The sequence below is a fragment of the Tauraco erythrolophus genome, chromosome 2 (assembly GCF_009769465.1).
Source record: "Tauraco erythrolophus isolate bTauEry1 chromosome 2, bTauEry1.pri, whole genome shotgun sequence".
In the NCBI taxonomy this organism is placed as follows: Eukaryota; Metazoa; Chordata; class Aves; order Musophagiformes; family Musophagidae; genus Tauraco; species Tauraco erythrolophus.
In genome coordinates, this window is record NC_141466.1 from 128,051,059 (window position 1) to 128,123,147 (window position 72,089).

Consider the following 72,089-nt stretch of genomic DNA (forward strand, 5'->3'; position numbering starts at 1 on the left):
TCCTTCATGTTAGGAATGTTACTGTCAAAATCTCTTTCCGTGGAACATTTTAGCACAACTGTATTCTTTTATGGAGAAAAGCTCTGTCAAAAATATTCTGACTGTCTCCTATAAATGTTTCACAAATATTTTTGACCATCTTCTTTGGATTTGCACTTTCTTCTGGCAGAGTTACGTGTCAGAAGCATGCTGTTATTCCTTTGGACAGTTGCCGTTTCTCTATCGAGATGGTCCTTTAAAGGCTGAAATGATACTAACTGAATCTCTTTTGTGTCTCTTCTCACCTCTTTCGATCTATGCCTTTCTTTATTGCAACAAAGGAATTCCCTCCAGTGAAACCTGTCTGTCTTTATCCATCTCAACTTTCCATGAGATCTGTACTCCTGTGTCCGATTTCATCAAAATCAGGCAGTGGGTTCAGAAGTTCCCGGTGTGGGGGGAGAACACCCCCACGCCCACAAACACAACATGCTTACATCAGCCCCATTTCCTTCGGAAACCAGCTAAAAACCACAGAAGTGTAAATTGCTGCAGGTGGTGAAAGGCCTTGGCGAAAGAGGTCCTGTGGTCCAGTTCGTGCTCTGAATCACGTTAGCATTGAGGCAGATGAGCTGCAGAAACATCAGGGAGGCCAAGTCCAGGTCCCACAGACTCAACAGTAAAGCTGTGGCCTTGGGGGTTAAGGTTATGACAAAGGTTATGATAAAGGTCATTAGATGGACAAGCAGCCCACATGTCTTTGGCCTTACTGGAGATTTCAGCAAGTCTCAGAGCAATTTTTGCAAAGAGTTAATGAGAATTACTCTTGCTGACTGCTGAAACAATGTCCATGCTTAAACAACACACTGACTGTTCCTTGCTTGGGTCTTTTCTTGATGTTCTTGTCTGTCCTAAACAGAACCAAGGAGAAGCTGGTTTTACTGAAGCTGACCTTTGAAATCTTTATTACTTAAGTAGGTTTGATATTGGTTTACAGTCAGACAAAAAAAGAGGGATTCACAAATGTCCACTAATAATGTTTCCTTTTCTCTCTTCTCTGCTGTAGTTGTGTCTCTTTTACAGCCTGTTTCTCTTTGGTGGTCTTAAACCCAGAAGACTCCTTCCAGAGCTCTGCTGCTCGTGCCAGATGCCTGCAGTGAAATTCAAGGGTGGTAGGAATGGGCTCCAGCCATTATACAACCACAAAAATCTCCTGATGACTCAGAAATTTCATCTAAACAGTAAAAAGCAGGGTAGAGATAACAGAGGGAAGAAGAAAAAAATAAGATGCAAGCGTGTCTCTCCTTTACGTTTCGTAGCCTACATCTGTTGTAGCTAAAGCTTTCATTAGTGCAGCTGTCGCCTTACACTGTCCACTACATACTTAGCTCTTCCTATGGAAACGTAACACACTAAATCTGGCCTGACTGTATTAAATGCCCTGTTCTTGAGATGCTCGGGTGACGAGGGGGTGATTCCATCACTTTATAGATCAGGCTGTTATCTACGTAGAGCTTTATAGGATATCTAGCAAAAAAGGGGTGCTGGTGAAAGGAAGTTACTTGAGTCAGCAGCTGTGGGAAAAAAAGGAATAAAATATCGGAACATTTCTTTTTATATGCTTGGCAATAAAATTGAGAGCAAAGGCCAAACTAGCAGCTGCTTATTCTCATTGAGATGTAGATATTTCTTGGGGGGATCCTGAGTCACATTTTCCCCCTGTGACAGCCACACTAATCCACTGATTTCAACAGAGGAGGCATCTGACCTTGTGACTTTTTTTTAGTGATGATATGGCCACAGAACTACAGGAATTGCTCCTCTAGAACAAGAATCGTCCCCTGAATGTTTCTGATGTGCACAACTTTGTTGCTAACGCCTATGATACTAACTCTGTTATTTTTAAGTCAGTCATAATAGAAATGGGAGACTCAGTGTGAATCAGATCCACCACGAGTTTTGACCCGAAATTTAGGTCAACTACAAGTTAATTACCTACATCCTTTTCCTGGTTCTAGCCTTGGTACCCCTGTTCCAGTTGAATTGGTTGTTTGTGCCCCTTTGAAAAACCAAGCTGATGACTGTTAAAAGGCCTGGAAATGTTTTGCCTATGCAGGAAAAAAATATTCTAAATCCTCACTTTGAGCTTTGTGTACTGTGATCAAGAATGTTATCACATAATAATTCAGGGAAATTATCTCCACTCAAAGCATCTTCAAGTGACCACAGATATGTTCTATCGCATTCTTTGGTACATCTTTAATGTGTTAGTGGACTTTTATATCCCATTCCGTTTGTGCCTTTCCCCTTGGCCTGTCACGAGAATTTTTTGTTTCATCTTGTTTTTCAGCTAGCGAACAAGGTTATAAGAAAAAGATTTTTAAAACTGTTTTTTTTCTTGGGACATAAGTTTTAATCAGTCAAATGCTTTATGTGTATAACTGTTTTAAAACAAAAATTTGTAGAGAAAAATCCACGCACAAATAACGCTGGGCTTTAGTTTATGTTCCTTATTAAACCGAAAATACTATTGAAGTCGTTCAGATTTTTGCTGAAGTGAGAACACAGAATACCAAACTTTGATTCTTTTCAATATGGCTTTTTACTACCTCGACAGGAATATGTCTTACTTTGATATTTAGGTTCTGATGAAATAGTATCAACTGGCAGCAATGTAATTAAGGAAAAGAACGAGTGAAATTCTCTACAGGCTTACCACAAGCTTTGGAGAAGGCTTATTATTCTCAGGTACAGTAGCGATAAAAACTTCCCTAATCAGCTACATCAATATAAAGCATGATGTATGTCTACTGCTGTAAATGGAGCTCATGGCATTAAATAAATGAAAAATTTTGTTTTCTAGACCTAAATGATTATTTGAGATGCAAACTCCTGTTAAAAAAGAAGTTAAAGGATAAACATTGAAATATCATGTATTCTAAATAAGTCCTTTAAATGAAAATTGTGAAGAACCTTCACATTCATTCAGATCTAGAGAGCAGCAAATAGAGAAATGGAAGTCTTATGTATCAATAAATAGCAAAAAGTTGTATCTAGCTGCCATAATTATTCCCATTTTACAGATGGGAAGACTGAGGCAAAAGAGGAATTTTTTTTTTTTTTCATAATGCCTAAAGTGAGTAGGAATCAAAAAGTATGTCAGTAGGTTCACACTATTTGTGTTGTATCCTGACCACAGGAGAAGCTGTTCTGCATAACTGCCAAGAGAGAGGGTATGTTCGCTGGGCAGAGCTCTAAGAGCACAGGCAGATGAGTTTGTGTCTACTTGTCCGCGTGTAGGTAGAAGTAACCTGTAGAAGCTGTGCTGTGACCCACAGGGTTAAAAAGATGTCATCTTTTCCAACCTGGTGCTTATATTTGGACTTTGATAACACTAGAATGGGTGCATTTGCTTGGAAGCAAAAATAGACGTGAGAGATGGAACTTAACCTCTATTTGTCTAGCCCACAGAATAATGTTGACAGCAGGGAGACTTCTGGAAGTCATCTGGTCTAACCTCTTGCTCAAAGCAGGCCAGCTTCATAGTGGGATCCACTTCAGAGTTAGATCATATTGCTCAGGGGCCAGAGTGGTTTCATTCACAAGGTTCGGATGATGTTTTGAGCAGATTTGCACTCCAGCTCTGTGCTGTGGGAGAGGAGCCATTTTACAACTAATTTGGATAATGTAGGCAGCAGAGTTTCAGTGATAAAGAGTAAAAGTCTCACAAACTTTGGCTTTTGAACTGCTGAGGTTAAAAATGAAAGTCATCATCTTTCAGGCCAATATGTAATATCTTTGCAAGCAGACAACTGACACAGCAGCACCAAATGCCACAATAAATGACTGCCCAATAGCAACAACTGGTTTGCCAGGAGGAGAAGCAGCACAGACAACGTTGGCAGATGGTTTGACAAGCAGTGGCCCTGATGTTAACACATGGCAGTGCTGCCAGCAGCCTAGCACAAGTGTTAGCAACTGAATTAAAGAGTCTTTTAAAAATGAGGGTTACCAGGAGTATACTTTGCTCTCTCAGTGCAAATTGTGACGTTACCTGAGTGACCCTCTGATGAGCTGGCCTGTCTATTTGCCCATTGCTCGCGTGGGACCCAGCCAGGAGCAGGCACAGTCCTCGCCACATAGCTGTGACATGATGCTGGAGCCTGGCATCATGCCAAGTGGTCATAAGTGGGACCAACCACCCCTTAGAACATCTCCTCATCTTTTCTCTAGTCCACATGAAATTGTGCCCTCCTGTTCAGGCTGGCCATACTGAACTGACGTGACCTAACCGAAGGGATGCTCTGACAGTGATTCCAGGAAAGAGACAGATCTCTGGGGAAGCTGGTTGTATATAATGGCTTGTGACCTCTGGCTGTGGTTGAAGCTGAAATGTCGTAGTGGGGTGTGGGTTGCAGAGCTCATGCTTGTGGAACAGTCTGCTCATGCAGTCTTGGCATGGGATGGGGATTTAGCACTGAAGCACCATGTTGGGACGATAACTGGTTCATGCGGAACTGTGCAACAGCTGTGGCAGTGCCTGGACCACCTTGAGAAAAGTCACAGGAAGTCTGGGAGGGGGCGAGAAGATATTTCATTTGCAGGCATTGTCACTGCCCCTGGTTGTGCCAGCCTCTATGGTGCCTGGCAGGCTTGTGCCTTCTGTGGAAAAGGCAGCAGTAGCCTCGTGGCTACCTGACCAGCTGCCCCTCCTGCCAGCCTCCCACTTGCTGCAGTGGGGCAGGGAAGGCCAGCAAGGACTAGCAAGGAGCAGATGCAGCCCAGAGTTGGGCCTAGGACTGCGAAGGCTGTGAGGAAGCAACCCACCAGGAGTCCAGGACTTGCTTTTGTCTGTTGGTGTAGAGGGGGCATCTATTGCAAATAGCCTCTGCAATGAGCGCTGCTCTGGACATTGGGCCATGCCCCTGTGGCTGTGGTGGAGCTAAAAAAGATGAGCTGAATATTTTTCTTTTAGAAATGTCCTAGAGGGATAGTTCAGTTTGTGGTGTTAATAATGTAAGCATTCAGAGACAATTGCTGGCAGAAGGGGAAGTGGATGTGGCCCAAAGCATTAGGAATTTCTCCTTGAGGAGAAAACTCACACTTTTAGTCATCTTGAGACTGAAGTAAAATCTGCCAGGCAGTAAGGGATTGCAGGTACTAAACGCAAACAGGATAATCATCTGTAGCCTCTGAAAAAGCCCGATAGGACAAACTCTCAGGTGTTCCAAACAGGTTTGCAATTTTAGATAGTGTAAGAGTTAAGGTAATATTAATAGTAATCTGAAGTACGTGATCAGAGGAGCTGGTTGCTTACCTTCTCAGAGAGGAAGGTAGGGATTGATTTAGGTGAGTAAGAAAGGACAACATCATAGCGTTCGTAATTAAACTGGAAAACCCTTTGCATCTGATGGGAAATACAAAGCTGTAGCAAGCTGTGTCCAGCAAGTACCGTGATCTGCTCATAAAACATTTGCTCTACTGATACGTCAGTACTGGTATCAGTACGTTGATATATTTGAGGAATGCCAAAAGATGGGACCAAAGGAGAACTGAAAGAAATTTAACATTACAATCACTCACAGATGCTTATATGAATTTAAGAAGTTGTTGCAGGAATTGTGAACATTTTCCAGAGAGTCACACTTAAGTGTGTGATTGCTTAGCATAGGATAGCCGGGACTGAGGAGTGACAGCACTGGCAGAAATAATGCTCAAAATGTATCAGTATTGGAGAAAGAGCTGGGAAGAGAGGAACAAAGGAATTCACGTTCTACCAAATCATTTTTCGCTTCCTGGAGATGAGAAATGGTGAGTCTGGGCTACTGCATAGGAAGGAAAGGAGAAATTATGGCAACTGCAGAGAATGAAGCCTTGGAATACAATAGAATTGTGATGGTATTTCTTGTATAGGATAATGTCACATGTTTATTCCAGAGCTTCGGTCTTATTAGAGCCCCCATGTCATCTTGTGAGGAAGGAGATGTGAAATGTCCAAAACGCTATTTGAATAGTTGAAGCTGCCAAAATTCTCTCCTTTCTTGGATCTGGCAGCATCTGCTACAAGGCTGGCAAAACCTGGTAAGGGTGAAGCATCTTATGAAGCATGAGATACTCTTCTTTGGTGGGATGGGGTCATGTTTCCACAGGGTTATGTGAAATATATCCTGCATTTTTCATGTGAATACTTTGGCTTGGAGCTATCTAGAAAAAATAGTGAAATGTAATCAGTGTCACTAGTTACGCCAGTAGATCGTCCTGCTACAGTGTGTGTTCTGTGGAGATGGCCTGGACATCCGTGACTGAAAGATAAACACTCAGTAGCCTTCTGCCTGGGAAAATGGCTGGTTTTAATCAGTGAGAGTGAACAGTTGAAATAAGAAAAAGAGTATGTAATAACTTTCACTTTGGAAAAACTCACCCATCTTCTCACTAGCCATGGGCAGGACACTTGCTGAGCGAAAATGAAATTAAATCTATTCAAAATTTCCATGTCATCCAGATTCAAATTACCAGGGAGGGATAATCTTTATAGCGGAGATGAAAAATAAATGATTAATGAGAGCTTGGAAATGATTTATTTGGAAGGCTATGAGCACAGCGCAGATTTTGATAGGAGGGAAAGTTACGTTCTCAGCATGCAAGTGGGTGTGTAAATGAAATAATCCTTTGAAAAATAGTTCTGGGACTTATACCAGAGACCAAAAGTTATTTCTGAAGTTGGGTCAGTCACTAATAGCAACTCAGTTTCCAGGCTGGATGCTGGAACAGCCTGGATTCCTGGTGCTAAGTGATGATCACAAGATAGGTTAATACCAGGATTTCTTGTGAACTACACAGAAACAGCAGAGTCTTTGCACTTGTGCGGTGACCATCAGCAGAACAGAGGCTAAGATGAGATGACATTCTTTTGGGAATGCCCAAATCAGATGCATCTAGAGCCACTCTGCCAGAAGACTGCCAGAAGTGGGCCTCTTGGCCTAAGGACAGGTCAGGAGCTGTGCAGGGGCCCTGCCCTTTGAAAGAGATACCTGGGATGTAAGTGAAGAGGGGAGGAATTAAGGAGAATAGTTGTGCTATCCAGAATATTGCTGTGTTATCCAGAATATTAGAGAGTGGTGCCATGCTTTGCTCCTTCCGTATTTACATCATGTTTTGCAAGTGGAACCTCTGCTTCTCCTCAAGGCATCACTGAGAAATGTGTTGGTAATGTTCTGCCTGGGATACTTTGAAGGAAAACTTAAGAAGAGGAAGTGGACTGTTCAAACGAGATCTTATTTTTTTTTTTTAATAGGGTGCCGTTAAAAGAATAAATCTAATTGCTTGCTCCTTAACTGAAAAACAACCTCAGGAAAGGGTTTGTCAACAAGGGAAAGAAGAATAATTTGGAAAAGGGGAGAAAGGTCTAAGGAAGGTCCCTGATGAGGAAAAGAAGGTAGTCAGCTAGCTGACACTGGAGGATATCTTTAGCTGGGGGAAGCTGAGTAAGGAAGTCCCTTTCTGCATGCCCAGTTTTGGCCATGCCTGTGTTTCGCTAGACCTTTTCCTTATGCCCTGTAAAAATAGAAATGGTCCTTGTCTCAACTGGAGGTGATGCTGATCAGGTGGCAGGTTAATACACTGGAGAAGATGAACTTGAGCGCAGTAGTTTCTGGAGCTGAATCATGCCCAAAGTTCAACTGATTTCAATATCCTTTTGCTGTTTTGGTTTTTACGCAGATGAGGTGCACAGTCTGATTGCAGGCTTCTGCAAAACTGTCAGTGTGTTTTTGCACAAGGCAAGGTGGAGGTGGCCTTGACAAACCCACGGCCTGCTTGTGGTCTGTCTGGAGTATGGAGTCTGTCTGTGAATGGTTCTCATTCACTGAGTTCTGCCTCACTTAGAGTCCAATGAAAAATCATCTGGTTGTTTCCTCTAGGGATGGGCAATGTGAACTGACCAAACCGTACCTGTGCTGCCCCGTTTGTACAGTCATTTTTTAACAAAAGAAGCCTTTACACGGTGTGTGACAGGTCATTCAGGAAGGAATTTGTGAGAAATATGTGATGATGACTCATGATGTTCAGTGCAGGCAAGTACAGACAAGCAGCTTCTGCAAATATTGGTAAATAACTGAAAAAGCATCTTGTTTACTATAAAATAGATGAACAAATTGCAAAGGCTGTAACCTGCATGCGTAGAAGCAACTTGGACTTTTTCAAGCCAGTTTGCAGGATTCAGGCTGACACTACGGAAGCTGAATAGGTGTTATAGGATCTAATGGAAACAGAGGAACTTCTTCAGTCTTGTCATAGTCCACAGTAGCAGGACTGGCTTTATCAGGATGAAGGCTGTATGTGGGTACACAGTGAGCCTAACACCGTTACCACCTTTGCCATTTTTGTCTCTTCTCACCAGCCCTCTGGAGCTGTCCTGCTGAAGTCACACCGGTGCTTTGTAGCATCATCTGGTAGGACGACAATCCTCATCTCAGGCAGGGCACCCATGGTTGTGTTTGTGTTGCTTATGCGTGGAAGGAGCCCTGGCACACTTCTGCTTAGACAATCGTTTATGTTTCATGCCAGCTGACAAAAAGAGCTGAGCAACTTTCCTCAGAATTTCCATCTTGAAGAAATCCTGACAGGGGGATGTTTATTTCAGTTCCAAAACTGAATGAAAAGACAATATAATGGAAGTTTTTTTGTGGGTTGAAAAGCTCGGAGGAGTTTTCATGAGAAATAACTATCTGGCAGAGTGAAGCAGTTTAGTCAAAAGCAGTCTGTCCTTCCACACACTTCGAACAAGTCATGGAGAGCTGTGGTTTCAGGGCTGTTAACTTATTATTTGCCTTTTCGGGTCATGGTCTTGATTTGCTTGATGTATCTTTTCATGTCAGTCATTTCCACGTTTGTCCCTATGTCTGGACAAAAGTGTTGTTGGTGTGCGATTTTATTATCATGAGCTCTGCGCAAATCAAGACTTGCTACTTTATTGACAATACAAAAAGTTTTCCTAAACACATGAAATGAAACTAGGCTGATAGCGCTTTGACTTTTGCTTCTGATATATTAAAACAAATGAACGCAATTCCTCCTGTAGCTCTGTACTTGAACAATAAATGAGGTCAGAAGAGACAATTCAGACTATTTCCCCATCAGAAAATGGGTTTTAGTTAAAATAGAAATAAATCTCTAAATCTGTTTTGTGGTGGTGTCCCATGGGACCTGCAGTTCCAAGCCTCTCCTGTTGTGTTCTCTCCCTCAGGACTTAGATGGTATCTGCATTACACTGCAGGGTCTGCTCTGATACTGCACTGGTTTTTGGGTGATGAAGTCTGGCAAAAAAAGCAGGTTCTAGGGTTGCAGATGCTGTAAGACACCCAGAACTACACACCTTCAGCCATAGAAGGGATTCATTTATTCACTGAGATGGATATTGACATCAAAAAGGTATTTTGATGTGCTTTTTTTTTTCCTGATGAGAATTGTGTGGCAATCATTTCTTTCCTGCAGAATAAGAAGAATGCAATTACTGCTTATTTTTTAATTGGAAAAATAATTAATTGGATTTTTTTTCTTTTTTTTTTTGGTAATTTGTTATTATTTGGATTGTAGTCACTCTTAGAGGTCCCATGTGTGTTTGGGACTCATTTCCCTGGGCACTAGGCATCCTCTCAGTAAGAACCAAATGAAAAAGCAAAGTTTGGGAGTGACTGAACACATAGGCCTTTTACATTCCCTTCCTGAAGAGAATCTATAAGAGCAGGATTCAGAGGTAAGAGAAACTGACGAGTTTGCACCGCGTGTTGTAGAATCTTTGGTAAAATAAATTTTATTTGTTTAAAATAAACTAGTTTCAAGGACGTTTTCTCATTTCTCAAATCTTCACTCTGGATTGGCAGTTTCTCCCATCCAGCCGATGACAGTGGTCTTTGACCAGTCCCAATCACCCCAACTGCTTCATGCTCCAGCTGATGTCTGTCACTTCAGATGTGCCAAGGCAGGGCACGCTCTTTGCCTCCCTCACAGTGAGGAATACCAGAGCACTAGAAATTCTTCAGTGGAAAAAAACAGCAGGGTCTGGTCAAGTGATTGACCAGTTTCCTTTCTGGAAACTTGTGTCAGGGACAGACTGATGTTAAGAACTGAGAAAGGAAGCTGTAATGTGCCTGAAGGGGAAGGGCGAAAGGTTTTTTTAGGTTTAGGAAAGACACTAAAACCTCTACCTGCTAAACTACACTTTATCAAGCCTTGAAACCTTACAGAGCTTAACTTTTACTCCTTATTACTCAACATCACATGATACCTGCCCGTTTTCTATATGGAGATGAAGTTATTGGTACTGGACAAGGTGCTGGAGATAACATGCCTCTTTCTCCTGAGCTTGCTTTATTCGAGTATCTTTACTGTCTTGGCTCAGAATTTAACCTATTTAGAAAGTGGTTGTGTAGCTTTGAAATATGATTGGGTGATATTGCTAATTTCAAGCCTACCTGAATGGGGAGAGGGAAATAATTGACTGCTCTGTTACGTCTTGAGGCATTGGAAACAAAATTGCTTTGACTTCTATCTAAAATAGCTCAGATTTTGTTTCCCAATACGCTGATAAAACATCAAAATACCTTTGTTGAAATCAGTATTTTGCAATGATCAGATGAAGGCAACCTGCAGGAACCAGTTTTAAGTATATAAGGTGTGAGCAATTTCTGAAGGAAATTAAGTCTTTAGGGAAAATTAAATATCATAATACTCCTTATTCTGCACTGTTATCAAACTCTTCTCAGTTGTGGTTTCTGTGGAAGGCTGATTTTCTCCATCCCCTGCTCCAAGAAGTTACTATTTTCATTCACCCTAAGAAAATAAACTCAATAGAAGTATATATAAACATTTGCTTCAAGCTACTCCAGTAGAATCCAATCCAATATGTACAGAAGTCTTTCCAGTGACTGCGGTTTGATCATTTCCATTCAGTCCTGTAGTGAATGACAGTTTAGTTTAAAGAAAAAAAAGAACAGGAAGAAGGCTTTGGTGAAAAATAGCATTTGGTATTTGTAAAATGAGTCCAAGTGTAGGTGGTTTTCTGTTGGGTTACGCAGTTGTGTTGTACTTTTAGCAGTTCACATGTGTTCAGAAATATCGATCTGCATTGAATCCAGTTTGATCTTTAGCTCCAGATGCTTGTTACGTACATACCTATGTAAATTCTTCACAAGAAGGATTTCACCTACTCGATGCCTAGCAAATTATTGCCTTCTTGACTGTATCAGGTACTTGCTGTTTTGCAAGTGCATCCAAACAAAACCATATAATAAAAGTAATCCTGAAGCATCCCAGTGGAGTCTGCTGGGTTCAGAGGACACAATCCCTCACTGACTAAGTCAGGTCCACACGGTGTGATACTGATTTTGAATGTGTGTAATAAAAGCCAGATCAGACTCCTCAGCTGTGAAAGGAATGGCTTTACAGGTCACAGTCATGTTTTGGGTTGCTTGTGACACGAATACATAACTGTACACCAATGTGTAAGTTAATACTTTTGAATTTCTATAAATGTGCAATTATTTGAGCGTGACACCAAAAGAAGCAGACTGCCTCAGGAGTTGAGTTATTAGAAATATCAGCAGACTCACTCATCCTCCATCTCTGGATAAACAAATCCCATGTGTCACAATGGGATGAATAGCTCAACCTCTTATTTCATGCTCTTAAGCTGGAGCCTGAGCAGGACTCTGTGTGCTGCAACTTGTCACGTTCTGCAGGCAGAGAAGTGCCAAAGTGACCCTTGGAGTGACAAGCTCTTTGAGTTGCGGTTGGCGTGCAGATTGCCAGTTCAGTGAAGTCCCAAGCAGCTACAAAGTACACCATGTGTAGGACTGCTCCCGTTACATTAAACATCTGACGTCTCTTCTGCCTTCACATCAGTCTCATTGGGCTGTTTCTTTACATGTTGAATGTTTTGATTCGGATCTCCTTCTCTACCGGTCAAACCAAGTCTATACAGACTCCTTGTCTGGGCAGGTTTTCTCCTGATGATGTGTCATGCAGCATGTCTCTTTGCTCTAGCCAAGCTCAGATTGTATGTCAATCATAGGAAGTTAAAAAAAATATGTGGTCAAACCACAAAACCAATTTCCAAGACAGAAAATCAAAAATAGAGATGTTACAGAGTGGGATGCCAAAGTATTGTTGCCATCTGGGAAGAGGCTGTTGGGTAAATTAAATGGAATTTTTCTGTGGAGATGTAACAAATGGCAAGTGTATTGCAAAGCCTGCGGAAGTCTCTGTAGTCCTTGATCTGGGTGAGTGGTGGACTGGACTTTGAGTGGCTGTTTGGTATGCTAATTATTTATAGAAAAGGTAGCATTGGTGTTTCCCAACGACCTTTGCTCAGCTGTTGCTTTTTACTTGTGCTAATTGTCACCACTCACATGTGAGTGTGTATTTGTGTAGAATGAAAATATTAACCCAGGAAACTGGAAGTGGCTGGTGTATATGTTTCCTCTTACCCTCCCTGCTGTGCCTGTAGAAGAAAACAGCATTTAACTCCAGTGTCAGCTTCCAGTAGTGAGCTATTGCTGCCTGTGTTGCTGATTCCTAGTGCTTGGCCCACTGTCAAGGTGATGTGACATGTATTCACTGCAGTGTCCCAGTCCCCAGAGAAGTACTCAAAACAAAACAGTTGACAGTTCAAGAGGAAGTTTTGTTGCTTTTATTTTGTCTGCTGACTACCAGAAGTGTAAGCTGGTGAGTTTCATTGCTCAGCCTAGGGCATGAGGTGTGCCAATCTGTTTAATAGCACTGCTTTTTAAGAAGGTACAGTCTAAGGAAAGTGATTCCTTGGTATAAACTGACATCCTTTCACTGATTTTGCTAGTGAGAAAATCATTTGCCTGAAGTGAGGACCACACTGACAGTCTATAGCCTCAAAGATGACAAGTGCATGCCAAACCACCTGAGCCGTTTGTGCTGATACTCAGTGCAGTGGCACGAACACTGCAGCGTAACTAGACTGGTTTAAGAGGACATTCCATTCAGAGATGTGGATGTACTGAGTAGACACAGGCACATCTGTGGATTGACCAAGATTATTGAGCAAAGAAAGACTGTAGAAGTCAGTCTGCTGGACTGCCAGTTTATAAAAGAAATATCCGAAGGTTTGGTTCAGTTATGTATCTTTGCCAAGGAGAAAATGGACCTGAATATTACATCATGCTGAGACTTCCTTCCTTCTTCTCCTTCCACCTGGAGTGTTGGAGTGGGCGATAGAAAAATGTCGAGCCAGCACTGCTCTGAACCCCTATACTGGGTACGTGAAGTCTTCTGCTCTCTCTTCTGGCTGAAAAGAACTCAAGAGACTAAGCTCGTGTATCTAAGGGAGACCTCCCCCCTAAACACACAATTCCTAAATGCTGATTTTTTTCTTTAACGTTCAGTACTTCTGAGAGGGCAGGGTGTTATTTCTCACCAAGAACACAGCTCTCAGCAGTATTGCTTTTTTCATCAGAAGAAGCCCAGAGTAAGATGAGCACCAAGTTAAAGGAAACAATGGGAGTGTAAATGTCATTTCAACATATACATCTGCAAGCCATTCTCTCCTGAATGCTTGGAAAGTTTACTGTCTAAATATTGCTTTTTCTTACTCTTTCCCTGCTCTGTCTAGCTCTGATTGTTCTCAGCCTGGGGACAGAAGGTGGGTGCGGCGCACAATACCATGCCATCAGCACTGCAGAAGTCTTTAAGGTCCAGATATTGCTCTGTGCAGAGAGTTGAAAAGCTCGGCCATTAAACAGGCAGGTGGAAGCCTCGGCAAGGAGCCCAACGCAGGAACTAAACCATTGCAGGCATAGCCCCATTAAAGCACCTTTCAGTTTGGAAAGGAGAAAAATGCCTTAGGCAGACCATGCTCAAAATAGTGTTGAGGACACAAAGCCAACATAAACATTAGGAGCTCTTAAAGTACATTTGTTGGAATCGTGGGTTTGAATTGACTCCTTCACCACTGACAGACAGTGCATATATCTCACTAGCAGCTCTCCGGAGAGTTCTCAGCTGTTTGCATGGAGAGACAGAGAACGTTCTTCAGGGAGGTTTCTGTAACATGGCTGTTTCTAGAAGGTAAAAGGTCAAAAGCAAAGTTCTAGAAACCTAGCAAACAAAATACTATGACAGCCCTGCCCATCATCTGTGTTGACAGAATTCTTCTGGAGTTATTAGTGTTATTTATTTGTTTTTACAGCAGCAGCACTAATTTCTTTTTATTACAAGCCCCAGCTGTGGTCGGGGTTCCATTGTTACAATCACCAGAGGGGACATGTCATAACAGGCAGGTCCTCTCTGAAATATTAATGCTTTATTCTGAGCAGCAAGACAGTATATGGGAGTAAGGAGGATTGTTCTTCTTCCTACTCTACAACTGGAAAATGGTGGCATGCAAAATTTCACAAGTTGTCCAAGGCCAAGGCCACCCACAGTCCCAAAACCGTAAGCTGGGGATTGTAAATCTATCAGTTTTAATGAGGTGTCTGGCTAGAGAGAGTCTCATCTGAGTCCAGTTTAAAAATTAAGCAGAAAAAGCACTGAAAATGTACTCTAGCAGCGTATTGTGTGTGGTCAGTACTGCTGAAGGCAGTGCAACATGTCTCCACGTACTCAGAGCGCACATATGTGTACACTCACGTTGGTCTAGATTGAAAAACAAAAGTGGAAGATTTCAAAAGTGAGGACAAAGTTTGCTGAAAATGCAGACCATACAGTTCTGAAACAACCTTCTTTCTCAAAGATGAAGCAGCTATAACCACTTTTACTACCATGAGTAGCATTTCTGACCTGTCCCTCCATCACTGCATTAACGATGAACGTAGGCTGCTTTTTCTGGACATAGCAGGTCTCAATATTATAGATTAGCATAGAGTTCCTTGACCCACTGAATTAGGTGTTTCCTCTCACACCTGCAGCAATGCAGGTGCTCATGATTAGTTGGATGATGTTTCCTGACTTTCACCAGGAGGTCAAATACAAAGCGCAATGAGAAGGAAAATAGTCTAGCATATGGGAGTAGAAGGGGTAAAAAGGAGTGGAAATGAAAATTATTTTGATTCTGAAGTAAAGAACTTTAAAAAATTCATTTATGAACTCTTAATATTTCCTGTCCTCCCTCATTCTGTATTTTCCGAATTACAAAGATCGGATGTTCCAGATGGAACTAAGTTGCCAGGATGACAAAGTTTGTTTGTGCAAACTGAAAACCTTAAATGTTTTCCATTCTTGGGTTTGAGAAGATGGTATTCACAGGTAGCGTTTGTGTTGCCACGACCCCTGAAAGCATCAGGTACCAAAAGTCACGCAGACAATCATGGATGTTGTCCTGCTTTAGTCACTGATCAGCGAGTTTGAGCTACTGCTTGGGGAAAAGCAGGAGAAAGTCTGTTCTCACCCAGAAAGAGCAGAATGCTATAGAGAGGATCTGTGTTGCTGAAGATAAAGGAAGTCAAATTTCTTCTGTCACATCGTTCTCCATTTCTTTACTGGCAATGTGAATTGATGATCTTAGGGTAAAGATATTACCACAGATTTCCCAACACATGATTCTAAAGCTGTAAGGCAGAGAAGAGATCTGAAGGGAAAACAAGGAACTGTTCTGAGGATGAGCCTGATTCATTGCCAAGTGAAGTCGATGAAAAGACTTCCATCTACTCCAGTTAGGCTTGCTTTGAGCGTCGTAATTAAATGTGCATTATGGTTCTACCTTCCTGTTTTACCTTCCAGCAGATAATAATCCTTTAAAGTCGCAAGCATTCCCTTTACTGCTAGCGCTGTTGTCTTGGAGTGGGATAGGAAGCGCGGGCTTGGAGTTTGACCACATCTGACTACTTGATGTTTTCTGACTGGGAAGAGGCTTGAGGGCAGCCTGCCATGACCTTGCCACTCCTCTTAACTATGCAAGGACCCTGTGAATGATGAACCTTTCTCTCCATAGCCCAGTTATATTCCTCCATTCCCTGTTATATTTGTGTGATGTGAACAAAGATGTTCCCTGCACCTAAGCAGAGCATCTTGTCATCGGGTACATGTTTGATCATAGACCAAAGCACATGCTTGTACCTGGGGCTGGGCAGCTTTCATCTGCGTGCAGGGGGGTGTGACTGAACCTCTAGAAAGGGGCAGAACAGCTGGAACAATTCCTTACTGGCAGCCCAGCCCAGCCCAAAAGCACACAGATTAGCCACCTCTGATGCAACCTACCAAACCCCTTGATTCAACAAATAGGGAATACATTAGTTCTCCATCTTATCTGGATATGCTACATTAACAATTCGCATTGCAAGGAAAGGAAGGTACTCCTTTAATTAGGTGCTAATCCAGGCTACTTCGGGCCAGTCCCATATAATTGGAAACACTTTCTTCATCACTATCTAATTTTCCATGAGCTGTTCATCATGTTTATTCTTGATTCTTTGCGACTGTTAAATAAAGGAACTCCTTCCATTTCAAATAAAGACCATCCTAAAAGAAGCTTTGTTTCTTGTGAATCAGAAGGCTGCCTAAAGCATTCTCAAATATACTTTTTTTTTTTTTTTCTCTTTCTTCTCCTTATTACAGCTATGTTAGTGAAATCTGAAAGTAAATCCCCTGTAGTCACTGGTGGGATGTGGGAGGTGTTTGCACCTTCTAAGCTGTGGCCAGCCCTGCTCAATTGGCCACACCTGCACTAGGTTTTTTAGCAAGGAAGGAGCTGGTTTGCAAGTAGTATGTCCATACTGCTTTTATGGAGAGCTGTAAGCTGAGAAAAAGGCTGGATTGGGAATATGCTACTCTTAGAGAGTGAGCTGTAGCAGTTCTGAGCTTGAGGCAGAGTTCTCTTTATAAGGTGACGATGTTAGACTGAGGAATACTGTCTGGATGAAAGCTGTTGCTGTGGAGGTGCCTCCTGAAAATGAAAAAATAGCTTGGGGAAGCAGAGAGGAACGGAGTTTGACTGCTTTGCACAGTGTTTCCTGAGATCTCAGAACTTTCTTCCCTTGGAAAAGGAGACACTACTGAGGGCACTGCTGAGAGCAAGGAGCAAGAACGAAAGACTTGGCAATGTGCTTACAGCCCTGGTCCTCCGATGAGTCTGTGGTGGTGAGGAATGAGGCCTGGCAAGCTTGCTGCATTGCCTGGTGCGGCTGAAAGGCGGCAGCAGCAAAGAGTAAAAGCGAACTCTGCTGAGTTGAGCTGGGTGAGAGATCCAAGGCTGCCTTTTTCCTCAAGAAAATCCTCCTTCGGAGGTCTGGGGACTTGATTAACTCATTCACTGTTACCTGTCTACAAGTGGCTGGCAGATGAGAACTGCTCCAGACACAGGCAGCTCGTGGAAGCCGTGCAGCGTTAGTAGGTGCGTCGGAATGGTAAGTGTTGGGTCTGAAAGTGCAAACGTTTGGGAGGCTTGTTTGGCATATCGCAGTCTGTAATACCCTTGGCAGAGACGATGGGCACTGGGTGGCATTATTTGATGTGTGTACACACAAAAGGGTACACGCCAACCTCCTGCAGAGCTGTGGTGAGGCTGCTGACTTGCTTTGCACGACTGCGAGTGCCCTCTGTCTGTAGCTCCCAGTGTGCATCTCTGCGGCAGAGGAGGGGAGAAAACTAAGGCTGACTTTTGTGATGCCAGTCTGACATCTGAGCCTTTTGTTAAACTGATGGCATGTTGTTGGGGGAATGTCTGTGAAGATAAAGCTTTTATCAGAACAAGCAGTGATGCTTGAAGTACAAGGGGATGTTGTAAATCCTGGGGTGTTGCAGGTTCAGGGAAAGGGTGACATCACTTAGACGTGCTTTTTAAGCAGGTTCACCTTTATCTGCAGACATTTATTGGTCCAGATGAGATTGCAGGTGGCTAATGCCTGACCTTCATTTCTTTTGCACTTTGAAGAATTAAGACAGATGTTGATATATGCTGTTGTTATTGGCTGAAAGGAATGACTGGAAATCCTTCATTCTAGGATGTAAAATTTCATTTTTCTTTTGTTACCAAGTTGAGTAAGATACAGTTAATTCCTGGGGCATTAACCATGGCTTGTCATCATCATGCACACGAGTTGCTATTCCACAGAAAAGTCTGAAGCTTTCATAAAACTCTTGTGCAGCTTTCCAACTGCCTGTGCCTGAACGATTTATGGGGAAGTGGTAGGGGTGCTGGTGCTTAGGTTTTTGCTAGAAAATCACTGTAAAACACCGCCCTTACGTCAGTAAGGGAGCTCTTCCTTGCCCAAGCCAGTTGTAGATCCAGACTGTGTTGGGCTGATGGGTGTTATGTTTGTGGGAGACTACTGGGTGTATGTGATTTGCCTTGAATAGCCCCTTCTCTGATCGTTTGAGTAATCAAACTAGTGATGATGGTGGTTATAGCACCAACTAGCTTACCTACCCTCCCCTGTCTCTGTGCTCAGGGAGGCATGCAGAACGCTTCTTTGAGTTTGACATCCCGAGCTGGGAATGCATCTCCCACATCTGATTTTTGTTCCATCTGTAACTCTGTAATACATTGCTAAATTAATTTTTGGCTGCTGCTTCTTCATAACTATCCTTTCTTTCATTATAAGGATGAGGGATGGGCGTTTGAGGAAACCAGAAGAGATGTTCTAAAGCTACAGGATCTTCCTTCTCTTCATTCCACTTAACTGATGTTGGCTACTGATATTGACCCATTCTTCCCAACTAATGGGGCATGCAGCATGATGAGGAACTCAGTGTAAGGAGTGTTAGTGATTATGCTGTGCAGTCAAATGTCCAGGAGAGTGAAAATACTAGTAATGTTTTGCCTGCTCTGTGTGATGCCTGATGCAATTAATCCCTCCTTTTTGAAACAGGCTGTGGTTTGGGCAGGATAGAGAGGGTAGAAGTTGTTCATCAAACCCAGCATTTTTTGAAGTCAGTCTATTCCCTTATGTATCAACAGAGATGCTGAACAAAGAGTGCGTGGTCCAGAACCTGGCTTATTATCTAAAGTATGTCACTTACTGGCTTGTCTGGAGTTCTGTAGTGGCCAATATTTCTTGGTGGGTTGGCTTGTTTGTTTGTTTTTTGGTTTTGCTTTCATTCACAATAATGTTGTGGTCTGCTAAGATTGGGTCCTACAAAACTCTGATTGGAGCAGGAGATCATTTCTGCCTGGAGACCACTGAATCTTCTTGGACAGAGCAGGATTGGGCAGGTAACATCATCGCAGCAGGAGTCTGAGAAACCTGCTCCTCAAGGAGAGGCAGGGAAACCCCTGCTTGGGAGTAGCCAGCCAATATTAAGAGAGCAGGATTGAAAAACCTTGCCAGGGGCCTGGGTAGAACTTCTTAAACCTCTTCTAGAGGAGAAGAGGGTAGGAGGAAAGGTTGGCGTGCAAATGTCTTGATCTTGTGTGGAAGTCCTATAGAGGAGATCTAGGAGCCAGACTCTAGATGCATCGAGGTCTAATTTCAGGTTATCTTGTAGCCCTTGCCTGTCTCTTGCTGTGTCCCTCCAGAGTGGTGGTGCTGTATCCCAAGACCTGCAATCCATTAGGAAGTTCTAAATCCTTCACTGAAAAAGTATATACACATCCTGTCTCATTTTATGCTTTTTCTAACCAATGTTTTGGCTCAAGTGATGAATGGTGTGGTAGGAACCTGTCCTTTCCCCCTTCCTATCAGTTCCAGAGACTGAGGGAGGCCTCTGTAAAGAATTTCCTCATCAAATATTTTTTCTGAGTCTCAGCAGAACAGCAATAAGAATCAGAAATGATGGGGAGTAGTAAATGTAATGTACACGCTATAAGGGAGGAATAATGTTGTTTGACGCTTGCAACTTAAATGGAATGATTTTTCTAGCCTCATGACTTAAATTTTGTGGAATTTCTGTCCTTGGAAATGTTCAAGACTTGACTAGACAAGTCCCTGAGCAACCTGATCTAATTACATCTGCTCTGAACTAGATGTTGGAGTAGATGGCTTCCAAAAGTTCCTTCCTGCTTACTCTTAATAAAATCATAAGAGTTTATCCCCTACATTGGTACCTTTCTCTGTGTGGTGTGTGATATAGCTTATACTATTTTGGCAGAGACTTTCTGATTCACTGAAGTAATTTATAATGAAATAATCCTTGAAAAGATTAACACATGGTGCACCACACAGTGTCATCTCACAGTGTGTGCTACTCTCCATATCAATGCTTGGCTGAATTAATGGCTGCTGTAAATCACTTTCGCTATGTGAAGGTTGCAACATTTATTTAATTTCTTTTGTATATTCACATCTGAAACTTGGTTTTCTTAGTACTGTGTCTTATGCACGGTGCTTAAAAGGAGATTAATGTTGGGGGGCTTATCTATTAGCTTTTAAATTCGTAATGGGACCTCTTTCTAACTTGGGCTAAGGCTCCTCAGGGGTGGCCAACTAAAATTCCTGGTTGCTTCTAATCTTTTCCTTATTGCTACTATGATTTAAAAGATCCTCTGTGAACATGAGAACTGGGCCCTAGGATGCTTTCATTTTAAGACAGGAGTCCAAAGTACTTATTTAATGTTAACTGGTGAAATGTCACTGATTTTTGTTGGCAGAGAATTTGGCCTATTCCACAATGTTTGAGGGTTGACAGATTGAAGATCCAACCTCTGCCAGTTGGCTAGGAGGGAACACCGAGACTTGGATGTACATAATCTTGTGGGAACAGTCTACTTCTGGAAATCAAGAAATATTTCCTTAAACTGCTGATTGCTGGGAGACTATACCACAGGAAGGATAATTCACTTGCTTTGTTTCTGTTCCTAAACAGCTGTTTCCTGGACATGACTGGAAACAGGGTTACTGGACTAGAAGGACCTTTGATTTAACTCACTATGGTTGCTGTTATTTCTCTGTAAAGGAATAGCTGGTTGGACCCATGCCTAGTAATGGTTGGTAAAGGAGGATCCAGACAAATGCTACAGCTGGGGATTAAGGGAGGTTACATTGATGAAGAGTGATGGAGGTGGTCATACTTGACTGTTGAAATGAGGCTTAATTGCTGCTGTTCAACAAATTCTGCTGCTGTTCAACACATGTTGCTGGCTAAAATCTCCCTTGATTTTAAGGTCTTAATCGTATTGCCCTGACAATCAGCAAAACGGCCAGATTATGTGGACCGCAAGATGCCACCAAGACACACCCACTGTCCGCATTTGGCAGCTTTTTTTAAAAAGTGAAATAACAAGCTCCAAGAGAGCCAAACCAAACCCAAAATGAAGACAAAACCAGAAGGACCATCCAGATGGGTGTGACACTGTGTCTGTTATTTGAAACAGACCTTTTTTCAACAGGTCTTATGACATGCGTGTCCCTCAACTACAATCCAAGTCATCAGGTTTATGGTTACAAATGATTCAGAATGAGCAACTCCCTCCCCTTCTGTATGTTCAGATTTCTTTAGATTTCTATTGTGAGATAAAGGAAGGAAGAAATTCGTGGCTGTCTAATCTCAAACCTCTAATGCAGAATTCCATTACTGGTGATGGACAGTGTAATGTGGGCATACTAACTGCAAAATACATTGATTAAGTTGATGCATGCCTTAACTCAGAGTTGTCTCAAACATACTTGAGGCACTCAGGATCCTCTTCTAAAGGACTTAATGTAGGCTTTCAAAGCATGAAAATCCTGTTGTGTTCCAAAATATAAGGACTAGGATGATGAGGGAGCCCTCTGAAAATATAACTGTTGTTACTGAACACTCTCTACTTACTTTTTCACCTTTTGTGTGACTATGAAGATGTGTAGGCAGTTAATTCTTTATAACCTTCCTTTTTGTGCACCATTGCTTATGCAGAACTGATCATTTTAAATTAAACATTCTTGTTTTTTATTGGATATTTAAAGACACTTTTACGACATATTCCATAATAAAAATAAATAGCTTATTTGTTAATAAATAAAACTTGTTGTTTGATGTTATAAATGGAGGGTCTCTTTAAGTTTTTCCTCTGTATTGAAATATTAGCTAGAACCAAAATACCTGCTTAACTTTTCTAGTTCAGTCTGACTCTTGTAGTACTTTATCCAGCTTTCCAAATCTGCTGCAGTCAATTAATGTTCACAGCACTTGCGTATTCCGAGTGAAATTTTGGAGCGTGTGGATTATTAGAGTGTGTGGGCTTTTCCTCTCTAACATATTGGTGTCTTGGAAGCTACTACTGTGTGCTCTCCACCTTTGGTCATGGAGAACAGAGCGGGTAAGCAAAACTTTCCATCTGTTTATGACATGCGGTCAAAGTGGCATTTCAGCATGCACTGAACAGATCTTATTCTGTTTAAGTTGGTTGACGTTCAGGGATGGAAATGAAATTATAAAAATGATCCCTTATTATATATATGTTAAAGGTGCTCTCTTCTGCAGCAACTTGAGAAAGCATGTTAATGTTTGCTTTAATGCAGAGCATATTATTAATGACAGCTCAGCTGAAAATCCTCTTATATCTGAAGGAGGATAGAGGCTATTTAGTCTAAGCACACACTCAGGACTAATATGTAAGCAAGGCACTTTAACTGTTTCTACATATTGAAGACTTTGGGCAAAACTCGAATATTATATCGGCAAAACAGGTTGTAGGTTTTTTCCTCTGCAGAAGAAAATTTCAAATTTCTGTTTTGCAAAGTGCTTCTGCACACAGTCTTGTCCAATTTCATGATTATACCATTGGATCTCAGATTCTGTTTTTTCAGTACCTTTTCTTCCTATATTGAATAACTTTTGTGTTTGTGGTTTATACAGGTCCCCAAAAAAGTCCTGGGAGTGTGTGTCAGGTACTTTTCTAGAAAATTACTCCCTAAAACATGGCTTCATGGGTTTAAAAATGTATTGCAGAAGTGCCTATGATGCTGTATCATGGTCTAGGATCACTTCTGTTAGGTGTCATGTAAATACACTTCTAAATAGTGATCTGAGTGAAACATCCTCCATGAAGGATGTGATTTTATTCTTTCCTAGGCTAGAAAAAGACAAAAGGTTTTAGATTTGACCATCCTTCTTTCTTGGAAAGGTGGAAGGGAGAACAAGGCTTCTGAGAAGATATGATTAAAAACTGAGACATCTAATCAGCATTCTTGATTTTGATCTTATTGAATTTCATCTTATAGCAGCCTTCCAGTACTTAAAGGGGGCCTACAGGAAAGCTGGAGAGGGACTTTTTACAAGGGCATGTAGTGATAGGACAAGGGGCAATGGATTCAAACTGAAAGAGGGCAGATTGAGATTGGATATAAAGAAGAAATTTTTCCCTCAGAGAGTGGTGAGGCACTGGAACAGGTTGCCCAGAGAAGTTGTAGATGCCCCATTCCTGGAAGCGTTCAAGGCCAGGTTGGATGAGGCTTTGAGCAACCTGGTGTAGTGGAGGATTTCCCTGCCCATGGCAGGGGGGGGTGGAACTGGATGATCTTTGAGGTCCCTTCCAACCCAAACCATTCTATGATTCCGATATTGGTAGTCTTTTTGCTGTCTTGCAACACAAGTTGCACTGTCTGAGTGTGTCTATAGGGTGCCTTACTCGCAATCCACTTGAAGAAAGCTGTTCCTATCCGTAACATAAAACAATGTCAGTGCAGTACTTGCAGTGGTGATCCTTCTTAGTAGGTTTTCAGAGTCTGACTGCCTTTCAGGTATCATATGGTGTCCTTGGGCGTAGAAATCAAGAAAATTTCCCTCAGTAGCAGCAAGGCTCCCTGTATTTTATAGGATTGATCAGCTGGAGTTCTGGGGTGCAGGAATAAATATAGATTGGAATCCATCCTGGCTATTTCGGAAAAGGGTCACGAGATTTCAACAACCTATAGCAGGTCAGTAAATGGACTGTGATGGGATAAAGTCATCACTGTTGGTTTATGTGATTGGCAAAACTTTAAGAAAACAGAAATAAATGTCTTTTTAATAGTGGAAAGAGTGGTTTTTCTTTTGCATTCATTATCTTTGGTGGATGAGTATGTATTTCCTTAGGAAGATGCTCTGTATTTGCAGACTAGCATGTTTGCCAAGTACTGCTCCAATTAGAATAGTAAATATTTGTTTTTGATTGAAAGCCCAGTAAATATTTGTGTATAACCCATATAAATAGCTAGAGGAGTTTTACAGCTGAGCGGACAAGGCCCTGCACTGGTCTTTCCAGAAAGTTTTCCTCTTTTTCTGAGAATTAAGTCATACAGTTTTGTGGGATAGAACCAGAAATAGCTGCCATGCTATTCACCTTCCAGGGAACTGGTGTTAGGGGCAATGAAAAACCACATGAATAAAGACGATCCCCAAACGTTCAAACTTGTCTAAACTTTGATATTGAGAGGAGTCCTGATCCAAGTCTCTGCACCCTAGACCCAATCTCTAATTGTAAGGTTGGTTTGCACTGTACAACTTTAAAACGTTGGTGTTTTGTTTTTTTTTATGGGGAAGGAAAGCAGCAGGACAGAGAGGTGGTTATTTATGATGCTCTAAGTAAGGGGTGATTGCTCCTTATTCCTTAGCTTACTCTGGGAATCATGGTTCTTTCACTGTGTTTCTGGTTTTCTGCTTGCTTCCCAGACGTATATTATCCTCTGCTGGGATCTAAAAGGGCAGGTTTTTTTCTACATCTAGAAATCATCTTGCTGGTACTCTACAAATATGTCTGCTCTCACTTAATGTAGCAGCAGTTGTATAGGTACATTGGTGTTCAGCTGTAATGTCATCTGTGGTTCAGTTTTGTTCCAAATCCCTTGTGGCATCTTCACAGTGGCATAAATAATGTAGTCAAAACGCCTTCTTGGTTCTCGTGTTTCAACAGAAACGCAGTGCTCTCCCCAGAGTCATTAAACTGATGTGAAAACTGGGTGCAAGACAAGCTGTGAGTGATTTCTCTGCTCGTTGTTAACATGCTGGGGCAGAGCTTACACAAAAAGGTGAGCAGGCTGCAGTGGGGGTTCAACAGCAATAATACTGAAAACAGTTTCATTGCTACTGATGGACCTTGCAGGAGGCATGAAAGGATGGTTTCTCCTATTTGGGGAGCCTGAAAACTAGGGATATGTCTAGAGGAGAGGAAGAAGCTGGGACTGCTCTCATGAAAAAACAGTGATTGTACTTGGCAATGAGAACATGCATGTTAACATTGACATAGCAGTTCACTACTCAGTATCTGTGTGCAAGATTTTTAGCTGAGGAGAAAATGTTCCACACGTTCTTTATTTCATGCTTGTTCATCACAGGGTTTATTCTTTTACACAAAGTATCTCGTGCTGCCTGTTGCTTTCTCAGGACTTGCTCAAAGATGACTTGCTGTTCCTGCACAATCTAGCAATTTCCCCAACAGGTTCCTAAAATGTGTGAGGCATGTCTAAATATGAGGGGGTAGAGTAATTACCAGATCATCAGTAGGCAGTATATAAGTTCCATATGAATAATGTCCAGATCTGCAGCTCACCAACTCTACTACAGGCTGTAGAACAATTGTCTGCAGTTACACTGACATAGGCACAGGGATGTGGCACCAGTGATTTGTCTCTTTGTAAAGATACCTGCATCAAGTATTTGCAGAGGCAACTGTCTCTTATCTGCCTCCATAACATACCTGCCTTGAAAGGTTTTATTCCATGACTGTGGGCTTGCAGTTTAGCAATGAACAGTTAATGACATTTGTCCATACTGAGTCACTTGCTGAATGTCAGCAGTTGTTGGGTTTGATGCTTAAAAGAAAAAAACAAACTACTCCCTGGCCAAAGGTATGGAGTTGCATCTCTCCATCATGAATCAGTAACCGAGTTATGGTTATTTATAGGTTTATCTCCAGGGTACTTGAAAAGTAAACTCTGTTTTCTCAAACATTTAGAAATAACTGACTGGAAGGTGTAACATAAGAATGAAACATCTGTCTTGAACATGCTTGTGGTGAGACTCTTCCTCAAAATGAGGGTCTGGAACCAGACCTGAGGAAAACCCAAACCCTGAGAATTTTCAGGTATGTTCACTTTATGAATATTTCCATGATGTGGGCTCTGTAGGTAGCCAATCTCTATAGAAATGAGAGAATAATAAAAAGTACATCTAAGATGAATGCAGTTCTTCTAGGGCATCCTCTGACTGTGAGCAGGATCAGATCAAACTGTGTCACTCCTTACAGATTTTCTTTTAACCTGTCCTTAATTCTCCTAATCGTGGATGTTCTGTCCAAGAAAAACATTTCTGTTCTTCACTATTCCTTTGCTTCCTGAATATGTGTAACTTAATCATATTTCTAGTTGTTCTGACCACTGTGGCTTAATTCTTTCCCCTTTTTTCAGCAGCCCATTTCTCTTCTCTTTAAGCAACCCTGGTTTCTCAGTCTCTTTTGGCAGTTCATGGTTTCTGAATTTCAGACCATTCCCATGACTCTTCTCTGGAATTTCACAGAATGGTCCAAATCAGGGCATAATTATTCCACTGAGGTCTTGCGAAAGCTGAATGAAGTGGGCGTTTATTTATGCCTCACAGGTTTTACTCCTGGTTATATGTTCCAGGATGATGGTTCCAGGTTTATTTTTTTCAAAAGTCTGGTTCTCTTCATGTAGCCAGCAGTTCTACAGAGTCCTCACCTCTTCTTCTAGCCATAAGTGAGTATTTCCACTTCAGGGTACAAATATTGCACTTGCTGAATTTCACCTGACATTGTTTTTACCATATCATTTATTAATATCATTCAGAATGCTAGTCCTGTCCTCCAAGACATATTCCCCTGTAGCTGCAACAGCATCTGTCTACGTTATGTTGTGTAGGCCAGAGAAATATGCTCCAGTTAATGCTAGCTTAAATGTTGGGAACTGTGATAGAAATGCAACTTAAGTCTCATTTCGACTTAAATTCCTATAAGAAAGGTGTACTAAGAGGTCTGCATCCCATTTTGAAGATGACAAAACTAAGGCCCAGAGGAATTAGCAACTTGTTCAAGGTCATGGCGAAAGATGGCAGGGGAGCAGGGTCTAATCCCAGCTGTGTCAACTCCCAGACCAGTGCCTTAACCACAAGCCCAGCTTTCTGCCCAGCTGAGTCTTTCTGTCTGCCTCCTGGGCATAGACCAAGACTTTGGTGAAAGATCAAGATACAGTGTAAGCAAACTTGTGTTTATTTTAAAATGTGGTACTTTGTAGGCTCTCAGATAGTCGGCATGGCTGCTGAGCTGCTGAAGATGTTGGTATGCATCATGGGGTTTGTGCTACATTGGTATGTGTATAAACCCTGTGACAAATACCAGTGTAGCCAAGGCAGGCTTTAGGAAGCAGGAGGCACATCAGCTGGAGTTGATTACCACTTCTATATATCCTGTGTGCTTTGGGAAAATCTGGCAAATACATGTTGGGAAGAGTGGATAGTGAGAATAGGAAGGAATTAGTGGTCATAGAGAGGTCAGAGTGAGCGGCACAGCTTCACAGTCCTGAAGCCAGATGGGCTCATAAGATGTATTGACTTTGGGAAAGGTGATGCACTACTCCATTTGGATACCTCTCCTACGAATTCACTGTGAGATTTGGCTAGACCAGCTTCATAGTGATCCCAGTTGTCTTGCTGTAACGCATGTCCTGGGAGTAGAGGGGTGATTATGCCCTTCTTCGGTTTTTGGCTAGTTATCAGAGAAAATGTATACCTACTTCATTGGTAGCCTGTCTTGCAAACATTGTTGAAGTGCTGGGCCCTAGAAAGATCAAGCAGATGTCAGTGAAGGGTAGAGTTTCTGATTAAGAATGGCATCTCTTGTTACTAGGCTAGTTCTGTTTTCAGGGATTTAACTTTGAGAAAAGGGACATCTATTTCAAAGAATGTCACCTGGTTTAACCTACTTGGATATAAATCCCGAAAAAGAAGGCCATGTCTTGGAAGAAATATTTAGTAGCAGAGTGATTTGCAGGAAAGATCCATTCCGAGTCCGCCTAGTCATGGATCAGGCATCTCTGCGTTGCCTGACTATATAAAGTGCTAGGGTTAAACTTGTGCTGCGTGAGTCCTGAGTGATACTGGAGTGTTCAGAATGGTAGGAACGAGAGGTCATGATGTCTGTGGGATGGGTTGTGATGCTTGAGAGAAGTACCTATGCTCTAAGGTCCTCTGAAAAGGAGAAAGAAAGAAGGGGTTAATGCAGCTTGTGGGGAAACAGGAAATGTCCCAGCTGGAACTGATTATATCTGCTGTGTAGCCTAAGCTGTTCAGATGGGAGACACATGGCAGAGAGCAAGATGTGTTGCTTAGCTCAGAAGGATGTGCTATCAGTAAATGGTTAGAAATCTCCCTCCGTACTCAGGGAATCGATCTGCTGGACTATTGGTGAAGCTATCAAATCCCATTTAACCTTTTCCACTGCCCAAGAAGAGGCATGCGAAGTAAAAGCTGGGTGTCTTTCCGCACCTGGCCAACAAGCAGACGTGCCAGCTGCTGTGTGGTTTTTAGAGCTGTCTAATGCCTCGCTGCTCCTGCCCGTTTGCCTCTATCTCAAGGCAAAACCATGACACGAATTGACGAGGCAACATGGAGGATTTGGAGATGGAAGTGTGACCAGGAGAGCCCTACTGCCAAACAGACTCATAACTTGACAACTGCCACGGGCATGTTAATTGTGGCTCTATCTAATTAGCAGGGCCCGTGACCTCTGCACGAAATCCTAGTTCATAAGCAGTTACAGCACATACAAGTTTATTTTGAGTCATTACAGCAGGACCATGTTTCTTCTGAAACAAATACAGCCATGGGCATAATCCTGAGTCCGGCAGTGGTTAGTAGCAGGGTTGGTGCGTAATACTTCCTAACAAACATCTGTGGGACAAGCCATCTGCAAAATACTTGTTTGTGGCTATTTTGGCTTTTAAACCAGTATTTGTTACAGAACACGTCCTTATTTTCTTTTTTCTGTTTTTACATGTTGTAGTGCTGAGGCAGGAGTTTCTAGAAACATTCCATGCTAGGCACCTGCTTGGCTAATTGTCTCCATCTTTACAAGGTGTCTTGCAACCTCTGTCAGATCCTGGAGTTTTTCCTTGAACTCCGTGTGCAGCAGCTGGGGAGCATCAGGGCTCATGCACTAAGGCAAGGCTTTGATGTTGCTCCAGTGATACTGTTGATAACACCTGATTGTTTTCCATCTAGATCTCCTCAGAAATTGAACTTGATCGAACACATGTTAGGCCCTGTAAAACTAGACAAAAGCTTCTCCAATGAGGCTAAAACAGCAGTCGCACAGCTTTGGGTTTGTTTTCTTTAATAAACTATTTTTCCTTTTTTTTTTTTTCTCTCTTTTGCTATGGGCCGGGGGGGGGGGAATGGGGGGGGAAGAGGCAGATGTGGGAGAGAACCGATTGCGTTCCTGCTGATTGGAACTGTATAAAGCAAGCCATTTTTGCCTTTGAATAGGAGCTCTGGTATTACTACAGGAAAACTGCAGCTGAGCACTATTCAACGACCTGGAGAGGTTGAACTCCACTTCTACAGTAGAAGGGATCTTTTACCAAACTATTTCCCCATTCCCTGAAGAACTTTGTCCCTGATGAGTCAGGCTTCGTGTCCGACCCTGGCAAACTGGGAAGCTAGTGAAGATTTCCATCCTGAAGTTCTGATGCTGAACAGATTTGAGCAGGTACAGTTTTTGCTCAATTCTGGGAAACAAAACAAACACCTATTCTTGCAAAAGAAAGGTGGGCATTTGTCTCACAGCTTGAATAACTGCAGTAGCCAGAGGCAGTTGTTCCAGCTTATATCAGTGCTGAATCTGGCCTTGGAGTAAAGTGTGCCTGTGTAACCACAGCTGGGGTCATATTGCTACTTTTGTTATTTTTCTTTTTTTCCTTTAACTTGAGAGCATTTTTGAGGTGGCACTTAACATTTACACAACAATAACCATGGAATTTCAGAACCTTTCTCCAGAATGAAACCCGCATACCTATGGTTTGAGACTTTCTTACACATGTGCTAGTCTTTGTTTCTCTTATCCCTCATGTTAAAATTGAAAGGGTGGAGAAGATTGCGCACATGGGGATTTGATGGGGCAACGCCAAGCCTGCCACAGACAAAGGAAATGATTTAGTGGTTCTCTCTACCACATAACGGTCTCTGAGAGAGTGGAGGTCTTGCTACCAGCCACCCCAAATTCAATGGGAGGATGAAATCCTCCCCTGAGCAGAGGGTGGGCACTTAGCCTCCTTGCCACTTAAAAGGATTGGGTTGAGACAGAGGTGATGCATAGGCCCTGCTGCTCAAGAGAGGATGACTCCTACTGAATGGTACTACTCAGGATAATTAGAGGTGCCAGTGCTGGTCCCAGTTGGCTTTTGTTTTCCCAAGCAGTTAAGGAGGTGTGCAGCTTCCAGCCCTGCAGTAGTTCAATTGACTTGATCCTGCATTGCCAAAACCGATGGCAAAGCTCCCATCTTAACTTTCGTTACCACAGGATCAACATCTCCAGGAGCCCCTCGGGATATGAAACGCAGTGAAGGCTGCATTAGTGAGAGTTACTCCTGTACTTGTGAAATGCAAATATCTGTACTATAGTGTGAGCCTAATGCTGAAGTTTCCCATTGGTTGCTCTGACCAAGACTCCACGTTACTTTTGTAATGGATGGGAAGATAGCTGGCAGCACAGGAGACAGTATCTACACTGCTCTGTCCTTTTTAGTATGCAGTAAAGCCTGAATACATGACTCCAACCTTTTCTCCCTGGTGATGTTCGTCTTGGCTTGGCAACTGGGCCACTTACTCTTCTCTTTCCTGTGAGTTTTATCAGGGCTCCAACACTCTGGCAAATGCATCTCAAGTATCTGAGGCCCTTGAAGCTTTTCTTAGATTTAAGTGTGATGACACAAATGATGTAAAAGCTTTTACTAGATAATTATTTGAGCCTTAACATCTTTAGGTGTTTTCTGATGTTCTGCAGTTCAGTATGTGACTTGTTTTTTTTTCATGATGTGCTTTTATGGAGATGTTGACATCCTCTGCTTGCTTATGATGAAACAAATCTGGAGGCAGAACTTGAATCTTTACAGAAAACATCTTTGGTTTAACCACCACTGATAATTAGATTCCAAGCAACTTGTTGGAGTTCAGAGCAGATCTTCAAAAGACCAGCAGCCTAGTGACTGAAAGGCTGTTCCTATTTAAATAACTTGCAAAAAGGTACTAGCTAATAGATTATGAGGAAGCACCTGAAATTTTTTTAATAGCTTTTGAGACTTGGTGCAAGAAGAGCATGTACCCAAACATGGTTGATGTAATGTCTGCCTTTGCACAACTGCAGCAGAGCTCTGCTAGGTGAGTGACACAAGCTGGAACAGCAACCTGGCTGTGAGCAGATGTAAAGCAAAGGTGCTATGGCCTGGCTCAGCCAGGTCAAGTAAGGGGGGTGATGATCTGAACTACAGGCTAATTTTCTTTTCTTTCTTTTTTTTTTTTTCCCTTCTCTTACTGCTTCTGCTGTAGTAGCATTTTATTAACAAATATTGCTGCTGAAACCAGATGAGACTGTAACCCATATGGGAGAAGAAGGAAAATAATTCCATTTTGAGTTCTCCCATGTTATTAGTGCCACACAATGGGAGGGAGGAGGTGATACTCAGTATAGCTTTACCTAATGCTGCGGGTCATATGTAACTGAAGTACTCAGTGGCCTGGCCAACTGTAATGGGAAGAAAAATATTATGAGATGTTTAGCTGATCTTATCCCCCATTTGAGAATAAAGTCTTTTTCTCTATAGATGAGCAAACCTCATTCCAAAACAGGGAATGCATTTCTGCATAAATGTGGCTTAATGGATACAAGAATGTAACGTTTCATGTGTGATTCAGCATTCTGACTCCCAGAAGGTTATTCAGCTGGTCTAAAATATAATATGCTTGGAACAATGACAGCACCCCTTCTGTTATATTGTAGAAACTTTTGCTGTATTTTGTTAAGGATCAGTGAAAAATGAAACATTGCTCCTTAATCCCTGAAGAGTCATCTAGCAGAGCAGTTGAAATGCACAAGGGATCACTATGAAGAAGAAAATAATGGACTGGCTGTTTTGTCCAACGGAAAGTCTTAGACGGCAGCTCCTGTTTTGCTATGAATAGCAATTTTTCTGTAGCCTTTTTACTTTGCATTGATGTAGGTCAGTAAAGCAGCCAGACTTGGTACACAGAAGTCAAACTGATGTTTAGTTACATACGTAAACAGAAGATGTTTGCATTCTATCTCTGCATTTGTAAATTATGAAGTATTTACACTGAGATGATCAGCCTTAGTGTGTGGAAGCAGAAGACCTGTATTTCTTGAGGCTGTCTTATTGAAAGGGAAAGGCATCATCAGTACAATGATCATGAACATCTTTTGTATTTTCTTTTGGATTCACTGGCAAGGAATTAAGCAAATACCACTGGGCTGTTGGCCTTTATACTACGCAGTTGTTGCACCTGGGGAAAAATTCTCAAATCTGCACGAGGCAATGGGGTACATGGTTCCTGCTGGGATTACCGTGGGGACTGGCATATCTGGTTCTCCAGGTGGCTCTGAAAATCGTACCCAAACCAGCAAATATACATCTTCTTTCAAAAACTGCCGATCTACAGTGTACTGTAAGATATTAACAGAGGCAGGACTTTAGGATGGGTTGGATTTCATGAATACATTAGAAACATAAGATCCAGTGATTTATTTCCCTCCACCCCAGCACTAGCATTCCTGAATCACTTATGTGCTTAAAATTCCCATCATCAGCCTATATGTGGGGGTAAAACACTACTGTGCCTTATGCTGCTGCCACAGTTACCAAACCTTGGGACAGAGGAGAAAGTGAACATTAAACATCGGCTTGATACTCCTCTTGGGAAGAGCTACAGGCTGTGCAGAACCACTGCTAGTGCAGATCAGTGTGCAGAGGAGCTGTCGCCAGCTTAACAAATTGACTGATGCTATCTCCATTTTGGCCTGGGAGGACTGTGATCTGGAGAAACATGCATCCAGACCATGCCTAAAAGTCAGTTTTGAGCCTGTGCCAAACAATCAGCATTCAAAAGGCGATGCTTTACTCTTGTAAACTAAGAGCGTTGCGTATTGGTCTGCCATGTTTTTACTGATGTTGTGGATCTCATTAAAAGGTAAACCAATATCATAGCACGCTATTGACTTGACTGTGGTATGCCCTATGTTTAGAGCAGATGCCACAGCATGGTATTTGTGCTGTATCCTGGCCAATGTTTACTTTTAATGATGCCATCTGTGCTCCAGTGCTGCTCTCTTTCAAATGCTTTTGAAATGGGTAAAAGAAACTCCAAGTAGGAACTAATAGCTACAAATGCATTGCAAAGTCTTTGACATACTGCCCGTTGCCAGGGTGTTGGCAGTTGTATAACTCGAGACACAGTGATGGGACAGACTATAAAACTCTAGAGAGTTAACTCAGCTAAAGGAAACCCTGGCAAGAAGATAATAAAAATAAGTCATCAACAGTGGGTTTTGCTTTTAAACAGAAAAAGAAAACCACAAAACCTTCCTGCCCCAAACAGAACAAAAATCATTGCAAAACAATCAATAATAAAAATGCAATGCTTACAAAGGGCTCTTGACAGTTAAGAGGAGGAAAGGAACTCCATGTTTTGGAGCTCAGCATGTAAAGCAATGATCTTCTGGCTGAATGCATCCTTTAAGGAATCTTCCTTTCAGATGAGCAGCATCTGTCATTCTGGGGACGATACTGCTGTTTTAGCAAACCATTGCTTGGGCACTGGAAGGCAGAGGGACCTTGTTGCTTTATGATTTGGGGGCAAGCAGCTCTTAAGACACTAAAGGATTGCCTCCAAATAATACCACTGAGGAATGTAGTGCGTATAAAGTCCCCCATGTCACCCTGGGTGTTATCCTAAATCCATTCCCTCCTTTGGCTGAGTTGAGAGTGATCAGCAGGTGAAAAGCTGAAGGTGCCTCTGCTAGTTCTCACAGCAGAGTTCTGCTGCGCAGGGCTACTCTACTGCTTGTGCCATGCAAAGACAACCTAGGAGAATGGTGAATCTAGCCCAGGGTATGTGTCATGGTGAGGAGGCTTGAAGAGGTTTCATTTTTTTAATGTGATCTGTGCTAGATGACAAATACCAGAGTTCTAAGCTGTGTTATAGCTGCACTGGGAGGCTTCAACTGAGCACAGTGCGTCCACAGTCTCACCACATTAGCAGATGTGATCTACCTGAAGGCATGTAAAGTCTTGCAGCCCACATGGTAGCTGAATGGACTGGGCCTCCACTCAAATACCCAGCAGCAAACTCTTCCAAGAAGAAAAGACAACATTCCCAGGATTAAAATGCCCCACTGGATGCTTGCAAAATGCTTCTGGATATACAGCTGTTTACAGGTCTAAGTGGGAGATTCCACTTTACAAACTGAGTTGGCAAATCACGGAAGACCAAGGCTTGCTCCAAGTAAGAGTATTGATTGGAACATTAATTGTTATTACGATTGATTACTCAATGAATCTCCTCCTGAACTTTATGTATAGTGCTGGTTTGTATGCTACGATTTTTTAGTGCTTTGATCCAAAACTAAATGGACAGATTTGGAAATGTGAGTTTGTGTATGGTATCGTGCCAGTGTACTGTCATTCCTTCTGATTTTGAAATTATTCAGCATTGATTGAAATATCATGACTTATAAGATGGATAATAAATAAGCTGATCAAGTTGACTACCATTTTAGAGAAAGACAACTCCAGAGGGGGAACATCTCCAGAGTCTTGTCCAGCTGCCTGTTCAAGTTTTTAATGGTGCATAGACACTGCAAATAATACTCAAGACTGATCCTTTTTGCAGACACTGAGGAGATGTCCCATGAGTTGCTTACCAGAGAGGAGAAATGTTGCACTGACAGAATCCTAATACAAATATAGAGTTTCATTGGGCCAATACTGGATGACTTTCCAGCTATTTATGCTCTTTTTTGGCTTTGTAGGTGGTCAAGATCTACAGTTAGTATTGCATAATGGTAGCAATTATGATATTTTTGTCACGTAGATCTTGGCATAGGTGGGAAGACCAAAGGAAAATTACTTCTAATGCTTGCCAGCAAACTAGAGGCTTCTACAACTTAACCCTTTGAAAACAGATGTGCGCTAAAGAAAAAGGGTGTAAAGCGCTAATCAGAGATCTGGTCAGGAATGTTCTCAGCTGGTTAACCAGAAATATACCTTTTACCTGTTTTTATTTAGTCATTTGCTGAATGGAGTGCATAACTGCAAGTTTTTGGGGCTGGAAGGAGAAAAAAAACTAGTTCTGCTCTCTGTAAATAATACTTCTCTGTTTTGCTGTGCTCTTTCTGGCTTCAAATGGATTAGAAGGACTGTGCACCTTGCAGAAGCAAACCCTTTAGTAGCACAGGTTACACAGGAGAAGAAATCATATAGTCTGCCAGAGTACACGAGCAAAACTTAACTTGACATCACTGCCACAAAGTCTCGTTATCGATATGTTCATATCATTCCATTCCCTTACCATATCTCCAAGACTAATTGCTTTGGTATGGTTGATGCCTTTGCTCATAGGTGAAGAATTGTTGAAGTGTCTCTATTCTACTGTTTGCAGTTGGTTTTTTTTTTTTCTCAAGAGGCCTTCATCTCCAGGAAGGCAGTACTTATAAATAAAGAGAATCTCTCAAAAAGCAGAATTAAGCTTCCTTATGCTTCTTACTTCTGTCTCCTAATACTGACCTATTTATTGTGCCAGTGATTTGGTCAACCCTGGACACAGGGAGGTTAAATGCTTGAACCTCTGTGGGGAAGAATCAGTAATTCAGAGCAACTGGCTAAAGCTCACTTAAAATGTTCTTGAGATGGAGTTAGGTTGACTAGCTTTGACCATGTGAAATGTTAAACCGTACCATGCTCTGCTAGGAAATGAAAACTAATGGAATTGATAAAGTTTGGAAAGGACATGGGATACCAATGACAAGTGAACGTTTCCTATTGCCTTACATCCTATTAGTGGTGAAATGTAAGCTGCTGCTTAAAAAAGATTTTACAGTAGGTTGGCAGATCATATGCAGCTACTGCAGATAGACTCAGTGCTCCTTAATAGTAGATGATGGGGAAAAGTGAACTTCGGAAAACCCGTGTCTCTTTCCTAAGCATTTAGACAGCTGAGTTACTGGACCTTTGCTAGAAGCTGGCTGCGCATCAGACCCAAGTAGGTGAAAAATGATTTCTTTGAGTTACTTCCAAGAACCTACACTCTTTGCATGGCTCCCTGTTTCTTTCTGTACCAGGAAAATGCAAATTAACTCTGATTAAACTTCGCCAATGGTATCTAAATTGCTAAATATTTTATTAGATTCAGTGGGCAACCTGGGCAATGATACTGAGAGTCTTCCTCAGAGAGATCTGAGGCCTTCAAAACCAAAGGGCTCTTGGTAGGACACACAGTGCATGGCTTCATGGGCTTTTGTATTTTTGAAAGCTAGTGAAACAAATGAGCCTAGGAACAGCCCCAAGGACCCTATAGCTTACTGGATTTGATTTGCCAGAAAATCAGGTTGTAAGTATTGATCCTGGGTCCGCGTGTAAGAAAGGATGTTTAGTTGAGTGAGGAGACAAGGGCTCATTCTAGGTGATTTGGCTCTGAGTGGAACTTGAGAATGCTGTTGGTTCTATGCAAATCCATTTCTGGTGGCTAGCAGTGATGGAGCAATGAGTGTGCTTCCCATTAGGATCTGTTGTTGCACAAGAAGACAAATTGCTTCTTTGGCAAGTGACGAAAGACAACTTTTGTTCTATGTCAAAACTGAGACATTTATGCGTTTTTTGCAGATATAAAAAACTATAATTCCTGATTTTTTTCTTTGCTACATGGTCATTTCTAGCCCTGGGCTTTGACATGGAAGGCCCTGTAGGACTGGAAACCTAAAACAAGACCTTACTTATATAGCCCTCTGGTTTGTCTTTACCTCTTTTTGAAAGATCATGATGATTCAATTAAGGTTTTGTGTCAAGACTTGTACAGTTCAACCTATCATCCGTGATTATAGAATCACAGAATGGTTTGAGTTGGAAGGGACCTCAAAGATCATCTAGTTCCAACCCTCCTGCCATGGACAGGGACACCTTCCACTAGATCAGGTCGCTCAAAGCCTCATTCATCCTGGCCTTGAACACTTCCAGGGATGGGGCAGCCACAGCTTCTCTGGGCAACCTGTTCCCGTGCCTCACCACCCTCAATGTAAAAAATTTCTTCCTTATATCTAATCGAAATCTCCCCTCTCTCAGTTTAAAGCCATTGCCCCTTGTCCTATCACTCCATGCTCTTGCAAAAAGTTCCTCTCCAGTTTTCCTGTAGGTCCCCTTTAAGTACTGGAAGGGTACTAGAAGGTCTCCCCAGAACCTTCTCTTCTCTAGACTGAACAACCCCAACTCTCTCAGCCTGTCTTCAGAGCAGAGGTGCTCCAGCCCCCTGATCTTTTTGGCCTCCTCTAGACTTGCTTCCAACAACTCCATTTCCTTCTGATGTTGAGGACCACAGAGCTGAATGCAGCACTGCAGGTGGGGTCTCAGGAGAGCAGAGTAGAGGGGCAGAATCACCTCCCTTGACCTGCTGGCCACGCTTCTTTTCATGCAGCCCAGGATACGGTTGGCTTTCCGGGCTGCCTGAACACATTGCTGGCTCATGTTGAGCTTCTTATCAACCAACACCCCCAAGCCCTTCTCCTCAGGGCTGCTCTCAATCTATTCTCTGCCCAGCCTGTACTTGTGCTTGGGATTGCCCTGACATGTACGCAGGACCTTGCACTTGGCCTTGTTGAACTTCATGAGATTTGCGCGGACCTGCCTCTCAGCCTTTCAAAGTTCCTCTGGATGACACCCCTTCCCTCCACTGTGTCAATTACACCACACAGCTTGGTGTCATCTGCAAACTTGCTGAGGGTGCACTCAATCCCACTGTCCATATCACCAGCAAAGATGTTACACAGCACCAGTCCCAGTACCGACCCCTGAGGAACACCACTCATGATCTAAAAAGAGTGAATAGCAAGATGAGAGAAATCACCTCTGATACAACGTTATGCAGTCAAAACTAAAGCTCTCAGGCAAAAAAGGTGTAGAAAGGTCTCATGACAGTGACTGACAAAGTAAAGTCAAGTATAAATCATGGTCCTCTGCTACTGACTGCTGTCCTGCAGCCCATTCCAAACAGGTCTTTTTCCTTCCCTAAGGAGCCAGTTCTGAAGAAAAGACGCTAATGGAGCTTTTTAGCATCTCTTACACCTGATTTCTTTCAGTCTTGCAACAAAGTTCCCAAGATCCTACTGCTGGTGGAAAGTGAGAAGGCCTCTCCAGGCCTGAAGCGGGCAACAAAACATACACCAGCATGCTGAGAGAACCTGTTATCAGCTGCCCTGTCAGTCAGGTCGTACGCCTTCCCATAAGCTTTAAGGGCTAATATTTGCTGTGGCTTGAAATGCAACTTGTGGAAGTTGTGGTTGATATCTCTGTTGCTGGCAGAACTGTCATCTTGTGGCTGTCGCCAAGGCCAACATCAGCATGGAAAAGGTGGGGTCAACCATAATTAGCCCTTTTCAGGAGGCAATGCTTTCAATGCTAGCGTTGGAAGGAGAAGAAGGTGGGAGTGTTTGGCAACACTGCTGTTGCTGACGATTGTGTTACCTGTCCTGCCAACACTAGCTTGTGTAGTTGGGACATGTTCGCTTCCGTAAGCAGTTCAGAGGCTGCTGTGTTGCAAGATTGCTCTCAGGGCCTGAAACGTGAGCCACAGTAGTTGTATTCTCCTTTATGCAGAGTCTAACCTTCGTGTGAATTGCACGTGTGTTGTCTTGTTTTGGTTTTCTTCCTTCATCGGTTCGTATCAGGATGTTCAGAAAGTTTAAACAGAATCGAGTGTTACTGTGGCTTTTTTTGGGGTGTTTTTTTTTTTTTTTTTTCAGTGCTAGAACCTTGTCTTGCTGCAGATTTTGCTAATGTCACTTTCTCTTGCTGGTTGCTGCTGAGACTTCTGACCAGCTGCTGATAGGCACAAATCTCTGATGATTTGTTACAATGGCTGAACTTAATTCAGAGCAGAAATAGATCTCAAAGAATTGTTTTCTCCCCTTGTTCCTAGTAAAGCATGTAGAGCTTCAAATGCCCAAGAGCACGTATGGCTGCTAACCGAACAACATCCTGTTCGGATCCGTCCTCCTTGCTATTGATCACAAATCCTGTGGCTGCTGCTACTATGGTATGTTTCCTCCCCGCTCCACCCACTCCAGACTGCTGCTGGTGGTCTCCAGCTCCATACTTCCTTCATCAAAGACCGAAATGTCCATGTCGCAGATGGTGTTAATAATAACAATTGTGTCTCCAACAGTGCTAATGGCCATGGGCTTCCTTTCATCCATCTCAAGTGTTTGAAATCCTCTTCTAGCACCAACCACCCCTTTTTCAGGCAGCTCAGTGGGGTGGTTTTGGCTTATGTCAGGAATACCAGCAGGCGTCCTGATGATGAAACAAAATCTTAATTGCAGCACCCCACGGATTCCCTGTTCCCACTGCCTCCTCACTGCTAGCTGTGGAAGGAGATAGCAGCTATGAAGCAAGGTTTTAAATTGCGGGTACAGGAGTAGCCCTTTGACCATGTTAGCCCATCCGATGTGAGCTCAGAAACTTGTTCCAAAGTCTTGTTTGAAAAATAAATGTATTTCTAGGCTTTTTATGAACTACAGGGAAAACCCTGAAAATGAATGGAAGCTTTCAAGTGCAGGCTTTTTCAAGTGAAGGTCACATCTTGATTCAGGAACAAACTTTTCCATTTTCATCCTTTTTTACTGTTCTGTTTCTCTGACCTATTCAGTCTCTCTGAAACACGTCCTCTCTTTTTCCAGTGTGTGCGAAAATAAGACTGAAAAGACAGGGAAAGTTGCTGACCCTTTCAGGAGCAACAGCAGGTTTTGAAAGAAGAAAACTCCTGTCGTAAAGAAGGTCAATATAGCCTGCAAGTCACAGAATACTCGGACTAGATCAGTAAATGTGGCATTGCTCTGTGCTGGGTCTGGCTGAGTGTGCAGCACTACAGGACCTTCCTCTGGATGACATTTTCAGCCCCTAAGCCATTATGGGAAAACACGAGAAAGTTCTTGGAGTCATCTTGTAGAAAATTGGCCCAGGAGTCAGCTGACCAATATCTTATTTCAAGCTTTTCCTCTGCTCTGCTGTATGTTCATAGGGATCATTTTCTGTCTATTCTTGTCCACACCACCTAATTCCGTCTGGTTCTGTAGTATGATCTACTTTCTGATTTACTTTCTTGGACTGCTGTGCTGGACACAGTTGACTGGTCAGGATGTGTAGGCTTTCAGGTGGTACCAAGATGATATCACAGATTGAACAAGAATAACTTGAGAGTACAATGTCCAAAGCATACTGGGGGGGGGGGGAACAACAAAAAAACCAAAACCAACCAAACCTCTTTATCTTCTGATTTTCACAGTATTGTGTCCCAATCATAGCTTGCAGCTATGCTCCTTGCAAACCAGAATGCCATTCCCCAATAAATTGGGAGGTGAGGGAGAGGTTGGATAGAGCCACAGAAAGCATGGGAAGATATATATGTAAGTAGGCACACATAGCAAGCTGCTGCTGCAATTCTTGTGTTTACCTGGCCTCCAAGGGCCGTGTTACCTTTCTCCATGAGCTAGTTTTGTCGCTTGGCTTTAAATCTTCACATCCAGCATACAAGGCTCAACCTTACAGGCCACAATACCAGGCAATGTAAGGAATGGAGTTTCTCAAAGAAGGATTTGAACCACGTCTCTTTAGGGAGGAAGATCGAGTGTTAAACTGCTGTCCCTCTGCAGGGGCTTTACTGGAGCTGTGAATTTCTGTGCTCCAGAGCACCAGTCTTCATGGGATTTCAGACTCATCTGTTACAAAAAACAAATGACCCTGATTTGAACTTCCTCCAAGTCTTCCCCTTGTTGCTTGAAAGCTTTTATCCTGGCCAACTGAGCAACAGTTCAATCCCACTCTTTCTCCCTCAAACACCGCTTCAGTGTCTGAAAGTTTTGTGTATCGTACCTAATGTACGCCGCATCCAACAGCATCAACTGAGCCTTGCTGCTCCTGGCATTTCTGGAGGAAGAGACTCTTGACTGGCGTGTGAATAGTGGCTCAAGTTTTGCTTCTACTGAAGAAGGAATGTTCTGAGAGCTGCATCATGAGCAGATTTCACAGCAAGGATGTGAAGTTTTCAGAGCTAGATGGCAAAGATTGCTGATCTTTGCAGGGTTTGCCTGGGAGAGGGAATAACGAAAGGATTCCTGTTAACTCTCTTGGATATAAATATTTAATAGAAGAAACGGTACTATTTCTCAGCCAACACCTTATTGTGGGCATAGACTCTGCCCCCTGCTCTAGTTTTCAGATGATTTCTGTGGTCCCAAAAAATCCTCCATTCTTGCTCTTCCCATCACCTGCTATTGTTGGTTTATTCTTCCTTTATGTGAGACAAAAGAGGGGCTACGCTTTAACTGAGCCATATTCCCATTTCCTTCACAGCTTCTCCTGAAGTATACTGGAAGATGAACGTCTCCTTTTCTCAAATGAGTATCTGCAGCTTTCCTCCTCTCTATCTTCAGGAATCCCTGTAACAGGCACCTAGGTCAAGCTCTTTTTAACCAGCATCAAACAGCATCAGCTCTACTGGAAATGGTTTTTGTCTGAAGGCATTAAAGTGACAGGAATGACGCCTGTTTAATCCTTTATCTTATTAGGTCTTACAAAATCTCCGATAACTGGAAAATGAAGATTCTCTACGTGACCATTGTGAAACTGCATATATTCAGAACTTAATGAATTGTAATTAGTGGCATCATAATGGGCTCCATATGTTAGTAAGTCATTTAGGAAGAAATACAGTTGTTTGCCATTCTGCACAGCACTGACAAATTAGTATTCAAACCATATGACTGTCTTTCATGGATCTCTTAGACAATATGTTTATCAAGAATGTACCAATACGGAATGATGTGCAAAGCAGGATGCACAGAACTGTTCTGTCGTGTTTCCATGTTGCCTCTTTGTATGTGAGAGAATCAAGGATGTGCATGCCTGGTTCTGTGGTGCAGGAGGTTCAGACCATCTCGAGGTTTGGATAATGGAGCGCTTAGACTATAGGTTACCTTCTATATTTCAGTACATCCTGGACTTGGGAAATAACTGCTTCCCAGGGAGGGAAGTATTGTCTAATAGATTTGGTTGTCATGCCTGAAGGTGCTGTATAAATGACAAACGGACATGTGTTTGTATAATCTTCATTACTTCTAACACAGCTCAATATAATTTCACAAAATGTTTCATTTATTTTTATTTCAAAGTTTGTGACAGTTAGGATTTTGAAGTACAAGTTTCCATCTGCGATCAATTTGTGATCTCTCCCTAGTGCAATTGTGGAAAAAAAAAAAAGGAGGAAAAAAGAAGAATTATTTGGAGTAAAAAGCATTGAAAAACAAGTAGAGTGGAGTAATAGCACATCTGTTTTCGTAAGAAATCATGGAACCTGGACTTTTTTCAGTGTGGTATTTTACTACCACATGGCTTTAATCCTACATCTGGGCCTGTTGTTTTATGAAATATTTCCCACAGATGATGTCAATTATAATTTTTGTCCCGCTCGTCAATTTACAGACTTTTGGAATAAGACAAAATGAAACAACCAGAAAAAGAACAACTTATGTGGTCTACTCTCTGACAAAATTATAGCTGTGTGATACACTTCTAAAATCAATAACTCTGTTAATGATTAGCAGAAAACATTGCTTAGTTTATGAGCAGAGATGTGGCCCACACTCGCCAGATGTTTGGCTCTGAGTTGCATTCTTGTTTGCTGTGTATTTACCAGCAGATGTTCAGCAGTTTATTTAATACCTCTTGTATGAGCCAGTAGTAGGTCGAAGTCTGTGTGACATTTATAAGCCATCTGCCAGCAATACAGGTGGAATGCTTTTATGATTTTTCTCTTCCCTCCCTCTCTCTTTTTTTCCAGGAGTGATCTATCAGTGAAACTGTAGATGAGTCTTTGTGGATTTATATAGCTATTAGGAAACAGAACGCTTATCTTTGTATGAAGACCCTAAAATGTATACCTCAGCAGATGTCTCCTCAGCTGTTCTTAGATTATTATTTTTACACTTAACCTGCAGTACTATATGAAAGATCTGATGAAACTCTTCTCAGAGGTATTCCAGCTGGTTTTAAGTTTAGACCCTGATGCAGGTATGAATGTTCTGGAGGCTTATGCTCATTGGAGGCTGAACCTTTTGTGAATTGGCCTTTGAAAGAAAGGGCCCGGGCAAAGTAAAGACCCAGCTTGTGTTGCCGGCTTTACCAGAGCTGAGGAGTATTTGAGTTCAGGGTTTACGGTGAACTAGACTCAAAATTGTTTCAATGCACGGGCATGTACAAATTCCAGTGCTGGTTTTAGTTGGAAATGCTCATGGGGTCTGATCCAAATCCTATTGAAGTGAAAGACTCTTGCTGACCTCAGTGGGCTTTGGATCAGGTCCATGGAAAAGTGTTTCTATGAAAAGAATGCATTTACTGTGGCCCTGATTCAGCAAGGTATTTGAGCATGCACATAGTGTTTCAACATGTGTATGGTCCCGTTGGTATACACATGTTTATTGTTATGCAAAGACTTGCATTGCTCCTTGAACAGGGGCCCTCAAGAACCTCCACCCCGTCCAAGTTGGGCGAGGATTTTTTCCCTGGTAGGGGAGAGGTCAAGAGGCTTAGCCCCAAGCTCTATGCAGCTTCAGACATCTGCTCTATGTAAGGAAAATCCATGCAAAAAACTTGTATTCCTTGCTCAAGACTTATCATGACTGGCTCTTCAGAAGCATAGCTGGAGTAGGTAGGATATTATTCTGTTTTTAATGGCATGTTGGACTAGACTGTACTTTAAGAAGGTGGTGCCATGGGAGAGATGGTCAAGGGAGTACAGTCAGGCAAGGCAGTCCCTGGTGTGTGATAAACTGCAGATCCATAAGTTATCTGAGGCTAAAGCTGCCCATAAGCTGTGGAATCATGTCACAAATTATATTAGCACATGAATTTAATTTCTAGGTTGCGTATTAATATCATTTGGATATGTACATGTTCCTTCTGAGTGTTTGCCACAGTATCCAATGCTGGTGCATAAGGAACCACTTTGGTAGTGAATTAAAAAAAGTTTATTGTTCTATAGAGGAAGCAACGTCACAAGTAGACGGAGTAAATAGGGCCAGCAGGCAGAAAGAGCAAACATTCAAAGGTATACGGTACTTGAAACAGTCATTGATATTATCACTGGCTATTGAATATTCTGGCTGTGTTAATTGTTGCAGTGGTTTTGGAACTTGATTCTTTTCCCTTTGCCAGTCCTGGTCAACCCCAAATCAGTCTGAAAAAGAATACCTGAATTTTCAGTAAATAGTTTAAGGTTGGTAGAAACCACCTGTTGGAGGTGGGAAGATTGTGATCTGTGAAAATACTTCTAAAATATTTATTTTTTTTCTAATTCAAAGTATCACCTATGTCAGTTAGTTTCCACTATAGTGAAGATACAGACTTGATGAAGACTTCCATTCTCAGTTCAATTCTGTGATGACTGGGACCTTTGAATATATATAAGAGTATATATCAGCAGTACTTTTGCCTCTCTACACCACGTTAAGACTTGCAAAAGAGCCCAGTCATTGTGTTCCTTCATGAGGAAGTATTCAGTGTAATAATTTTTAAAAAGTGCCTCAAAATGAGTCTAAACCTAAGCACAAGGTTTTTAGATCTGAATTTATTTAGCTACCACAGCTGCAGCTGAGGTGCCTTGAGCATCGTGTAGATATTTATATGTGAAAAGATGCTGGGATGGTTCCAGTTTGCTGACATGCAGAATGAGATCTAATGGCTGGCCAAAGTCAGACTGCTCCAGCCTAGAGTGAAGGTGGAATTTCGTAAGTGATGTAACTAAGCCCTGGAACAAATTAAGAAGAGGAAAAAAAAGATAAAAAAATGTTTTATCAGCACTTGAGGTCCTCAGAGTGAGAGCAGGGACTTGATTCAGTTTCTTACAGACAGAACATCTCTAAGGCACTTAAAACCTAAGGTCTCAGAGAGATCTGACTGAGGCTGGTCTGAAATAGGACTGCAAACATTCATGCCCTTCTGGAAGAGCAGGCAGATGAGATCCCACACACACACCCCCCCAGCATCCAAAATAGCCCTAAATATCTCCATGCAATGGAAGCAAACTCTACATGTCTGTTTGAAGGATACTGGTGCTTTAATCCAACTAAGGAGAGAAATGATTTGGTATGTGGTAGTGTTCATTCCCTCCTTAGAACAGGAAGATCTACACTGGTTTTAGTGCGTTCATAACCCTTTTGAAATGGAAAGCTGTAACCAAATCTCATGCTTCAGGGCTTCAGCCTGCAGGACTTGGGAAGGATTTATTGTTTGCTTTCCCCGAGGCACTAGATTTTTTCCCAGCTGGAGACATGACACCGGAGGTAGGCCAGTGCTTGGATGTGGTACATAAAATCCTCTTTTTGCAGATGGCTGGCTGGTCAAACTGATTTGATTACCAGAATTGGGAATAAATTTTCTTCAGCATCACTCAGTAAGGCCCAAAACCATAACAAGGCGTTTCGATTGGAAGGGAAAAGCAGAGAAGGGCTCATAGTGTGGCAACTTGAAGGAAGTAGCTGAGACCACTGACAGAAAGTCCCAGTTGTAGGCAGGACTTCAGGGTGAGATGCTCAGATTGAGCCCAACTATGAGTTCAGTAAGGTGTCTCCCAGCCCTCTCACCTCTGTCGCTAGGACAAGATCTAGACTGGCTGTCACTCAGAGTCCTGAGGCAAAGATTTTAGCACTAACATTAGAAGACAGACTTCCACCTTAGAGCCCTGGGGCTCTTGGATGCCCAATGTTATACTGGCTGGTTTTCCTGCTCCCTCTAAATGCTTTGTTCCCCTTCCTTCTCTGGGGAGTGAGCCTCTCCTAGCTTGCCATGCAGTGGCACGAAGAGACAAGAGTCCCAAAAAAGGTGTAAAGAAGTTCCTCTTCCTATGCATCCAAAAGTTTCCTCAGCATCCAGGGGATGCTCGGGGTTCTGCTAGCAACTTTGCATGCCACAAGGTAAAGCAAGGCTGGTGTTTACTTAAATCAAAGAGCATTTTAGTCACTAATGCTCAAAGCTGTTAGACTCAAAGCCTTGTGAGGTGCCTGTCACCAGACACAGTTGTTTGGCGTTGCCCTCTCTCAATCTGTTGCTGATGAAGCCTGAAGAAAATAGCAGCAGTGGGGAAAAATGCATAGATGGAGATAGTCTGTGCCACCTGTAGTATCAAGATTTTCATTTTAAAACTCACAGAAATGGATTGCTCAGATCTTCTAGAAAGCTTTGGAAGTCTTACTGCTTATAGCTGACTGTACTCAAGCTGTCTGGGAATCTGGAATAATGCTCAACAGCAGGATCTTTTCAACCAACTGAAACAAAATAGCTGTCTTGAAACTGCCTGTTGACAGAAATCACAGGTTTTCAATTAAGCTTACCTTGAAAAAAGACTTGCTTCCCAGGGAAACGTTTTTCTTGAAACCTATGTCTTGAAATCCAAAATGTTTCCATCTGGATAAGCTGAAAAAGTGGTGTGGGAATTTCTTGGTATTCTGCAGCCTCAGGTCCTCATTCGTTCCTCTGGTGTGTGTGTTCCACCAGGAATTAGGAAATACAACTTTGGTTATGCAGCAGCTCTAGTCTGGAAAAAGGGAAATCAGCTGTATCATGGGGCATAAAGGGAAATGAGAGTATGAGACCTGGAATTCCATCTCCCAAGGCACCATGCAGCAGCACTTCCTAATGGAATTATTTTGGGTTTTGGTTGAAATATTTTGGTATTTGAGTTTCAGCCAAAACATTGACATTTTTCCTTTGAAAAATAGAGATGAAAACTATTTTGTATTTCCATTGAAGTTTTGCCCAGGAAAATTGAAGCACTTTCCAACCAGCTATACTGAAGATCACAAAAATCACTCTTTTTTTTTTTTTTTTTTTGACCATTTAAGCAGCTGTTAGAGGATTAAGATGGATGCTATAGACAATAAAGGAAAAAAAAAAAGGCAGTGCATCGAAAAACAATGAGGACTAAATTTTGTTTAGAACAGTGCTTCAACTGTGTCAGTCAATTGCTACATAAGCGCAAAGCATCAAACGTGCTTCCTAAATATGACGTTGTCAATGACACATTCACCACTTTGGTATGACTTGGCTTTTGAAAATGCTTATGAAAATGTGGACGGTCTCACGTAGTGTAGTTTCTGGATCCCTCTTTCCTCTCAGCATTACCAAGGGAAGAGATCATAGGCTTAAACTCCCAGCCTTCACACTTGTAACTTTTACGTTCTCGTGAGAACGTACCTGACTGCTTACAACACCAACAGAGTGGCATGGCTGTTGTTTTTCTCGGTGTGTGCGTTCTCTGTAGCTTTGAGTACCAGTCAAACGTGTGTTAGAATGGGTAAGTGGAATAAAGCCTAAAACATGAACATCTCTCCCTGCTTTACTATTTGAGTCAATTCACTACAAACAGAAGGGTACTTAGCAATGTTAAGAACGAGTGATCCATCTGGGCCCTGATACAGGCTACAGAAATTGTACCATGTCCCTTAAACATGTTTTGACTTGCCTGGTGATTCTCATTGCTCTGTGCTCAGGCATGAGCCAAACCAGCAGCAACTGTGTGTGTATGTGCTGCTCTGCTGTCCCATTCCATATGTTCTTCAATAGCAAACAGCTTGCACTCTCTAAATGTAGAGGTTTGGTTTTGTCAAGAGTAGAAGATGCATGAAAAGGTGACTGAAGAGAGGATTCTTTGAGGGAAAAGGTTTAGAAAGAGCTTATCTTTGTGGGATATTTGAGTGGAGCTATAGTCATACAACTTGTGCAGATGCAAGTCCTTGTGTGGAGAGCTTCACTCCAAAATAAGTTCTTTTTCCTCTTAAGGCACGTCACCAGCACACAAGGAAAAACACTAATTTTTCAAAGATTTAATGATATATGGTGGCCATACCATTGATAATTATGGTCTACATAAATCCTGAGACAAGATTGAAGCTATCCTTAAGGCACCCCAACCGCAAAGCATGTCACAATGATGCTCCTTTATGAAGGTGGTCAGTTGTTGTTATAGGTTTTTACCTAACATAGCAGCAGCGGTTCGTCCTGAGAGAACTGCTGCGCAAGAAAATCAAATGGTATCCATCCACATGGGCTTGTGACAGTGCACAGGCACAAATGTTGTCTGGGGCATTTCACATCGTTTCAGTGCACCACTGCCTGCATTGTGGCATCTCCCCACGAGAAAGACTAAAGCTTTTCTTCTATGGCAGAAGGCCTCTTGCCTTCAGTTTTAAATATTTCCTTTTTTTGTGGTGTAGAACCATCACTGAACTGATAGAAAAGACACGAGATTCCACTGAAGAGTTAAACAAGCTTGTAAATGTGCTGGCAGGGGAAAATGCTCTGCACCCATGCTAAATCACCTGCTTCCTTGTTATCCTAGGCATAGAGGTGCTTGTCACAGGTGTTGCATGACTAGAGGTGGGCAATGTTCTGTGATCACTGCCACAACACTGAGACAAGAATGTACTAGCCAGCAATGATTGCTTTTTGTGCCATCATCGACACAGAAAAGGAAGGGGATGGATCTGGAGACGGTCAAAGTACCCTGGGTTGCACACCTTGATGGGTGGTCAGAGCAGCCAACATACCCAGAGAAGCTCAGGTTATGCATCTTATGAAAATATGCACAAGCAACTTGGGAATTGATGTAGATAATGCTGGAACACTTTCAAGGGGTGTATTTTTGAGTCTGCTTGATGCATGTTCTGAAAACCTTCAAGTAACGTGCAGGAATTCATCTAGTCTTAGCGCAGAAGATGGAAGAGTTAAGACCGCTCAAATCAAATAATTTCCAGTGATTTACCCTCTAAAGGATCTCACTTTGCTGTCTGCTCTGTCAAACATCTTGCACGATCTCTTTGTAACTGCTGCAAATGGATTAAGTGACAGATATATCCTAACAATCTGTGCGATGGGATCTGCTGTAGGAATTCGGGCAATGATATTACAAATAGCATGAGACTATACTCATGGGTCGTAAATTAAACTCTTGCCTGGACTTGTTTAAGTGTGATCCACAGAGGGATACTGGGCTTTTTGATTTTGTGCTTTTTGTCTTAGAAAAGTGACTTACTGGGCACAAACAATCGCAGTCGGTGGTTCAGCTCTTGCAAAGGAGAGAGGTCCTGGAGATAATTCAAGTAACTGCATCAGACTTATCCTCTGATCATTTAGAAAGGGCATTGAACGTGCAAATGTTTGCAACACCAGCAATCAAGTACAATTTCAAAAGGAGCTTCTACATCAATGCTGTGCCTTCAAAGCACGGAGCATATGATAGTCACTGATGGTGACATGTGACATTGCAAGTGAACTTCTGCTACTATGAGTGACCAAATGCTACAGAGTATAGAGTTTTTACTGAGTAACTTCTGCTAGTAATTGTAGGCACTGCCCTAGATACCTGTGGGACAATATTTAGACAGAAGTCGTCTTTCACCTCTTGGAATTAATTTGTGGTTGAAAATTTAACTATAGTAACACACTTGTAACTTTCTGTTCTTTTCCCGTTAGAACACGAGGAATGGGTAGAGTAGGTACCAGCTGGATACCACAGCACTACCTGGATCATAGCCCCTCCGGGACACTGCTCTGTGCTTCCTAATCAAACTGGAGCATTGCTGTGTTCATATCTGCATGTAGACACACAACATGTGTGCCAGTGTGAATCGGGGCAGCCTGAGCAAATTTTGGTGATTTGAATACTGTCTGTGACCTTTCTTCTTGCTCCAGTTGCCTTGTTATCATTTAACATCACTAAAACTGCCTTTTGCTTTTGATCTCTTTCAATTCCTCCTTACTGGTCAAGATCAAGCTCCTTCTGCTTACCCTTGTTGCCTTCCTTGGATGCTGTACTCTTGGAAAGTTAGCAGTACAACAGATGTTACAAAAGACATCAGGACACCTTAAATCTCCCTTTGGGCAATCTTATGCAACTGGCAGATTTTCAGGGTGGGGAAAAAGCCTTTTCAACATCACCTTCAAAGTTGAGTATTTAGCAAACCCCATCTGTGGCTCTTACCATTTTTCTTGATGTTTTATCCAGTCTTCCAGCAATTTGCTCTGTGTTTCTGAATAAACTTTATTTTGCCCTGCTTGCTGTTCTTGAGTAGCCTGTATGTTCAGTGTCAATTTTCCAGGCACATGAGTTATTCCATTATATCTGTTATGCCAACTAACCTATAATTTTGATTATGTACTGATGCTTTCAGTTCCTCCTTTTCATTTCCCATACTACTTGCCTGAACATGCAGACATCAGCAAATCGACCCTCCATTTCCCTTTCTGTCCCTTGTATAACCCTGTTATCACTACCCACATTCTCTTCCCAAGGGTTAGGCTTTTTTCCAGGTCACCATGTTCTCCCTGGTTGCCCTGACATTACTTCAGCAGTCAGTCGTACACGCGCAACCCCAATTCAGGCAATCTCTTCTCTGAACTACTCAGTAAACTTTTTTTTGGTCTGATGATTCCTTCCACCCATATGCTTTGGGAAGGACTGAAGAGTCTGAGAAGGAAAACCGAGTTGAGACATAAACCAGCAAGCTGAAGAAAGTCGTTGGGGTGGGTGGGAAACTATAGTTCAGCGTTAACCAGTGTTTGTGATTTGTTAGGCGAGCTGTTGTGTTTAACCTGAGTTATTGGAGCGCTGCAGTGCACTGTTACCACTGCTGAGTACGTCTGCTAGTAGGTCTAGGAGGTTTTATGGTCTGTCTTGCTCCTAAATTATTGCAAGTGACATAGAACCCCTTCAAACGGGGCATTTGCTAGAGGACTAGGGCTAGTGACATGGGTGGTCTGGGGATTGATTACTAAAGTGACTTTGAGTTATTTTAATTTTTCCTTTTACATCTACCTGTGTGGCCCTACAGGAAGGAGAATAACGAGGGAAGCGCTCATTAAATGTGGAAAAGCGATCTAGTTACCCATTTTCAGGTGTGTCGACATGCGTAGATCCTATATGGAAAAGTCAATGCATAAATGAAGGCAAAAATGTGTTAAATGTGAAAGTTTGAAATTCTGCAAGCCTTGCACCTGCCTTGCAGTGTGACATACGACTGGCAAAGAGGGGAAAATTGGCCGAATTATGCCAATAAAATACTTGAAACCTAAAATAGTAGTGAGAACTCTTATGCCTCAAGAATCCTCGTGCCGTAGGAGTTTGCTAACTGCCAGGGGAAGAAGGTCTTTTGAAACCAGGGGTTTTGGTGTGTCTAATAGGTGCATGACCTCTGTCACTCTAGTGGAGAAACTTGTGATAGTGGTGTTCATGTTCCTCTGCAAGCATCTTGGGATGGGAGTGCCAGTGTCTTACTTTCTTTGTTGCGATGTGAGATGGGGAGAAGCAAAGTGACTTGTCCAAGATGGGGTTTGTAGGTGTTGGGAGTTCCTCACATCAGCTAAGGCATTGCTCTGTCCCTGTTCCCCACCCTGCTGTTCCCTGTCTGCCCAGGATGGTTATGGGTCTGGCTTGCTTCACTCCCGTGGACCACTCAAGATTGCCTGTGTGCTGCCAAATTCAACAGTTTCCCTAAAACCATGACTGTCACCTGTGTGCATTTGTGTTTGAGATGGGCACCATTCGTGCTGGGGCCTCTAGATGCTGCTGTAGTGAAGATATAAGATCCTCAGGCACATGCATGTTACAGGTGCTTCTGTCAATTCTTCCCCTAACTTTTTTAAAAGGGGTAGTTGTAAGCAGCGCATTTAGTGTTAGAAAGAAGTTAGTTCACAGCTTTGCAAGTCAGGGATACTAGTAAGGGAGTAGCGTCTCCCGTATGATATATATTCTAGTCCATCTACAACTTTTTTCCATGTTTTTCACATAGTTCTCACTGCAGCAATATTAATGTACCTACGTTTCATGAGTTCACCTGCACCATTTCCCAACACAAGAAGGACATGGAGCTGCTGGAGCAGGTCCAGAGGAGGGCCACGAAGATGATGTGAGGGCTGGAGCACCTCTCCTATGAAGACAGGCTGAGAGAGTTGGGGCTGTTCAGCCTGGAGAAGAGAAGGCTCCGGGGTGATCTTATAGCAGCCTTCCAGTACTTAAAGGGAGCCTACAGGAAAGCTGGAGAGGGACTTTTTACAAGGGCGTGTAGTGATAGGACAAGGGGCAATGGCTTTAAACTGAAAGAGGGCAGATTTAGGTTAGATATAAGGAAGAAATTTTTCCGTCAGAGAGTGGTGAGGCACTGGAACAGGTTGCCCAGAGAAGTTGTAGATGCCCCATCCCTGGAAGTGTTCAAGGTCAGGTTGGATGAGGCTTTGGGCAACCTGGTGTAGTGGAGGGTGTCCCTGCCCACGGCAGGGGGGTTGGAACTAGATGATCTTTGAGGTCCCTTCCAACTCAAACCATTCTATGATTTGTCCCTTCTAAAGCTCCTGTTTACTTCGGTGGTGCAGGATCAGGCACCATTTGTGAAGAAGTACACCAGCTACAGTTTTTATCCTATGGCTATTTCTACGTGGAAGTGCACCAGCAGGTAACACAATAAGCGAACACATGGTAGGAAAATTGTCCAGTGCACAAAAGAGATCCTGGATGACGTTAAACAAATGGCCCAAAGTAGCTTTAGAACTGGTTTCATGCATCGTGGGCTGTTAGCTGTTTTATGTTTCCTGTCTGGAATGAAGAGGGAGACAGGGCAAAAGAGTTGGGGCCTTGTTTATGCTCATGTGTTTATCGTATCAGAGACATTGAAGTAGGAGGATATGACAGGTTTTCAAGGGGACAAGGTATGACTCAAATCCAGGTGCAGCTTATTTTCCATGAAATGCATCACTTGCCTATTAGACATGGATTTACCAGCGGCCAAAACAAATCTTGGCAAAGTTGGCATTCTTACCGTAAATGAACAGCATCTCAGCTTGTTATTGTTATTTTACAAATGTAACAGGTGTTGCTGATTTCTGCTTAATAACCTGCTGTTTAAGGGGAATTATTTCACTTATATGTACAGATAAGTGGGCTGCTAAATCAAATTCATCCCAGGTGTAACTGTAACAAATTTTTTGTTTCTTGAACTACAGATTCTTATCCTAAATCTTATTTATTAGAACTGGACAGATGTTATTGTGTTCTTCCTAAAATAATGGATTTTGAGGTGTGTTTGCTTCAAGGAGTTGAGCTTTTTTCTTTTTTCTTTTTTCCCCTTTTTTCTTTTTTTTCCCCCTTCCAGTCATTTTAGTGTCTTCTATTTGCATTTGCTCAGGAATAAATGGCACACTAAGCACATAAAAGCATATATCAGAACTTCACGTTCTTTGAAAAATAGACATTGTGCTGGTGAACGTGCCAGGAATGTAGGTCACAAATGGGATTTCAGCCTGCAAATGCTCCTGTACTTTTACTGTAAGGTAAAAGAAAGCTTATTGGAAGAACTTGGAAGAATTCATTTGGATCATAAATATGTTTTAGAAATCAATTTCCTTTGAGAGATTAAATTATTGTGGCCTGTTTTAAGAATCACCTAAGATACTGCAATGTTTTAAAACTTAAGCTGATGAAGAACTGTCTATAGACCTTGCTGATTTTTATTTTTTATTTTTGGGGGAGGGGGGTGGGACAGAAACAAACACTTCGTTGCATACTGGAAGTTAAAGCCAAGGGAATGGTATTTCCAGGTAGCCTGCCAGCGTTGGGTGCTGCATGCAGCACTGCAGATAAGATCTGCTACACAGTTTAAAGATATTTGAACACTCCCAACATTTTTGCATGCTTCCAAAGAGAGAAATACCACAGACCTGAGGTTACGGGTGTCTGTGTTGGGTTTAGTGGGAGGGAACAGATTCATCCAGTCACCCCACAGCACTGAATCATTATTTCCAGAAATGTTACCTCCTGAGTCAGTCAGTAATTTGGGGGTATCCACAAGTCCATGCTTGTAGGTGGGTGCATAAGTACCCGCTCACATCTAGTGTAAATACCACTGGCAGGATAATTTTCGCGTGAACTACTACGCAGTAGTCCTTTAGGAGCTCAGGGGTTAGTGTTGCCTCAATGGGCCTTTTGATTGTGCTAAAAACTGTCCCCCAGTTACTCTTGTCTGTGGATGGAGGCAGCTTGACTAACTTACTGGTTTGTAATCTCAATCATGGTAATGGTTTTACAATTATTTCAAGTTCCATCTCTGACATGATTCATCAAAGCAGCATGCAGTATAGCCCCACATGACGTTCCTGGCTTTTGTATCTCTTGGTTTGGTTTCGCCTACCATCACTGATCTTTGCCATAAAAGACTTTCTGAACGTTTTTTTTTTCCCCCAGAAGAAAGGAAAGTGGAATTGACGTGTCTGTCAGTGCAGCTTTGTGAATGAAGATAAGCCACTCCTGCTGCTCCTGGCTGCTAAATCAGTTTTATTGTTGCATGTGCTTTAGAAAACATACCATAGAAAAGAGAGACTTGATTGGTTTTCTTTTTAAGGGTTATTTGTTACCGCAGACTCCAGCAGATATGGTGGCCTCTCATGCTCGATGCTGTATTTATAGAATTGAGAATGGTTCCTAGACTCCAGAGCTTCATAAAATCAATAGACAAGACAGACAATATATTGCGAAATATATTAGCCCCATTTTGTACATACGCAGAAGTCTTATAAGACAAAGTGACTGGTCAGTAACTGTGGCAGAAGCAGGAACTGTCTGATTTTAGAAATGAGAGGAAATTCGGTCTTTTACTTAAAGCATGAAACCTGTGACAATTTATTTCTGAGTCAGAGTTTTGGAATGATAAAATAACTTATCTGGTGAAATTCTAATAGGCCAACAACAAATAGGATGCCAGCAAGAGCCTTGGGGAAAGTGTATCCAGTCATGCTGGATATGTAAACATAAAAACCAGTCAACAAAGCAGAAACTTTTTTTTTTTTTTAATTTCCAAGCAGCCCACAATGTACCTAACACCTTTCTTTCTTTTAGTGGTTTGTTGCACTGTGTTGTGCTTGCTGATGTAGCATTTGAGCACCTCTTATATTATCAGTGATATCCTATGGGATCTCTTCAGGAGAGTGATGCATGGCTTTGAGTTCTCCTCCGCGTGCCAAGTGACTAATTAGGTTTTTAAATTTCTCTCTAATCTCTAATTTACCCCAATGCGTTCTTGCCCTTGTTAATCCCTTTAGGGCGGTGAAGAGTGAAGGGAAAAGTATTTCTATGGTTTCTCTGTTCTCTTAGCTCGTTCTTGGTGTGCTCTTTGAGAAGTTCAAACTCTGTCTTTGTGTTTGGAGTGGAGAACTGTGTGTTCCTGTAGGGATCATGAGCTGCTCCCAGAGGGGAGCTCCCCAGCCAGAAGCAGTTCTGGTGGTGATGTCTGCAGCTTTTCAAAAGAGCTGCCTCCAGGCCCAGGCACCCTACAAACTTAGCTTGAGTTCCTCCTCCTAAATCGAAACAACCGAATGGGTTTGGGTGTCACTGTGAAGTGACCTGGCAATGCAGTTGTGGCAAGCTGTTCTCTTCTCCCCTGTGACTAATTTGGCTGTTTTTCCCCTACTCCCTTTTTTAATGGCTTCCCAAATCTCTTTCCCCTTGTTGCTTCCTACTGCTAAGTTGATTGAATTTGTCTTAACTCTTCTCCTTTATCCTGGCCTGCTTTTCTCCTGCACTCCTTGTGGATCGGTGATATTCCTACCCCCTTATCCAAGGACTGAGGTATTGAGGCTGATTTCAGATGCTGTCCTTACTTGGTAAATGCAGCTGTATAAGTTAGAAGCCATCTCTCCCTTCTCTGAGACATTCTTTGGAGTCTAGAACTCTGAGACAGCTGTTGTCCTCTTCTGTACCTTTAATCCAATTGTTTCTTGCTCTGGGAACTGCCTTTGCCAGGCAGGGCTTTTTTTGCATGAACTCAGTGTTCATGTTGCAAAATATGCCTCCATGAGACATACTGTGCAGATGGCAAACAATAGCTGTCTCCAGCCGGAGAGGAAATCCATTTGTCACTGTTTCATCATCGGTCCCCATTGTGTTGTCTTGGGACAAACTCATTCATCAAGACAAGTTCCCAAGTGCTGGTGTTTACCAGAGATACTGTACAAACCCATTCTGTTTAAATGCCAGTCTTCCCTCTGAAGTTTCTAGCATTGCTCTTGATTTCTGTTACAAGGATGTCTAGAAAGACTACCTGAAGTCACCAGCCTGTTTAGAAGTGATGTTTGGTTTTGAACTCTGAGGTTGTTGGCAATAGGGTCAGAATCTGGGACCTTTTCCTGACAGCCTGTCCAGCCTAGGTGAGAATTGGTGGCTTTTATTTACTAACATGGAGTAGAATGTTATGTATGCCATCCTCTACAGCCCATCATACCTCCCAAATACCTCATACTGAAAGGAGCCTGACTTCATGGATCTTGCAACCTTTGTGGAAATGTTTGGACAAAGGTGTGAAAAGGGGAAAAGACATCTTTGTGTTTATCAGGGTAATAGCAGAGCTGGGACTGGACCCAAGTTCTTTTCAGTGTCCTGTCCATTCCTTCAAGCTTTATTCTGAGGTGGGGTTCTTACCTGCTGATGTACTGATGTTTCTAGAAGAACGCATGCTCTGAAGGCCAGGGGGAACTTCTGTGGTCATATAGAAGTCCTGCAAAGCACAGTGCATGACTGCATCCTGCAGACAGGGAAAGCAGCACTTGGGGTCAGGTCGCTGTGTCACCAGACTCAGTTACTAATGCCAAGTGCACAAGCTCGGAAGGGCTGGTGGGTGCTGCAGCATCTGTCCCACCACTCCTGAGGAATTGGCCCTTCGGCTAGGGGTAGGGCTTGGCACTGGACTGTGTGCAGAAATGTTTTTCCCGTCACCAGATGAGTCTGACACACAAGTCTTTGGTCTTGCAAGACTTGATTTGATTTTAGATATTTTCAGCCAAATTTCCACCATTTATGGGGTAACAGTGAGAAGCTGCCTGCCATGGGGAGGTTCAAAAAGAGACTGAGAACTGGATGGAAAAAATGTCCTTGAGATGGCAATAACAACCATGGAAGTAAGATCAGGTATTGAATAATTGTATAAGAAAGCTGAAGGCATTCAGTTTGGGGTGACCTGAAATCATGAGAATGCAGCTGGAAGAGAGAGGCTGTGGAGTTCATGCACAAAGGCAGAACATGCTGGAGTGGGAGTGTTTATCCAGAGACCGAAGGAAGGATCAGTCAAATTCTGAGGGTTGTCTAGGAACGCTGGTGTGGGGACCCTGTCTCGGAGGCACTGAATTAAGGGGTTTCTGGCCAAGGTGTTTAGTGAGGCAGTGTTGGTAACAGTAAGCAAGCGGATGCTGTTAATCAGAACAACATGGAGCCAGCAAGTACCCTTCATACTGCAGGGCTTTTCTTTTTCCTTTCTTTTTCCCCTCTCCCCTCCTTCCCTCCTGAGCTTGTATGTCATGTACTATATGAGGGCTCGGTGGTTCGAAAGCAGTGCAGATAGGCTGCATTACGAGAGCTGAGGACATGGCACATGTAGACTTAATTATGAAACCTGCAAATAAAAGAAGTGTTCTGTGTACCCGAGAAATCCTGGGAAGGGTTAGTGTTTCACCAGGAAGCTGACAGCACCACAGTGGCCCACAATTAAGACTTTAAAATATGTAACAGCATTTTTATGACATCAAAGTACTGCTGCCGCACAAGGCAGCGTTTATGAAAGGATCCCTGCTCTTCACCCTACAATCATGATGTACATATTGGCAATAAGGAAGTCAGCAATAGCTATTTACTGCTCTCCTGCAGCTGTGGACTTAAAACTTAGGTCCCTAATTAAGTAGAAGCAGGGCTAACCACGGAGCACACCACAGTGCCTTAAAATGGCTTTCATACTGCGGAAATCTGGTGTTTGGTTACTCCAGAGAGTGGGTTTTTCCCCCCCCCTTGAAAACTATATTTGCACATTCAGAAATAATTATCTGGAGATTAAAAAAAAAAAAGGCTGTCTTGGTGCACCATGAGATCTAAAGAGCTTTTCATGGAAAGCATTTAAAATAAGAAAAAAGTCCTGTTCTGTATGGGAGATATTGACACCAGCCTCATCTTTGTCATCAAATGTGAGTGGTTGTTCGCAAAGAAACTAGTCATGCTGCACAAAAGAGATCACAGCATGTGCGTAAATCTGCATAACCTAATTGACTATCTTGGGAACGTGATCTTCAGCTGTAAAAACCCACTTTTGACAAAACAATAAAGTTAAAAAGGAATGTCCCATCATTATGTTCCTTAAATGTCACAGGAACTGCAGTAAGTGCATCTTGGCAGAGGCGAGCCTACATCATTAGTTCTTCTCCTGGTTGCTTTTAGGTTTTTTGTTCCACATGGCCTGACTTGACAGGACAACAAATAGGCCTTTGCATCTGTACGCGTTTATTAGTGGATTTTATCGTTGGACATCAAGGAAATTGAGTCTCATCTAAAGGTTTATGACTGTACACATCTGTGGATTTTACTACCCTCCTTTCAAACAAACAGCAGCAGCAGAAAATTATTTTTGAAACGTAGAGTTTAAGATTTAATAATCATTTGATGTTCTGAGAAGTCCTTGGCTGTTTGTCCAAATGTTGGCTGGATGTTTGTTTGAGCGCTTTAGTTATTGGTGGGTGGGCAGGGAGCTGGGGGGACACGCTTGCTTCTGCCTGGCATGAAGAGATCATTTGTGTAACCACGGCCTTCCTCCCTACCCCTGGCACAGCCGGCTTTTGTTGGATCGTGTACAGAGATGACTTTTTGTTGGGAATAACCATCTTCGTACATACGGAAATTCTGTCTCTAACTGATAACATGCAGAGGAATCCTGGGGAGGTTAAACTGGAGCACAATATCGCCCAGTGCTGCTTTTGCTCTTGCCCATTAATAAGTAGGATTTCAACGTGTTTCAGCTCTGCTGGTTGGCAAAAGAGCGCCTGAAATGTGGGTAAGGTAAAGCGATGCCTCAACACCCTGCACGCCTCACTCATTTAAATTCCTGATGAAATTAGTGGGCTAAAGAATTTGTTCAAGATTTCCTCATAATAGAGTACTGCACAGTTCCTGTGCCACGAACTTCACACCTGGCTATAGTCTGAGCTGTCACTTTTTAAAAAATAAAATAAAAACTCAGAATCCTCAAGCAAATGTTGGAAGCAGCAGCGGGGTGTAAAGTGAGATGGTACACGCCTAACATTTTGAAAGGGCTTAAAAACCAATTTTGAGTGAATTGCTGCCTATTTTTTCTTAGTGCTGTGTTTATGCGGAAATCTAAAGATGATAGCTTACATGCCAACATTCCAAAATGTTTTGCTGATAATAATTTCAGGGTTGTACCTCCTAGTGCGTTTCACTCGCGGAGAGCTGTTCAAGGTGAAAATTGAGCTCCTAAGTTAATGCAGCCTGTTTTGATGAATTATGCTTTGTTCATTGATATCTTAATAGCTTACCTAAGGGAGGAATGGAAGCTGATTTTTTAACTTAGTTTTTTCAGACTGGGGAGCTGGGTGGAGGAGGATTTTTGCCTCACAGGAGATTCTTACTATCTATCTTACCCAAAGGGTGCTGTTGCATGAAAACATCTTCAGCCTACTTTATTTCAACTTGTAAGTGTTTCAGCTGAGATTAACTTTTTAGATGGAGAGACTGACTGGTATGGAGAGCCTGAGAAGATGGTGCTTGTTAGTCATTGTTTTGTGAGGAAATAGGACTCTTGGTTGACTTTATAGATTGATTTTACTCTGATGTACGCTGGTGTATTCACTTTGAGGTAGGCTTTCATGCAGCAGCTCTTGGAGGAAGTGCCTGGAAAAAGAGATGGGATACTGGGCTACATGGTGCTTCTTAGAAAAGAAGACTCTCCCCTCTTCCTGCAATGCTCATGGTGGCTCTTATTTTGAGGGTCATTTTGGGACAAAAGCCATGTTCAGACTTGATCCTGTGCAACTACCCAAAGGTTGTGACGGAGCCTGGAGCAGGGCCAGGGCCTCCAAACGGACCTCCCAAGTCCCTCTGCTGCAGCCTGACATCAAGACCAGATTGCATTGCCATTGTTCTGTTCAAATGGTGTTGTCTGGAGAGAGAGAAAGCTGTGTGTAGGACTAAAATAATAATCATCTTAGAGGAACTGATTGCTGAACATCTTTATTGGGGCTAGCAAGAAGTCCCAAGAGCAAGTCTTCGGGACAGAGGATGGGGCGCTACTTCTGCCTTTTGGTGAGCTCTTGCAGCCAGCTCGTTTAACGGTTATGTAAAGGCAAAGTTTAAAGAAAGTTGCTTGCTGGGAAGAATAAATGTATGTTTTTTCCCTATACCACACAGTGCAAGTGAAACTGCCACTGAGATGAAGAAAGCCTGTGGCAGTCCCTCTTCCTCAGTCATTTGTAAACCTTTGAATGAGTTCCCAATGCGAATTGTTACTCCGCGCGGCAGTGGGCTACTTCTTGGCCGGCTCAAAGAAGCCCCAGAAAATATTGCACCCATATGCGCTTTTTTTTACATTCTCATTAAGTTTATAAAACCCACAAATTTAGACCATCTGTCCTATAAATGTTTCTAAACTACACCAAGATGAAAAAGCTGTTCTAGCTTTTTGATATAAGCGGTCAGCAAACCAAACACAAAACCAGAGCAAAGCAAATATTTTCTTGTCATACATGCTTCCCAACCGTGACGGATGAACTGTTATTTTTGATGTGTGTTTGGATCCAAATTTTGGAGAGAAATGCCTCCTAGATATGCGCGCTCAACACCAAACCAGCTTGATATGAAGAATTCTTGTTGGGGAGGGGGAGACAGAGGGAAAGTTGCACCACATGCTGCCCATGGACTATATTAGAGAAGCTGTTTCTTCAATTATTCATCTTCCAACTGCCCTGCTGACTGCTGTAACAAAGCCATCCCAGGCATGGACTATGTCAGCCCATTCTCAGGGTAAGGTGTTCACGCTCCTATTCAACCCACCTCTCTCTTGGATGTTAATCCAGGAATATTTATTGCCTCCATGTGAGACTCCAAAGTAGGGCTGGAGCATGGTAATGAAGAGAGGCTGTTTGCAGCGCTTGGCTGACAGGTGAGATTAAGCCCAGGTCTTTGTTCACGGGCAAACTCAACAGCAACCCATGTATTGAGGAAAGGCTCAAAATAGCAAGTGGTAGAAAGCGGGAATCTCACTTGAGATCCTTTTTCCTGGTGTTTCCATGGACACAGCAAATTCCCAGCCTAAACCTTTCAGCAATGAGAAGACACTGTTTAAATTGTATACCCTTCTTTGGTATTTACAGCAAAGTGAGGAAAAAGAAATCTGTTCCGACTGTGTCCAACAGCATTTTCAACTCCATTTGCTATTGACATATTACTGCTTTGAGGGCCAGATCCTCACCCAAATCCTGGGTCAAAGAAGTCTTGTTCTGTAAGGTAGACCTTGAGTTTGTACACAAAGATGTTCTTACTGGTTTGCTTCAGACATTACAGCACTTACTATGCAACTCCTGCAGGCTTAACCAGAGCACAGATACAAGTGTCATATCATGATACAGCCATGGACCTGTCTTACAGGTGGGCTGAGGAACCGTGAATGGAGCAGTCTGAGGGCGAGCTGTGAACTCCTGGAAAGCTGTATTGAATTATCCTGTCTTTGTGGAGGAGGAGGAAAACAGCGACTGAGCTGTGCAAACAATGAGGGATAAATTGTGTGTGTGAGCAGGGCTGGCTCTTTGGTGTCACTGAATTGCCTACCTTCAGCCATTTTCTGTGCAGATATCCACAGCTGATACAGTCCTCTGGGCCCTCTTTATCATCAGTAGGAGTTACAGGCAATACTTGCACAGTTCTTCTGACTTGTTCTAATCCTCTGTCTTGGAGGTAAAATATGACTTAGAAGTGTATTGTTCTCCGCTGTGATTATAGGGACAATTGAGACCAAGAGCTTGTAGATGCCTGTGTTTGGGCTGAGGAATGCATCCTACTTGTCAGTTCTCCACTGTACAACCTGGTTTTGTCTATAAAACTGTGGTGCAAAAACGCAGAGTCCTAGTGAAAACAAGATAAAAACTGAGCCGTGTTCAACCCTGCCATCACTTCCTGACTCTGTCATGGTATTCAAAGTTTCTCCATCTTTGCTTGCTCGTCCAAAGTCTGATTCCAAAATACACTTCTTCCAAACCTCTCCTGACAGTTATCTGTGGGTTGAACATCCTAAGTTTATGGCAGCTTTACTCCAGGAGAGCAGGAACCAGTGTTCTTGGACTTGCTAAGTCATTTATGTGCAGCAGAAGGTACGGCGTGTGCTGTCAGCATTGGCTCCAGAGGAGCTGCCTGCCCATACATCTCTAGGGCTGGTCTTCCCCACTTGTTCCTGCTATTTGGGCAAGACTCTTGCAAAAAAATAAAAATAAACAAAGGAAAAAACCCCACCTTCTCCCAGTACAATGTGTGGGATCGGCACAGACAGGTGAATAATGTTGTTGATTAATGATTGAAATCCAGTAGCCACTTGTGTGATGAGTAACATAGTTTTGTTTTGAGGGGAGTGCATCCACAGTGAGTTGCTCCTTCTAAAGATAAAACCAAGTGCGAAGGTTTCAGTGTTGCTGTGTCTTTTTGGAGTTCTCCCACTCTGTTCTGCCTTTCCTTAAAAAAAGAAAAAAAAATAATGAATGGGGAGAAATTGTACCATTTCTTCTAACTCTTTACCTTCTGCTGCACATGCCTGTGGGTCCTGCCTGCTGATCAGGGAGGACCAAAGCCCCTTGGTAGGCTGAGGACCCAGTCCTCTTGTGCTGGAAATGGCTACCAGGGAGTGGACAGACGAGCACTACGACTGTGCTTTGCAGGTAAGATCCCGGGCAGAAATGTGCTGGCTACTGTCAGAGCTCAGCTGGAGAGTCTCACAAACACAGCACCAGTTGTTTTCTTCCTTGTTCCCACTGCTGTGATAGCTTAGCCTGGTCTTTAACCCCAGGTAGTGCTTTACCTGGTTGTCTCAGAAGAAAACAGCATGATTTGTAGGCAAGCAGCAGTATTCTTCCTTATAGAGCTTTGCTTCTCATTTTAGGAAAGTGAAAGTTTATTTTTCTTTTCTGGGTTCAAGCCTTAATGTGTTTTTCAGTACGTCAGCTGAAGTGCTTGCAGGTGCTTCAACACATGGCAGATTTGCTGAAATAGGTGCTTTCTCTGTAAGGTTGGGGCAAACTGGTAAACAGTTTTGGCTAAAAGCACTGTGTGGATAGAAGAGATGTCGAACCTTTTTTTCAGTGCTTTATCACCATATGTATGTTCTTGGAAATTTAGAAGTCTGATGTAGGTTTTACCTGCATGGAACTTCTGGCTTTTTACTTTCTATATCAGAGTTTGAACGTGTAAAGTGACCTAACTAAAGAGAAGAAAAGCGTGAAAGGTTACTGATTAATCCTTTGGAAAACTTAGTTTTGTTAAACGCAAAACTTAAGGTTTATACTTTAAAGCAAAAATCTCTTGAAATCCAACATTTTGGGCTGATCAGGAACGATTTTTTCTTTATCTCTAAACCTCAAAGTTTACATTTGACACAACCAAGCTGGGCTTTTTTTCCCCTGATCACCCAATGGAGATATTCACTACTTCCGCAGCCTGAGTTATAACTGCTGTGGAAGAAATGTTGCATTCTGTATTTTGGCTCTGTTGACAGAGAGGCTGAGCATTGCTTTGAGGAATGGGATGTCCTGTACGATATGCCCTGTTTCCTACCGGGTGATCCAAGATTGGTAGGAGTCTGTGATGACAGCAGAGGTGAAATGATTTACAACTCGGTGGATCTTGATGTGTCTTCCGATTTCTGCAGCCTTCTGTGCATGTCTTCTAGTGTTTTATAGGAACTGAAGTTGCATCATCAGGCTAAGATTATAGACTTAAAAGTTATATATACGAGTCACTAAAAAAATGTAAACTAATGTACCTATATATGAAAACTTTACATGTACACATATGTTCACATACCAAAGACCTGAATTCACCACTCCATTGCCTTACTAATCTGCCAGGCTCAGCAGCTCTTGATAAATCAGGTTTAAAAATAAATGAAAATTTTGGAACACCCCTTAAGTGAAAGAGGAGGATTGAAAAGAAACATTTTAGAACTAAAGGGGGGGGAGGGGGAGAAGGCAACCAAAAAACCCACAAAGAAACCATTTTGCAAAGGATTTGCAGAAATTATCTCTGCCCTTTATCTCCCTTCTCCCTCGCAACAGTTGAAATACAACTTGTCAATGTTCTTCTGAAAGGTTTGCGAAAGTTCAGTGTGTCAGGCTAGCTGGTGAAACTCTTCCATTCGTTCGTTTACGAAAATAACCAGGAAATTTTGCATTTTTGTTCCACCCAGCAAAACACCATTACAGACCTTTAGTACTTACCATCATTCCCCTCCCATGTGAAAAATAGGTGCATGTAGTAGTCAAGCAGCTGAAACAAATGTCTGAACTTGACGTGGGGTCGTTAATAGAGCGAGATTATTTCCTTGGTTTTTGGGGTTTTTTTTTAGCCAGATTTTTCTGTAACAATATAGCTGACTTAAACCCCAGGTTCACATCCAGGTGGGCAGTCATCCCGATGCTCTGTGGAGCGTCCTTTGGGCTTTGGCGACTTGTGGGAGGTTTTCCAGAGGCGGAGCAGAGGTGTAGCATGCTCTGTTTGGTGATGAAATAGCTTAGGAATTTGGGACAACAGCGAAGCTCTCCGGTTGGTTGTCAATGATGTCAGCTAATACCTTTGCCAGTAATGCCCAGTAGCTGCCTGCGGTATTTCTAATGCATCAACATACTTCTAGCAAGTTGCATTTCATTTTTTACAGCATGTTTCTTTAAACAAGTGGAAAACTTTAATTTTTACTGCATGGGGGAAATATTCTTCTTTAAAACAACTCGACTAACTACAGTAGCCTAATACTGTTGGACCAGGGAAGCATGAAGAATTAGTCTTAAGAGCTGGATCCAGTTGTTGCCTTTTCCGTTGCATTCACGTGCCTGCAAGCGATTCATTTAATTGCGTGTCCCTGTGGCCACATACTAATGTCTGTGTTCCGCAGATTCTTATCGTTAGTCCTCTGCCTAATTGTGTGCTACAGTGGGACGGATGCTTACTCCTATCTGTTGTCTGTATCTGTTTTACTGCTCTCTTGAGCGGCTGAGGGAGTTGGGACTGTTTAGTCTGGAGAAGAGGAGGCTCAGGGGGGACCTTATTGCTCTCTACAATCACCTGAAAGGAAGTTGTCAGGAGATGGGGGTCGGTCTCTTCTCCCATGTTATGAATGACAGGACAAGAGGGAATGGCCTCAAGTTGCACCAGGGGAAATTTAGGTTAGATATCAGGAAAAATTTCTTTACAGAGAGAGTTGTGAAGTATTTGGAACAGGCTGCCCAGGGAGTCTCCATCCCTGGAGGTGTTTAAAAAACATGTGGATTTGGTGTTGAGCAACATGGTTTAGGGACCCTGACAGTGCAGGGTGAATGACTGGACTCTGATCTTGAAGATCTCTTCCAACCAGACGATCCTATGATTCTATGAACCTTGGATGTCCTTAATTACAATGTGTACAGTAACTCGTAGCTTCCGAGTTTGAATTTTTCTCCCCCATTATGCCACAAGAGAGCAACAAGATGTGTTTGTATCTGTGCAATTAAAGCAGAGCTTTAATTCAGCAATGCTGAAGTTCTTCTCACTTGTTCCTCACCTCCACTGTGGACAGTTATGTTAAGAAGATTTATGCTTGAGGAGTGTTTCTGCTTTGGTGAAATGCGGTAAGATGTCGAGGTGTTTGAGGTACCATATGAAAATAGGATTCAATTGATATGAAAGGTCATACTATAATATTTAAATATATATGGATTAATCCACAGAGTTGAGTAGTACACCTGAAGATGTGATTATTTCAGCTTTTAGGTTGCTTTGTCATAGCAGCTTGTGACTACTTTGCATGCAAATCGTTAGGTCTGGCAAAGCTCTACAATAGTTTGTGGTGTCTGATGCCGAGGCAGTTCCTCATCGTGGAAAAAACGTAGTTTGAGCTGTGGGTCATCTTTAGCTGCTATGATTTTGCCCTGGTGTGGGGATAGGAAGACATAACCCTGTAGCTAGTTTCCCATGGTCTTTGGACCTTCTGAGCCACCAGGTACCATATGCTTGTACAAAATCAAACTTCTGTGGTAGCGCTTTCGCTCCACAAGTACCCCAGAGACTAGTGTTTAGTAGTCATTTCGTTGCTTGGGTTTGTCTGTTGTGCCCTCTATTTGTGGGTTTTGGTGAGCAAACTAAAAACAGCTATTTTTTTTTAAGGTATACTCAAGAGTGTATTACTAAAAGTACTGCTATTCATAAGGAGAAATAATGTAAAATATTTTGGTTTATGTCTCTCTTGGAACACACGCTTCCTCTTAACAGTGCTTTTGACTGCACTAGCAGATGACCCCGGTTCTCGGTTACTGGACGCATTTCCAGCTACTCCTGTCTCCAGTGCATGAGCATTGTTTCAGTTGCCGAACGCAGGAATTGATCCAAAGCTCACAGAAATCAACAGGAAGCATTTCTGTTAACTTCAATAAAGTTTGTCAGACTTGTGCTTCAGGAAGGTTGTTTTGTTTTCCTTGCTTCCCGAAAATAAAACAGGCGAGTGTTGCCAGCAGCAGTGATAGATCTCGTGCAGAACTGAGTCTTCTCCAGGAGGCTCACTGTCTGCTGGCTGATCCATCCTTCGATTAAGAGGTGGTTCTGCCAAACTTGTTATATTTGCAGTGTTTGCTTTTCAACGTCTTCGTGTGTGTATATAGAAAGTAGGGGGTTCCCTGTCACACGTCAGAAGATGAGCACCAACCAACCCTGTTGTATGTGGTTTTAAAGAGACAGAATTGATGGTGTGCAAGCTTTTCTATTGGCAGAATAGCATCACTTCACTTAATCTTATTTACAGTAAGATAGACAAGCAGAGTTGCAAATAAATGTAGTTGGTAAGCTGTTTTGCTAGAACACAAACCTAGCAATTTTCTGAATTCAATATGATTTTTCAGCTGATGAGAAATTGTGGATAATGTCTCCTGGTAATAATGTTTCCTATGCTGAATACTCCACCTCTTAGAGTATCGCTCATGCCTTTGGATGTCAGCAGGTAAAGGAATCAGGTTGTGATGTGAATGAAGCTCACAAAGAGGTGAATAACTTTATAATTAGCACTGGTTGGGAGATAAGCAAATCAGCATTCAAATATGCAAAGCAGAAGAAAAATTCCTGTTGGACTTTCAGGTTGTGATTAGTAGGACTTATTTCTTTACTTTTTTGATGAGAAACAGCTGCAGATTATCACAGAGTAATCAGAGACAGTAGACAACCTGGTAGGGTCGTTGTGCACTGCTCCTTTGAAATGCTCAAGTTTATGGGGTGTCAGAGCAAGCTGAGGCATGAACCGACTGGGCTGAGTTATAACAATAGTTTGAATCACAAAGGGCCGGACCATCAGCTGGTTGAGATCAGTAGAGCTCTGCAGTGCAGATAAATCCATTTATTCCAGGTGGGGATTTGCCCCTAAAAGATTTATCCTTGTATCTGCCAAACTTCTATCAGCATAAAAATTTGATGTGATCTCGGTTTGGGTATGGTCCTACAGTCACCCCAAATGAGTGTTTCTGTAAGGGAAAGATTTTTAAAGGTGACCACATCGAGCCATGACCTTGTTTTTAGAAATAAGCAAAGACTGCTGGTTTTGTGCAGGCTGTGTTTTGGAAAATGATAATTTTATTTCTAAATTGGAGATTGCTTTTTGAAAAAGATAATTACTTTTTTAATTGACATATGAAAAGTGAGTATTTTCTCTTCTAGTTTAAGCATTTTTAAGAGGAGGAAAGCAAAAGAATGAACTAAAATGACAAAACAATACTGATCCTATTTAAAGAAAAAGTAATTTTTAAAGGCCTGTCAGATATTTTCTGATTTTTTTTTTTTACTAGCTCTAATTCCAGTTTATTTTTTTGAACAGAAAATATGAAAACTTGTCTATCAGGGTATCGTCCATTTCAACATTTTAAAAGTTTTTGTGCGTTGCTTACTCTCTGCCATGTCCCCTTGAGATTTAGTGTTTTGTTTTGTTTTGTTTTTTTGTTGTGGGTTTTGTTGCTGTTGTTTTTTGGGGTTTCTTTAAGCTATGCTATACTTATAAACTTCAATGAGAGTTGTGTGAAATAAATTCCTAGACCAATATTGAACATCTCAGCTGAGCACTTTTGGAGGTGAACTCAATTTATTTAGTGTTGTTGCCTCCTTGTGCCACATTATGGACTCTAAGGTTCACTCCTCCAAGCTGTGCAGCAAGTTCAGGAACAAACCTGTCTGTTAACACAGGGCTTCTGCATTCCCTTGCGTTTCAGTTTCTCTTACCTAAATAAGCACTCAGATAAGTGGGTTAAAATGGGTAGGAGACCTTTCTCTTCCTTTTCCACCTGTGCTTGAAATTGCTATGGATTTGTCTCAATACAGAACAGGAATAGTTTTTAAATCAAAAAATAAAACTTCTCAGTGAAAAGGGACTTTGATCAGAAATTCCATTTTTGGTCGAAATTGTGACAGGTTTGGCACACCGGCTTTTTCCATCATAGCTTCTCCCCTGTTATCCCTCATAGGCACCGAGATCAATTCTGAGGATAGACTGTGTTGGCTTTTCTTAACAAAATGCAGATCTTTTTGTAGATGCTGCAATGCTCCATGTTTTCTGTGACTCTGTGTCCAACCCACCATGTCATCAGCTTCTTCCATGTCTGTGGAGAGGGAGGAAGGAAGCCAGTATAGAGTTGGAGGCTTTGCATTGATGCCTTCATAAGAATCTGCATTTCCCTGTTCTAGCTTTCAGCATCACATCTTTGCCACACTGCCTTAACCTTATTTCAGGGTTTAGTGGCCGAACACTACATAACCAGATCTTGTTTCCCATGAGATTGGAAGGAAAAGTGATGATAAAACATTGACATTTTATTTACAGTTGGCTTGATCAGAATCAAAGTCAAGTTTCCTTTTGGCTTGATAAGTTCACATCTGCAGTCCAGCAGGCAAATGGGTCATGTCTGAGCAGGAGTAGTGCTGACAAGGGTAAGAGCTAATCAGCCATGTCTCATTTTGGGATTAAGAGTCAAACGTTGGGATGCTTGCTGTCCCCCAGTCACTGGAGTTCCAGCTCTGTAGAGAGGGTGATGTTACGAGTGCCTGTGGGAAGGCTATGAAATTCCTCCCAGTCCAGCAGCACGGTGTAACAAAAGGTTCACTGGTGAAAGAAAGTGCAAATTCTGCATCAGACTTGGTCAAAGAGGATCAAGCAAACAGGGAAGCAATGGCCAATCTTTTGAGTGAGATTCTCAGCTCATGTGAATTCAGTCAAGGTTTCTTCTGGGTGACACCAGCCAAAGGTCTTGTCCTTGGATGCCTCTTGGGCACATCTGAACAGAACAGTCCTTTCTTTCATGCAAAATTGGGCATTTGGGAAGCCGTGTTTGCAGCAGTTGAGTAAAGATTTGGTTAAGCCTTCTCCAACATCACCTGTTGTAATTTTTAGGAAACGTATCAAAAGCTGAACTTCCCCATACATCACTTCAGAGTTCTGTTCTGACAATAAAAATCAGAATTATAGCTTGTTAATTTTTTTAAAAAATGGGGTTTTTTCTTGTATGCATATTATTTGGGATTGTTATTTTTCAAATTAGCCATGGGAATTTATGTGCTCTTAAAACAAAAATACAGAAAGAACCGAAAGCATCCCAACTGTTGTTACCAGCATTGTCTCCTAGAACTAGTACTATAACTTGCTTATTTTTTCTATTGCAAAACCTGTAGTTTATGCAACTGATGTCAGTGGAGCTATGCTAATTTATGTCAGCTGGTCTGATATTTTTGCTTATGATTTTTGCTTTGGCAAAAACCATATATAATATTGTTTTTCCCAGAAGATTGGCTGAATAAGTCATTATTGACTAATACTGGGGTTAGCCAAGTAGGATGAAGATTTCTTTCAGTAGTGGAAACATCGAACATTAGGGCGAAACAGATTGTATTTTGCTGAAAGAAAAGCTACTTCTGTTTATTTGTAGGGCATAAACATCCTGTAGGTCTGTTCAGAGTTATAACAGTGTAAATCCATTATAGCTGAGTGGAGACTCGAGCCCATTATTTTTCAATGAGTGATGTTCACCTGTTTGCTTAAATGATGCCAGGTGGACAGAACCAACTTTTATAACAAATTTAAACTCCTCATAAACAGAGCTTTAACTTCCCCTCTTCTTTGATTTTGTACAACAGGCCTTGAGAACGATGGGGACATCTGTACCTTTGTGGTGAGGCATAAGAGCAGGTGAAGGAAAAGTCATTTGTCCTTATCCTCACCGTATTGAACAGATTTGCCTGCTCATGAGATCACAGATCATCTGAGGGGGGAATTAAGTTACACTAATTTTTGAAAAGTTAACACTTTCTAAAACTTGAAACTCAAAGCCTGGCCCCGTTTTGCCAGCAACCCCTTTTGCAAACAAGTGGCTTCAACTTCAGCAGGTGTAATTGCCCTCTGACTCCTCTGAGCAATGCTGATTTACACCAGTTTGATCACGTAACACACAAGCCAGTATGAGTTTGGCCACAGGGTGGTGGAGCAGGACCTGCAGCAGATAAGAAACCTGGACAGTAGATGGAAGCAGCAAGATTTGCCATGATATGGATGGTGATGATGGAGTAATGGGTATGGGGTGGAGAAAAGTCGCAGGAGGAGAGGCTGTGCCAAGTATAGAAAATCTCAGTAATTTGTAACATGGGTATTGGTGTTAGACCCGTTTCCTAAAGTCATCTCAGGGTATGGAGTAATGAGGAAAGGTGACTGTGAGAGTTTCTTTCCCTGTTGATAATGCTGTTGATAACAGCATCTGGCTGAAGTCTGGCATCAGTATTTTGATTTCACAGTGGGTGTCTGCCGCCTTCTTTAAAGTGCCAGATATTCAGCTCCCGGTAAGGTCTTCAGCTTTATTTTGGGTGAACCGAAACTTCTGTAAAAATAATAAGACTCAGGAGAAAGAACTGCAGTATCCTTCCTGGCTGCGACAGAAACAGGTCCAACCATACCCAGATCTGCAGGAATAAATGTTAGCCAGACTCCTAAATAGACAGCAAGCTGTTTCGGTACGTCTCGGTACCAGGCTGCTGAACAGAGGGATGTGGTTCCAAGGTAAACTCACACATTCCTTACAGATGTGCAGACAGGTAGTTAGTCTTTGCCAGGACCTTTGCTATCTGTTTAAAAATCAGATGGAAAACAAAAATGCAAGCATGCAGTCAATGGAATTGTGTGAAGGTCACCCACTCATGCTCAGAAAAGCTCTCCAGTTATGATCTTTTTCCTGTAGAATCCTGGTTTTGGCAGATTTCGTGTGGCTGGAGGTCTATTCTTTTTCAATGTGCTCTCGTTCTTTTAATCTGCAATTTTTGATGAATTTCTAAATACTGGAGGCGCTCCCTTTTGTTCCTTCTGTAATCTGGCCAGGGTCTTCAGATGACAATATGCAACTTAACCCAGTGTAAGCACTGAACATTCTCAGCTGGATTTTTAAATTTTAGTTTAGTTTACCTGTGCAATGAATGGAAGTGAAACAAAGAGCCAGACATCTCAGAAATCGCTCCTTGGTTGGCTAATGGTTTTTCAGCTCCTCCTGACCCATCCACAAAGTAGGCTATTTCACAGGGAAAACTTAGCGCTGGTTTAAAAGACAAATCCTTATGTGACATCCTGATCTACCCTGTTTGGTGTTCCGTTGGACTCTGGCACTGTGTGAGAGTTACAGGGGATCTGCCACTGTTGGGAACACCTAGCAGCTGCTCCTCTGAACCTGCCTGGGACTGCTGCCGTGCTCCTGGATGCAAGAGGAAAAAAAGAATTCTCTCTTTAGTAACCTGTAAGCTAAGATGAGCCAACAAAGTGGTGATGAGCAGCCAGCCACTAACCACATCTCTTTACTTTGGCTCGGTTATGTTTT